General features: G+C 36.9%; 2 protein-coding genes across 4 annotated transcripts; one reads left to right on the plus strand and one right to left on the minus strand.

The window, feature by feature from the left end:
- The first annotated feature begins 20,033 nt into the window (after positions 1-20,033).
- LOC148065154 (somatostatin receptor type 2-like) lies at positions 20,034-24,621 on the plus strand. The gene is made up of 2 exons (XM_087808767.1): positions 20,034-20,120; positions 23,478-24,621. Exon 2 carries the CDS (start codon positions 23,506-23,508, stop codon positions 24,619-24,621), a length of 1,116 nt encoding a protein of 371 aa, XP_087664893.1. The 5' UTR covers positions 20,034-20,120; positions 23,478-23,505.
- A 2,133-nt stretch (positions 24,622-26,754) lies between these two features.
- On the minus strand, positions 26,755-50,886 carry LOC148065155 (ubiquitin carboxyl-terminal hydrolase 22-like). 3 transcript variants are annotated; one of them, XM_087808940.1, is made up of 14 exons: positions 50,349-50,884; positions 48,367-48,399; positions 39,815-39,947; positions 37,906-38,019; positions 37,726-37,827; positions 37,345-37,511; positions 35,558-35,717; positions 34,129-34,234; positions 32,457-32,615; positions 32,001-32,127; positions 30,260-30,351; positions 29,913-29,975; positions 27,733-27,882; positions 26,755-27,666 (listed from the first exon to the last, which is right to left on the minus strand). In XM_087808940.1, the coding sequence occupies exons 1-14, from the start codon at positions 50,466-50,468 to the stop codon at positions 27,624-27,626; spliced, it is 1,569 nt and encodes a 522-aa protein (XP_087665066.1). In that variant the 5' UTR covers positions 50,469-50,884; the 3' UTR covers positions 26,755-27,623. The 3 variants fall into 3 exon arrangements, with proteins under 3 accessions (XP_087665066.1, XP_087665067.1, XP_087665065.1); XM_087808941.1 differs by lacking the exon at positions 48,367-48,399 and having other exon boundaries at positions 50,349-50,883; XM_087808939.1 differs by lacking the exon at positions 48,367-48,399 and having other exon boundaries at positions 37,726-38,019; positions 50,349-50,886.
- Positions 50,887-72,089: the final 21,203 nt, after the last annotated feature.

The following is a 72,089-nucleotide window of genomic DNA, read 5'->3' on the forward strand; positions in this document are numbered from 1 at the left end:
AGAATAATTCAGATTATTCAAAGAGATACTGTCCATTAATTCAGATTAATCACAGAGTTACTGTCAATTCATTCAGATTAGTCACAGAGATACCGTCAATTAGTTCCAATTAATCACAAATATACTGTCAATTAATTCAGATAAATCACAGAGCTACTTCAGTTTATTCAGATTAATCACAGAGCTACCGTCAATCAATTTAGATTAATCACAAAGATACTGTCTATTAATTCAGATACATCACAAAGATACTGTCAATTAATTCAGATTAATCACAGAGATACTGTCCATTAATTCAGATACATCACAGATTTACTGTAGATTAATTTAGATTAATCGCAAAAATACTGTCCATTAATTAAGATTCATCACAAAGATACTGTCAATTTATTCAGATTAATCACAGAGCGACTGAAAATTATTTCAGTATAATCACAGAGCTACTGTCCATTAATTCAGATTCATCACAAAGATACTGTCAATTGATTCAGATTAATCGCAAAGATACTGTCCATTAATTTGAATTCATTGCGATTAAACATATTTTCTTAATTATAATTCTAATCTATTTTGATGATATGACTCTTAAGAACTTCCAAGTGTGAAACCAAGTAAAGAACAGGAGTAGTTTAAGTTAATCTGAATTACATTTAGAGCAAATAGTCTCAAAGCGGTTTCACAAGCAATAATAACACCTTCTTCTCAGTTCAGTCCATAACAGACGATTAAACTCTCAGAATTGTTTGCTTCACCCTTAAGAAAGTGGCGAGGACTCGTGAAGCAGGCGAGGACACAGTGTTTGTCTCGCGGAGAAACAGTCGGCGTCAGGCTAATCGAAGGAAGTGCGAAGATTCAACCTCTCGCCATCTGCTCGCGACAAGTTTCACACAGAGACAGAAAGTCATTAACTTCCGAGTTACTATAGTGACGGCCCTGTGGAGACACCAGGACGGAGGACGTGACACAGAACAAAAAAATAGTCATGGCGTGAAGACGGAGGCAGGAATGCAATGCTGCATCCTGGTGGCCCGCCTGGAGAATGTAGCTCATTTAGAAATGGTTTTACTTGTAGTGTATTCATAAGAATTATTTTCACTGTATTCTATAAGTAATCCATTGAAAAAAAACAAAATAAAATATATTTATATTCTTTAATTCCAGTTATATACTCAATATAGCTTGTAAGGATTGTATTCCCCAAAATAAAACGGGGAGAAAAAGTAAAACACAATTAAAATTATTTTTCCACCCTGCATGATTTATACATAAGTAAAATGTATATAGAATGTAACACAATACAATAACGTTTTTACTATATTAAGGCTTTTCCGTCATTATTTTCATTTTATTTCAACTGACACTTTACAAATTAAGAGGTTGTAATAAAGACTCCTAATGTGGAAACATCTCATGTATAAGAATACAAATAATAATCAAAAAATATATTTAAATTACTACAAACTGATTAAATACATTTACTGAAATATTAATCAGTTTGTAGTATTTTAATAAAATAAGACTCCTAATGTGGACTCATCTAATGTATAATAATACAACTAATAATCAAAAAAAATATTTAAAATACTACAAACTGATTAAATACATTTAATGAAATATTTCAATTAACACCAATGACAGAGGAAATGAAAAACAAATGTCTTAATTTTAAAAAAACTGATTTGAATAAAGAGTTTTTTTTCTCTTCTGTCGCCTGAACAAGTGTTACTATAAGACTTATAGCTACTTCACCACCAGAGCTGCTCTGCTGGATTTATTGACAACAGAGACTCTGAGATGAAATCAGTTAATAAGGTCTGGTGCATTCAAAGGAAGTGTTTTTCTCTGCGAGTCCTTGGAAAAATTCCTCAGAGGGAAACGTGGTAAAAAAAATGTACAAGACATGAGTAGAAATCTTCATTTTTAAGAGTTACAGTTACACAAGTCCGGACACGTGAAAATGCACATCGACACCACACGGATCATAAATATAAAATGGCGCAATCTCATCCTGGACGTGTCGTCGGATATTACCAGGATATTATCTCGGTTGTTGGTATCATTTACTGCCGGCGCTGAGTGGAACTGAACACAGTATGACCATGAGTAGAAAATCAAAGATGGGTGTTTAACATTTGCTTCCTGTTTTCCTCCTTGTTTGTTTCCTAGGTACGACAAGAGCGAGTTTCTTGTGAATTTCTCTACGGAGATAAATAAAATATCTATCGATCTATCTATCTATCTATCTATAGTATCTATCTAAATTAGCTATATAAATTAGCTATATATAGTATCTATCTATAGTATCTATCTAAATTATCTATCTATAGTATCTATCTAAATTATCTATCTATCTATAGTATATATCTAAATTATATATATATATTATCTATCTATAGTATCTATCTAAATTATCGATCTATATTATCTATCTATCTATAGTATCTATCTAAATTATATATCTATATTATCTATCTATAGTATCTATCTAAATCATCTATCTATAGAATCTATCTACATTATCTATCTATAGTATCTATCTATCTATAGTATAGTATCGATCTACAGTATCTATCTATAGTATAGTATATACCTATAGTATAGTATCTATCTATTCTACAGTATCTATCTATAGTATATATCTATCTATGCAAAAGTATCTATCTACAGTATCTATCCATCTATAGTATAGTATCTTCCTATAGTATAGTATCTATCTATAGTATCAATCTATAGTATAGTATCTATCTATAGTGTAGTATCTATCTATCTATAGAATAGTATCTATCTATAGTATAGTATCTATCTATAGTGTAGTATCTATTCATATGTAGTATCTATCTATAGTGTAGTATCTATCTATAGTATTTATCTATCTATAGTATAGTATCCAGATATAGTATAGTATCCATCTATAGTATAATATCTATCTATCTATCTATCTATAGTATAGTATCTATCTATAGTATAGTATCTATCTATAGTATATTATCCATCTATAGTATATTATCCATCTATAGTTTCTATCTATCTATCCATCCATCCATCCATCTATCGTATAGTATCTATCAATAGTGTAGTATCTATCTATCTATAGTATATATCTATCTATATATAGTATCTATAGTATAGTATCTTTCTATCTATAGTATAGTATCTATCTATAGTATCAACCTATAGTATAGTATCTATCTATAGTATATTATCCATCTATTGTATATTATCCATCTATAGTTTCTATCTATCTATCCATCCATCCATCTATCCATCTATCGTATAGTATCTATCTATAGTGTAGTATCTATCTATCTATAGTATATATCTATCTATATATAGTATCTATAGTATAGTATCTTTCTATCTATAGTTTAGTATCTATCCATCTAAAGTATTTACTATCTCTCCCTTCTTTTTTTTTTTAAATCAATTTTTCATACATTTTGACAAAATTTTACTAAAGGTTTTCCTTCCCTGTTCCTGGTGTTGTATTAAGCTCGACCAAAGGACGTAGAAAGAATGTTTTTTTCATGTACAGCATTAAATTAAGGTATAAATCCTGCGTATGATGATACCTGGTTACCAAAGCCGCTGAATCCTTTGTACATTGTCTGGGATTGCAAGGCGCATTCAGGAAAAATGGCGAGTCTGAAAGAGGCATGTAATATCGTCAAGGGCAACATTCAATACGACAAGAATGGTGTAGGTTATTACACACAGCCGTTACTGATGTTGGAAAATGTCAATTTGCTGAACACGGAAACTGTGTGCCTACCATGTAAAATCGTTAAAGAAACTGAGCCCATCATTGAACAGTCTTCATTCTTTAAACATATTGTGTTTGTAGTTTTTCATACATGACTGCTTGTTTCTTCCACCAATTTTTCTTTGTCGCTCTCAAGCGCTCTGTGTTTGCGTCAGAAAACACCTTATTTATATATAAGGGATCATTTATAAACTCGTGGTTTATGAGGACTCTGGAGTGTGTGTATGAGCGGCGTGTTACACTTGGACACACTGTTTGCACTTGAAAAATTACACATCCGCATGACACCCCTTGAAAAACCGGGGGGTCTCTAAACAAGTTGTCGGACCGAGCTAAGAACGGAGAAGGAAAGTATGTCAATATTTTATTCATTAGGTATAAGATCATTGTGAGTGGGTTAGAAGTATCACTCAAAGTAGAAAAAAAAGAAAAGAAAAGATAAAAGAAAATAAAGAAAGACATGAAGAAGCCATGTTGGTTAGGACAGTGATTTTCAAAGTGGGGGTCTGGTAAGGGAGCTCCAGGGTGTACCAGATAAAATATGATATTATAATTAAATCTGAACTTAGAACACTTAAACTGCTTTGATAATTGGATTATAAATTGTGGTATTGTACTTGAACACACCACCTGTGATGATGTGATATTTTGTCAACCTAGATTGCTTGCGCCTGTCACCATGTAGCTCGTCCCTCGCTAGTAACCACGAAATTGAAAGCTATTGAAAAAGTGAAGGAAATACAGTGAACTATAAAAGATGATGTATCTTGGCAAGAGGGGTCCCCCCGTTAAAGGTTAATGATCTGGGTGACCTTGGCATGGTCAGTTGTTGGACCCCCAGTGTTAGTAAAGCGGCGTTCTCCTTCAATGGGACATTTTGTAAACGGGTAAACCAACGTAAATACTCTCAAGAACCACCAATCATGGTGAGCGGTGATGTGAGAATCCCATCTCTTAAGTCTTTTGACCCAAAAATTTTGACTTCACAGCATCAATAGCTGTACAGTGTGTAACATTTTTTGCAACAGTAGTTGTAATTTTTAAACACATCATTTTTAGCTACTCTTTCATTATAAGATCCACGAAAAACATCATGAACAATACAGAACAATTACGATCTATCAGAAAAAATTGTTAAGATGCAGATCAGCTAATCTCTTCTAAGACAAATTCAAATGTGAAATGATATTGAACAATGTATACCTATTTAGAATATAATAATCACAAATTGTTTCTGTTAAATCTGAAAGCTAAAAAAGTAATTGTTTTGTAATGTGTATTCAAATTTAGTGTAAATATCAATAATTCAATTCGTTGAAATTGCAAAAACCAAGGTTTGGTTGTCTGAGAAGGTATTGGACTTTCCCTCTGAAACATGCTCAAGAAAAAAAGGTATCATATTTTAGTGACTAGAGGTCACACCTAAAATCCTTGAACTTTTACAAAAATTGACAGTGCCCCTTAGTATCCGGTAAACCTTATGTGTGAATTCTAGTTGTATTTACTGATCTCAAGCAATTTTATGTAGTACACAGCCCAAAAACCCATTAAAATGTGAGTAAACTTCGAAGAGCCTTGGTATTACAAGGGGCCGTTGTATTACTCCACCAGGCACCGTTGTACTACTCCACCAGGTGCCATAGTATTACTCCACCAGGTGCCATAGTATTACTCCAGATAAAAATCCGTTAAGCTTTGGATTAAACTGTTTATTATCCACTTGCGATTCTCAACAACACGTGCTCTAAAAACAGCACATTTATCACAAACTATTCCTGAGTCAACACAGTAAAAGACACTATGAAGCCGTCCAATAGTCTAATAATCTGTTGTGCCCGATGCACGAAATTATACCCTTTCGTTGATTATGTGCTATATAATCCTGGAAATTGGTAAAGGGACTTTTTCTCACCGGCCTTGAGACTAGTCTCTGCAACACAAGTTGAGTTGTCAGGGAGTTGCAGGGAATCTAAATATGTTAAGATTTTTTGGGGGGGGCTTTTTTTAAGACTCTATAATGTCCCAGAGACGTCTCAATTTAGTTCCGGCAACATTGCGGAGACTTACTTTGCCCTTGATCGGGGAGACTAGTCCTAGGGGTCTCTTAGATGTCTCTGTGTCATGAGGACTCGAGACTAAATATTGCTTTCACTCTCACCAGAAGTCAAAGAAGTCTCAGTGAAGTTGAGCCGATGTCTGTCCGAATTGATGTTGACCTTGCCAGGAGGCGTCAACGAGACGTTGCCCTGGTGATAGTGCAAGCAATTCTTCTAGTCTGTCACCGCGACTGATGACTATATGAGATACAACCTTTGGGCAAATAACCATCTACTTCGCTACCAAAACGTCTGGTGATAAGTTATTATAAGAGAATTAAAAACTGAAGCTTTTGATTGTCAGAACAAACATTTTTCAATCAAGTTGTTTCTCACATGGTTGTGATTTGTGTGATTACCATTATCGGATCAGACGAGTCATTAGTCGTCAAAAAAAAATTCAAACTCTAATTCATTTCACCTCTCTGTCTGAGATTAATTACATCCTGCCATCGGATGATAGATGACTCTCAGAGAGCGGTAATTAAATGATTTAGAGAGAAAAAAGAAACGGTTTCATCACCACTTTTGAAACCCCTTATCTTCCACCGCCAGCAAATCAAAGCCTTTTGTTGCGCGGCGCCTTGAAAAACGCGTCCGTTTGTCCTGGAGCTCCACTGCTCACACACAGATTGTGTTCGAGGCGAGGCTGACGGGAGAGCTGTAATGAAAGTCATTCACATCAAGCCTCTCTGTGCTCTCATAATGAGTGTCAAGAAAACATGGGGCTCGTCCTCCGCCCGGCGAAAAAAAGATAAAAGAGAATCTGCCATCATTCACCCTCGCAAACAAAGCTGTTGTCGCTCCACGGCCCGTTTAGCGCCGTGTTCGACGGGCCGATCGGTTCATGTCGGATGAAGTTATCAACAATTCCCGAGGGGTTCCGCAAGCGATGATCTCAAACAAGTGTGCGGCCAAAATCAGCGAGCTCATATCATGAGACGGATCTCTTGTTCGACACTGTAACACATCTTGATTTACCGGAGCCATGAAGGCCAGCACAGCTTGAGTGTATTTGGCAAATTAAACAAAACCTTAAGGGGGGTCTAATTCCAACTTCAGATGGACCCAATTATTTTTGCTTTCATTTGCAGGCATCGTAAATTCTATGAAAAATTATTCTGATGAAAAACAACTTTCTCATGTTCTGAAGCAGAGAGATTTGATGGACAGGTTTTTATGAGCCGTAAGAAAAAAACGCTGAGGAACGTCATTATTAGTTCCTGCAATTGTTGTCATAACAATAGAAGAATGAGTTGAATACTTCTAGTTTAAAAAATCATTGGCTTAGAATTAATTTGGAAAATGCTTAACTTTATTTTTAGTAGGAGCTTGAAAGAAACAATTAAATAATGAGTTACATTGAAAATATAATTCTGCTAAAAAAAATTAGTTTAGAAAATGCTCATCCATCTAAAGTTAATGTAGCTTTATCTTAGCTAGCATTTTTTAGCATTACACTTTTTAGTGTTTTAGATATTATCCCCATCATTTAATCTTTAAGATATTGAGGCTTTTGATGTTTTTATGTTAAACAATGTCTTGTTTTAGTGTTCAAAGTGTATATTTTTGGGTCAAATATATACTTTTTGTAAGTATTTTCCGATTTAATATAAAAAAAATGTATTACTGTTATTGTAATAGCATGCAAATCTTATAATAATGCAAAGTTTGAGCAAACACCAAGTCATATGCTTTTGCAAAGACCCTCAAAAGCCTCTTCAAAATCTCACTTGGTCTCTTAGAATTTCATCTTAGCCGGCGTGTGTTTCTTTATTCATCGTCAGATTTCAATTTCCTGCAACTACTCAATGAGCTTCTTGTCCAATCTGTACTTTTGTTTTTCTTCGTCTCTCATGAATGTGGCGTTAAAGCCGCGACTCCCGAGTGTCTCCTATGTTTCTCATTACCTTTGTGGGCGAAGCCAGGAGAGTACTTGAGCCGTTGTCTTGCTATACGATCCGCGATACTTTATGTCGGCTCGTCGAATCAAAACACTGAAGAAGTGAACGGGTACACCGATGACTGAGCGTTACGCTAGTCCGAGTTGTTTGGTATTGTAGCAACATTTCAAGGCTCAGGAGGGTAGTTAGAGGAATAAGAGATTTTCTAGCCATAAACTGAGAGACCATCGTCAGGGGACCAATCCTAACACCGGGTCATATGAGCTCCTAATAGCTCTCTTAACTCACTTTTGTTTTCTTCAGTGACTTATCGCTGCTTTCCACCGGATATATTGAGTATGTGTTGCATCAGGCTCTGCCCGTCCAACAATCGATCGATCACCTTGAAAAATCTTGTGCCATGAGTCAAGTTTGAAATACTCGTAAACAAGCTAAAAACAAAGTCACCCCATTTCATTCTTCTTCTTAAGTAAATTGCGATTGCTGAATTAATTGCTGTTTAGTTTCCATAACGTCGTTTGTGGTTATATATCAACAGAATTTGAAGTAGAATACTGTTGTTTACCTCATGTCGAATCACAATTTTGAAATGTTTCCACTCTCCAATACCTCATCTTGGACATGCTACAACCAAAACAACACACTTTTTCCAATTCATCCCACTGCTAAGGGTCATTACACGTGTATTGCGCGGCGTAGCTTTTGAATAATTGAACTGGGCATTATATATATTTGATAGTGCCATTATTTAAAAGCAAGGCACTCGATTATATTGAGGGCAGAAACAAATGATGGCTTTGAGGCAATGCTCCGGGTCAATGTTAAAGATTCATTAGGAAGTCTCTAATGTGGTATTGAAACCCGGTTTTAACGACAGCCGCCAGGAGCGACCGTGTTCTACATCATTGTCATAAAACATCTGGCTGTGATCGATAGCATCTACAGGATTACCTCACACAACCTGCAAATGAAATACACATTTTGAATACATCTTTTGCTAAGACCTGAGACTGAAATCGGCTACAGTAGAAGCCAAAATGATATAACAATAGTGGCCACTAGGGGTTGTGTATTGGCAAGAATGTGGCGATACAATACAGAGACAACCATACAATATGTTGTGCTACTGTAGTAACAAGGATATATTTGCAGTATTGTCGAGTACTTGACTCTGGTGTTGCAGAATTTACAGACCACACGACTCTTGGCGAAGTCGTAACTCCTTTCACTTGTTTTGAAACCAAACTATACACGAACATCAGCTTTAGAAATTGCTGGAGTCGACTGTATCCTCTCGTCCTTAGTCATTGCGGGATCTAACAGGATTGAATTGTTCCTTAAGCTGCGAAGGACGTAATGACTGCTGCCATTTCGCGGCAGGAAGTTGAGTTGCAACATAAAAATGAACAAATGCAGTGAGTATTTGTATGTTAATTGTAAATAAAAAATAAATCGAATTATGTTTATTTAAACAGACTTTATTAAATTATTTGAAAACTATGGTTAAAAAAAAAATGAAGGTTTAAAAATATAATATAAAATATACATATTTGTCGATACAGTATTGCGGTAAAATAAACACTGCCCCTAGAATAAATATGTTAGTAAAAAAAAGGCAATTAAGTCAAAAACAAGCACAAAAAATGAGATTGAATGGCAATATTGAAAAATGCAATTTTGCTGTGTCATTACAAAAGCTTATAATTCACGATTATCAATATTAACCAAGAAGTGTGCGAGAATTTTAGAGTTTATTCAAAATGTTTGTTTTAATTATACAAGGAAAGATAAATGTAGTGAGTAACTAAGCATTAAGGAACACGATTTAATTTAAAATCTAAAATACAAACTCAATAATGCAATTATCCAAACACTGAGAGGGTAAAATGACACATCCCAAATGCATGATGGGAGATAACGCTTATTACTTCAACACTCACACGAGGGGTTTGAAGCGCTTTATAGCTCACAGGCCTGCTGTGTGAGGATATGAAAGTGTCCATCTCCTGCTTTTATATTGCGCCAGAGGCCACACCGACACCAAAGACCGTCTCCGAGTCCAGATCAACGGTTGATAATGCGGCTAAAATTACTCGCTTTTGCCGGAACCTTCTGAACGAAATAGCACTTTGATTGACAGAAATTCGGGATGAGATCTGAGGCACCTGAAGATCTCGACAGATGGAGAAGGCTTGAACAAATATTTGAGAAACATCTGCCGGATAACACGTTTCTATAGGTGAATTGCAGGACGAGGAGAAGATTCAGACGCATGATAGTTTGTATGGAAGGAAAGATTAGGACTTGAAGATGCTTTAGTTAACGTACATTTATGTAAGAAAGACTATGATAATAGTACAAGCGCAATATGTTTGGTGAAGGAATGAATGAAAAGAAAATATAAAAACCAGACTACTACTTGTGAACATACATTTTGATCGGCCCGAGACTTGGATTGCAAAAAAAGTTTGACACTCCTGGTCTAGAGGCTTGAGCCCAAAACTCAGAGGGACCAATTACTAGTGCTGTGTCTCAAATCGCATACTAGCGTACTAAAAGTTAGTATTTTTAGTGCGTTAGTGCGTCTCAATTCTTAGTATGCGAAATTTAGTGCGCCATGCACACTAAAACGCCCACAAAACTGAGTATGGTTCGATGGACACTAAACACACTAAACAGCCGCCATCTTAATGACGTTTTAAACAGAAGTTACGTCATATATAGATGCATATATATGCATATACTTACAGGTGCATTTTCCGCAGCAGTAGGAGGATAAACACGTCTTCGCTGCTGATACCAGCTTAAATATCTCGCGATTATTTAGATTCTCATATTTTTTCTTTATTTCTTTTTCCAAAGTTGCAATACGTGCTGCCAGCAGGTGTCGATAGCGTTCAAACAGCTGCTTGAAACATTGTTAAATAGAAGTAGAAGAAGAAGCTGTCATGTGATCTCCGGTTAGTGTGTAGCAGCAGTGTTTGATTTGAGACATACTATCTGTGGAGAATTTGCGTACTAGTTAGTACGTACACTAAACTGATGCATACTAACTTCTAGTATACTAAGAGTAGTATGCGATTTGAGACACAGCACTGGTTTTACACTTGTTCTGGGTTTTTGTCATCTTCATTTCAGTTATTTTTATTGCTATTGCAAGACGTGTCGCCATAGCAACCAAGCCTAGCAAGCTACAGCTCACAGACGGACAGAGACGTAAACAACAACGAGACATAGAAGTACAATTTGACAACTTCACAGAACTGTTACAGTGATTGGTCGAAGTGCGCATTTACGAAAGATTTATTTACTTCTAGATATTTCATTGTTATCCTGAGAAAGTTTGAGAGTGTAATACGAGGGGTAAATTACTTTCTGTCCTTTCCAATTCTCCCTAAAGTGTGAGCTTTCAGGTTGGGTTTAAAATCTGACAGCTGAAGATAAGCCAGGCCAGGGTATCATATCAAAACCCTTACTTTATCCCAAATGAGTGTTGAACCCCTGAGGGCGAGTGTGACCAGACGGCGTTTAGTGAGTCACACACGGAAGGTGGTCCCTGACGGCTCCTTCGAGCGGAGCCGACCCCGAAGAAATCTCAGCCTGCCCCCCTCGGTGAGCTACATTATCTATCATCGGTGGCCTCAGAAAATCCAATCCTGGTTCTGGGAGATTACACAGTCGTGAAAACCCAGTTAACTCGGTTTTATCCGTGTGATATTGTGAGGTAAAACATACACAAAACTTCACTAAACAATGCGTCGCTATCAAATGAAGTGACGCATTGTTTAGATGTTCTTGGAAAACAGTTGGAGCAAAAGTGAGGGTGAATTACTTTGACAGCCATGTCGCCATCCAATCATATCTTTGGATCGGTTAAAATGGCTGCACCGTCTTTTTATAGTACTTTGCGTAAACAAACTTCAGGTCATGAAATTAATCAGATTTTTTTTATTTTACAATTAAGGGCATAAGTTCATTTCTGCGTCACAATTTAACTTCTGGACACTAGATGGAAGCAGTCATTACATCCTCTGCAGCTAAAGGAACAATTAAATCATGTCAGATCCCGACTATGACTGAGGACGAGAGGATACAATCGACTCCAGCGGATTTTAAAGCTGATGTTTGGACATATTTTGGTTTCAAAACAAATGAAAGTAGTTACGACTTCGTCAAGAGTCATTTAGTCTGTAAATTCTGCAACACCAGAGTCAAGTACTAGACAATACTACAAATATATTGTTCCTACAGTATCATAATGTATTGTTTAGTATCCCCTGTATCGTGATGTGTAGTTTATACATGTATGATGTATAACAGATTACTGCCAATCAGGGCTCCAGGATATATCGATAAAATATCGATATCCCGATATTGGAAGTTGCGATATGCATATCGAAAACACGTGCGAAAATGTATAATTATTTATTGTATGAATCAAGCGTTTCTTAAATGCGCACTTGGGCCAATCAGGCGTGACCTTAAATGCGCAAGGTCCCTAGATGCCGCCTAGCTATTGGCCAGAACCAGAGGAGGGTAACTTATACAGAGGACACACGTACCTTCGGGGAATTGGAATTAATTCGGTTTCAATACAGATGACGAAATGCAAAACAGTTATTTGTCGAGGGGAAATGCTACAAATCTACACAGAGACCTTAGGAACCACCACAAGACCTTAACACATCATATCAATCAACAAATGCACAGGAGACTCTGGTTAAGATGGGAAAGCGAACGGCAACAAACCACTATAAATAAATCGGTTCCTTCTGATTTTAACTGCTTCCTCGCACATATTTCACCCAAATTCCAATTCCAGTGACTTATGAAACTTGTGTCAAGAGTGTAAAGGCAGAATTGCTTTTGCACTTTAAGTTAAAATTAATAATAATTCTGCAGGTACATAACCTAAATACTCAACATGTTAATGTACACAATGCAAAATAAAAGCAACATTTAAAATTCTTGAGTCAATTTATTTGCAGAATAATGGAAAAGGCAAGTTTTAGACAAAACGTGTAAATATTTGGACCTTTCTATGTGAAAGTATTGATTTGTGAATTTGTTGTTTGTGTTTAGTTTTATGAGTCGTTACATTTTTAGGTAAACGGAAAAATATCACATTAATGTTGATTTCGCAATTCTAGCCAGTGGTCACCACAAAATCGAATATATCGCACTAATTTCCAATATCGTGCGACCCTTCTGCCAATGCAAACACACAAAAATGTACAGTCAAAATTGGTGAAAGAAACCAAAAATCTCATATAATAATAATGTTATAGTATGTCATGTTTCTCTAACAAACAATTATTAACAATTAATGACGGTGTACAACGAAATAAGATTATAAAAAAAAGGGGACATTAAAAAAGGTGTGGTCTGCTCCCTGAAGAAGACACAGCAATACATGATATTACAGAAAGTCATATTGCTTGCTCGATGGTCTCAGTTTTAGTGTCTGTAATTATAGTGGTGGCGCAAAATAGGATTACAGACTACAACCTCGGAGCCTCTGGAGAGCGGCAGCAAACACGATCAATCACACTTAATGGCTTCCGAAGGCGCTTTATAGCCTCACAATCCTGCCTGCTTTGCATGCCAGATAAAGGGTTTTGACAAGTCCCGGAGACGCTTAGCATCTCGGCCTACGACCAGTCTAATGTACTTTTTTATGATGGAGCAAAAATCATGAAGCCGAGAGCCTCATTTGGATGCTTCAGGTGTGTGCATGTTGTAGGTGCTTTTCGTCTCGTTGTGTTGCTTTCATTAAGATGCTTAATTTCCATTTCATTTTCGCTAATGATAATCTTTCCCCGCGCTTCATTCAGGAGCTTGATTTAATAGCTTTTAAATGGATGCAATGTTTAAGAGCGTCTGACGGAAATATGTCAGACAACCTGCAGATAAAAAAGGGCTGAGGAACAGTGAAGGCCGTTGAGCTTCCTATTGGGCCACAGTAAGTACAGAAAGAAAGAGAATAACAAAAATGTAGACTTTTGTAGCAACCAAAAAAAAGTGTCATTCTATACACATTTAATTCTATATCATTTATTTATTTCATTGTTTTTTTTATTTAGCAAGCAAAATTAAGTTCCTAAATGAAACACCTAAATGAAACACTTAAATTAAACACTTAAATGACACACTGAAATGAAACACTTAAATGAAACACTTAAATGAAACACCTAAATTAAACACTTAAATGAAACACTTAAATGAAACACTTAAATAACATATTAATGAAACACCTAAATGAAACACTTAAATGACACATTAATGAAACACCTAAATGAAACACCTTAATGAAACACTTAAATGAATCCTCCACCATTTGTGTCACAGTATCGTCCTTTAACAATGTATGAAAGAAGGATGCAGTTCATTCAGGAGCTTGATTTAATAGCTTTTAAATGGATGCAATGTTTAAGAGCGTCTGACGGAAAAATCTCAGACAACCTGCAGATAAAAAAGGGCTGAGGAACAGTGAAGGCCGTTGAGCTTGCTATTGGGCCACAGTAAGTACAGAAAGAAAGAGAATAAAAAAAATGTAGACTTTTGTAGCAACCAAAAAAAAGTGTCATTCTATACACATTTAATTCTATATCATTTATTTATTTCATTGTTTTTTTTATTTAGCAAGCAAAATTAAGTTCCTAAATGAAACACCTAAATGAAACACTTAAATTAAACACTTAAATGAAACACTTAAATGACACACTGAAATGAAACACTTAAATGAAACACCTAAATGAAACACTTAAATGAAACACCTAAATGAAACACTTAAATGAAACACTTAAATGACACATTAATGAAACACCTAAATGAAACACCTAAATGAAACACTTAAATGAAACACTTAAATGACACATTAATGAAACACCTAAATGAAACACCTAAATGAAAAACTTAAATGAAACACTTAAATGACACATTAATGAAACACCTAAATGAAACACCTAAATGAAACACTTGAAATGAATCCTCCACCCATTTGTGTCACAGTATCGTCCTTTAACAATGTATGAAAGAAGGATGCAGTTCTTCTCAGAGACACCAGTCAAACCCAGACAGATGTTGAAAACCGTCTCCAAGGAGATCTGCCTTCTGTTTTATCACGGCTGCCAGCCTCGTTTGTTTTATGTAAATACAGAGAAATGTGAAGAGGGAGCAGCTGCAGTCGATCAGACTGTTTCTTAATCATAAGAATAAAAACACAGTGAAAGATTAAAGCCGGTGAGTCATTGTTTCCCCCCCCCTGACATATCTCTGGCATCTGCGTTGATGCATCCCAATGATGCTGCTTCCACTGAGCCACTGTTGCTGGTGATCATCACTGATGAATTAATGACTCGGTTTATCACAAAGTATCCCAATCAAATCAACACTTTTTCTTCTCAAGTTGTTCATCATTGATAATAAAAAAAGTGTTGGCGATGAATGAGCTAAAAACACTTTCTCACTTAAAAAACAATCAAAAGTCGTTTTCAAAGACTTTCAAAAAACACTAAAACCTAATTTGTTGATTAAACATATAACATGAATTAAAAAGTCAAAGACAAAAAAATGTCACTTTTCTTGCCATTCGGAGTGAGTTCAACAAATCAATACTGACGATATGATACGTATCACGATACAGAGGAGGCAACAATACGATATAATACGATATATTTTAATACTGTAGGAACAAGGATTTATTTGTAGTATTGTCAGGCACTTGACTCTGGTGTTGCAGAATTCACAGACCACATGACTCTTGACAAAGTCGTAACCAAAATATGTCCAAACATCAGCTTTTAAAGCTGCTGGAATCGACTGTATCCTCTCGTCCTCAGTTATTTCCGGAATCTCCCAGGATTTCATTTTTCCTTAAGCTGCAGAGGACGTGATAACTGCCAGCATCTAAGTTTATGTGCAACACAAAAATGAACAAACTGAATAAAAAAATGAAAGTATTTTATTTTATATACAATATCTTTCTGAATCAGAAACTTTTATTGCCAGTCGTAAACAAAACAGGATGATAAAAAAGAATTCATTATTTGAAGTCAATTGTATCCTCTTGTCCTCAGTCATGGCCAGGATTTAATTGTCTCTTAGCTGCAGGGAGGTTATGACTCCTGCCATCTAGCAGCCGGTATTTTAATTGCAACACAAAAATGAACAAACTCAGTGAACATTTTCATGTAATGTTAGTTTCAATATAAACCATTAAATAACACAATATGAATAAAACATTTATATATTAATCAATACAACGTTGTTGAATATGGGAACGGTATTGTGAAAAAGGAATAATGCAAGATTAGCTGTTTCGATATTATTTTACACTCACAATATAATTTACTTCTGATAACTTGTTGTGTATCTAGCATGAAAGGCACCTCATAAAAATGTCTTTGTATAACTATAAATAATTATTTAATAATATTTATAATATATAAATATTTGTATGTTAATTGTACATTGTTTTTAAATAATTGTTTTGAATTAAACAATCTTTATTCAACTATTAAAAAAGAACTATAGTGATGCATAATATGATTTGCCATAAATGAAAGATATAAATTGATATTGACTGATATTGATTGATATTGACATATTTCGCTCCATGTTTTACGCCAACTAATCAAAATAGCGTGGAATACGATCTGGGAAATCAGCGATCGATGTGTGCATGTGTGTTGCATTAAAAATACACAATACACAACATAACCAAGTCTCAAAGCAGCGATTTTATAAAAGACGAGAGGAAAATAATTAATTGTGTCTAAACCATCTACTGGTTAAAATCAAGATAAATATTAAGTTACGTTTCAGGGAAAGTTTTTGTTGGCCAGCATGTCCGTACAAGGTTAGTATAAACATGACTCCGCAGTTGTTTGTGTCGATGATCGTAGTAAAAAAAAGTTTGTCCTGCAAAACGGTGGTTTATTTTGGAAGCTCCCAGTTTGCTGAATAATTGTGTCGTGTTTCGTCATAGAAAACTTCCTGATGTTTGAGAGTAAATTTAAAAAACATAAAAACGTATAAAAAAAAACGTATCTATAGCTAAAGCCATATTCACACGGTATAAGTATTACCTGGGAACCTCAGTGTTTTGAATACTACCCTCCCCCCCTCCTATGTGTTATAAGCGACGTCTATAAAATTGAGACTCAGCATGTTTTACTGACATTACGAACGGATTTGTCATGAAAACGCTGCTACGTCAGACAATAACAATATGGCCCTTCGTGCTTGATGATATGAAACGCACTCTGAAAAACTTGAAAAATGTTTTGAAACCACTTGTCAAGATTTCCACCGCAGCCTACAATGTTCTTTACCAGTAGCATTGAGATACAAGTGTAAAATACATGCAATTACTGAAAGATGCCAGTGCGCGATCACAAACACAGACATGCGGATTCACATGGGACTCGTATTATCACCCGACGTCTGTCTCTGAAATACAGTCGGTAATTTGCGGCGGAATTATTACGTTACAAATCATAGACATGGCGCATTCACATGGGATTAAAACTCAGACATTCTCAGTAATTATTACAAATTACCAGAGGTCCCCAGCTAATATCCTGCGAATCGGACTTAAGAATGTACCGTCTTATTGGGTCTCAGAACATCGAATTTATGGAAGATAAAAAGGAAAATAAATAATGGAGTCGGTGTACATTTACTCTCAAACATCAGGACGTTTTTTTACGACGTGTACAATCTAGTTGTAGAATGACAAAATTCTATTTTTTAAACTCAGTTTGTTCATTTTTGTGTTGCAATAAACTTAGATGCCGGCAGTTATCCCGTCCTCCGCAGCTAAAGGAACAATGAAATCATGGCAGATCCCGGCAATCACTGAGGACGAGAGGATACTGTGACTCCAGCAGCTTTTAAAGCTGATTTTTGGACATATTTTGGTTTTGAAACAAAACGTCAAGATGTCAGTAAATTCTGACACACCCGAGTCAAGTACTCGACAATACTACACATATATACTTGTTCCTACAGTATCACAATTTACCGTAATATATATCATATTGTTGACTCTCTATCACCAGTATTAACATGGAGGTATGTTGAGATATGTCACTGCGCAAACGTTCCCGGACCATGTACTGACACACCCCCCTAGCACCAACAGAGGCAGGTTTTATTCTCTCATTATTCATCAATTTTTTACTGAAGTATTGAAACTTCTTTCCCTGGTTTACCTCCGAAAATGGTTCCGTTCCCTAGATAAAACATTTTTTAAAAGGGAACTATTTTATCTTAACAAAAGAAAAACGTCACTTTTTTTGCCATTTAGAGTGACTTCAACACATGAATACTAGCGATACGATACCTATCACGATACAGAGGCAACAATACAATATATTACAATATATTGTAATACTTTAGGAACAAGTAGTATCGAGTAGTTGACTCTGGTGTTGCAGAATTTACAGACAACACGACTCTTGACGAAGTCGTTCCTGCTTTCATTTGTTTTGAAACCAAAATATGTCTAAACATCAGCTTTAAAAACTGGAGTCGACTGTATCCTCTCGTCCTCAGTCATCGCCGGGATCTCCCAGGATTTCATTGTTCCTTTAGCTGAGGAGGACGTAATAACTGACGGCATTTTGTTTACGTTTATTTGCAATGCAAAAACTGAATAAAAAAATAAAAGTATTCTATCTCCTAGATCGTGTTCCGCGCTATATTTTAGTCCGAATACTTGCCGTGAAAACACAGAGGATCAAGATATGTCACTGCACATACGTTCCCGGATCATTCTCTCATTATTCGTCGATATTTTTTACTGAAGTTCACATTTCTCAGCTCCAGCTAAACCCTGAACTTCTTTTCCTGGTTTACCTCTAAAAAATGGTTCCGTTCCCTCGATACATTTGTTTTATTAATAAGGGAACTGTTTCATCTTAACAAAAGCCACCGACACAAAGGAAACTGACAATGGAAGCAGGGAAAGATTCTTCCTCATCAATACTTTTCTTCTCGATTTGATCTCCCACGGGGAATAATCATAGCAGCGATCTGACGACCGCCCGTCGACAAGTCAATGAGAACAATTGCTGCTCAGCACATTTCCAAGAGAGCGTCTGCAGAAGCAGTAAAAACTGAATCAGAACTGGAGGTAATGACCCGTATGAGTGACCTTTTCATTCATGAACGTCCGACTCGTGGCCCCTAAATGATTTGACATGACCTCGCTTGAGTCAGCCACAATGCTGCGACACTGAACGACGGGCGAGCAACAGCTCTGTCGCGGACCAAAAAATATAAAACCATTAAAACTTAATGATATCAAAAAATATCACTTATAGAATCACTTTTTTTTTTTTTAAAGGAAGGATTAGAAAATTGTTCCCAATAAACTATTACTTCAACTACGTTTTACATTTAAGCTGAAGCCTATGACATTTACTTGTATTCTTAAATAAATATATTTAAACGTTAAAATATGTGACTTAAAAGAAAAAAAAAGTTAATAATTTACTCACTTTTTTAAGATGAGTCCAACATCTTTCTCGTGTTGAGATTTGAAGCAGCACCTGCGAAAAGTAAAAAAAAAGAAATGTTAAAACAGCTGAAGAATTATACATTTTTAAAAACAACAGCTGTATTTAAGGTTAAACAAACAATAATCTGACGAGATAAACTACATAAAAGTATTTTAAATCATCATATTAGTGTTATTCGGAGGATTATTAAATATTAGAGATAGTTTAGAACCAAAAGCATCTTTAAAATATCGCTTTAATCGGATTGTTTGTGTTATTTATTAAATAAATAAACAAGCTAAACTTATCTTTAGCGATGCGTGGACTTCTTCGGCTCGTCAGCAACTCTCGCGTTTTTTTTGCAGTTCGTTGTTTCCTCTAGTGGCCGGAAGACGAACTGACCGCAACGACGCTTCAATGATCTGACTTTAAAAAATATGTGAAATTTAAAAAAGAAAATATGTGAAACCGTAACAGAATTAATTTGGCTTTTATGTTAATTTTCCAGGATTCATTTAAAAATTAACAACTTGATCATTTTGATTATTTATTAAATTAGAAGAAAAACAATGGAATATAGTTTTTATTTTCTTCATATATTACAGTTCTCGTTTGTTCGTGACGCGTCGATATTTAATAAAGACTTGATCGAAGGGTGTGCGGGCTCTATTTAAATGAGCCGCATCGATGCTGGAGCCTCCACCTCCTCCTCTCTCCTCAGCATCTCACTCGCATCTCCGCCGACATGAGACTCACACGGTTCCCACTTTACTCCGGGATGAACATCTACAGCAAGACACGACGATGAGCTGCGAGAAAACTCATTGAAAGGAAGATTAATCCTGCAAAACAGGTACGAGTTCTTCTTATTCGTTATTATTATTGTAATTTAATTATTGTGTTACAAGCATTTTATCCATCAAAAATCATATAAATAATTATATTTATATAATTATGCAACTTAAAGCACATGTTTAATGTTATTTTTTATCAATTTTTTTTATCTTAAATGACATGAACTCGATAACAAATAAAAGTTTATTCTTGTCATTAATATAAGTGTGTTTTCAGCAACTAGTTAAATCAAATTTAACTGAGAGATTCACGCAGTTATTTCCCACCTTTCAATTACTTAGGCCCGGGTTTAATTTACGCCCACGTGCACGCCCCAGCACCCCCCACCACCCCCTTATAAATTTGAGACGAGTGTCAACGTTTGGATTTGAGTGGAAGCCGTCATTACTGATGGAGAGACCGTAAGCCCAGGGGAAATATGACATATGCAGGGTGAGCGAGTGATTTCCCTCCGGCAGCCTCGTCCACACCCGGAAAAAAAAACACCCTAATAAAAGATTTGAGACGACATCTCCTTAAACGTGGAAGTTTTTGAATAGAAAAAAAAAACAAATAATGAAGCTGAGATTAAAAAAACTTGATTAAGTTTGGATCGATAAGGGTTTAAGTCTGGAGAATATGATCCTCTGCAGAGAAGTCTGAGCCACTGCAGTCACTTCGAGTCATTAGGATCAGGATCATTGATGGATCTGGTACTTGATGGATCCTGATGACACTCGTTGATAACAAGAGTCCATCAGATGGAGCGATGAAGGGGAATCGATCGGTCAAGGGAAGCTATTTGTTTTATTCCTGGAGCGAAAATCCTTTAAACCTTCATAACCACAGAGATTTAATTTTGATGGTTGTTTAATGTTTGACCTCAAATAAAACAAGAATGTTAATATTATTTTCAAATAAATTAAATGATAAGGCTTTAATGCAAGTTAAGGGTTTCTAAGGGTTTTCTATTATTCTGTTCTTATTTTATTTTTTATTGAAGGTTACAAACAATGTACAATCATTTATATTTTAGCTATTAACATTCAATGTTTGATAAAAATATTTTAAAATATATTTTGTATTAAAACTGATTAATTCAATTTAAATATGTATTTCTAAAACTCTTGTTAAAAATCTTAAAGTGCATATATATTTCCTGATTTCAATTATTTTAATTTTTAAATCATTAAATGTTAAGACTTTAAGATTTTAAAAAAACTAGTGATGGTCTGATGAAGCTTCATGAAGCAGTGTCTTTATCTTCAGAGTCCACTAGATGGCGGTCTCTGCACTATTTTCCTTTGTTTTGAACAACTCTCTAATGAAACATCATTTTTAAACTGATGCCGCCACCTACTGACCTCTAACCAACATGACACTGTTTCATGAAGCTTCATCAGCACATCACTACCTAAAACACAAAAAACTGAAACGTAAATACCCTTTTTTGTCCCTCAAAATTATTCAAGTATATTATGTAGCCCTACTCTAGATATTTAATGGTCAACAAAGACAGAACAGAGCTCCAGAAGCTACATTAACATGGACATACACTTTTGCCTATAACTATAAAAAGGAACAGATTACAATATAACTCTGCAGGGAGAATTCTGACCTGCTCCAGTAGAAGAACTCACATTTCTCTGATCCTTAAAACTCTTCACTGGCTGCCAGTTTCTTTTCAGGATCAATTTTAAAATTCTGGTTCTTACTTTCAGATCTATTCATGGTCCGACCTTACATAAGTGATCTGATCCAGCCTTACACCCCAGCTCGGGCTCTGAGGTCTGTGGATCAGAATCTACTGATGGTTCCTGAACACGGTTCAGGACCAGAGGAGAGAAATCCTTCCAGACTGTTGCTCCTAAGCTTTGGAACAATCTTCCTCTGTGTTTGATGATCTACTGACTCCTTCAAGAAACATCTTAAGACACTTTTATTTGTGCTTTTTATTAACTTAATTTCTGTTGTGTTTGTCTTATGTTATCTCACCTACTTGGGTTTTCTCCTCTTAAAAAATGTGCTATTAGATAAATGGTAATTCTTTATATTCACTTGCTTGGTCTGAAGGGTAGGGCCCTCCAGAGGGCCACGTCTTTAGGAGAGGGGGGCGGCGGAGACGAGTAAATCAAAGGCGGTATCGTGGGACTGATTTATGTTCCTGCCGGTCGGTGTTGAGTGAATGACTCCTGCAACCACAGAAGACCCATTTGTTCGTTAACACGAGAGACCCTTTTTAAAGGAAAATATATGTATCTTTATAGTGTTTCTCCAGTTGTCTTGTTGGCCATTCTGGTTTTGACCCTTCAGTTTGATATTTTTTTAAAAACCTGATCAAAACTATCTCTTTTAACTGAAGGTGCTCTAATGTCACCAAAAGAAACAGTGTCTGAGTAATAGCCAGAATGTTTAAATATTGAAAGGCGGTATGTATATGACGTGTATAAATTATATAATATTTTATTAACATTAAAGATATACTGTACATACATAACATATGAATCAAACTTTTAGCTTTTTATTTTTAACGTCTTTATTTTCTTTTTAGAGAAACATACTATAGTTTGAATAAAGAAATATGGCAAAAGAATGTATTAGGTCTGAGCTGGCATAGTAAGGCTCAGGGGCCACATGTGGCCCTTTGACTTTCATTCATCTGACCCTCAGGAAATCAGTCAAAAATAATGCTAATCTTGTACAAAGGGTCTTTTATATTTTTGTTTAAAAAATGCATACATATCGATATTTCAAGGGTAGGGCCTGAGAGTTGAGGTAGGGGCCAGAGAGGTGAGGTGGAGCCTGCAGTGGTAGGGGCCTTAGCGGAGAGGTGGTGGTCTGCAGCATTATCTTCTCACGAAACAAATGCAGCCATCAAAAGATTCCTGAGATTCCCTCATACGGGCCTAATGAGAATCTCCATGTAAATCACAATGTCATCAGCAAACATGTTAACGTCTTTATTTTGTTTTTAAAGAAACATAGTGTAGTTTGAATAAAGAAATGAATAAAAATTTGGCTAAAGAATTGGTAAGGTCTGAGCTGGCATCGTAAGGCTCAGGGGCCCTTTGACTGTATTTTTGTGACCCCCATGAAATCAGACTTGCATTATACGTATCTTTAAGAAAGGGTCTTTTATGTTTTTGTGTAAAAAAATCATGATTCTCAAAATTTCAGGGATAGGGGCCTGAGAAGAAGGGTCGGGTCTTCAGTGGTAGTGGCTTTAGAGTAGAGGTTGAGGTCAGCAGCATAAGGGCCTGATAGAGAAGGTAGAGGGGCCTGAAAAGGGAGGTCTACAGCCAGACGGTTTCGTATGAATTGGACATTAGTTGTGTATCAACTGTCGCGAAGTTGACCCATGTCCATGTTTCTGCAGACGCTTTAGACGAGACGATCCCGCCATCATGGACTCCTGGATCTTCCCGTCATCCCCGCCGAACCTGTCAGAACACCTCATCTATGACAGCTTCCTGCCCAGCAACGAGTCGGACTCTGTCAGGAACAACAACACGGACCCCAGTTACCACGGGACCAGCACCATCGTCATCACCTGCATCTACTTCCTCGTGTGCACCGTGGGACTCTCCGGCAACGCGCTGGTCATTTACGTGATCCTGCGTTACGCCAAAATGAAGACGGTCACGAACATTTACATCCTGAATCTGGCGGTGGCCGACGTGCTCTTCATGCTGGGGTTGCCCTTCGTCGCCATCCAGTTGGCGCTGGTTCACTGGCCCTTCGGTCCGGTGCTGTGCCGCATCGTGATGACGCTGGACTCGCTCAATCAGTTCACCTCCATCTTCTGCCTGATGGTCATGAGCATCGACCGCTATCTCGCCGTGGTGCACCCGATCAAGTCCACCAAGTGGCGAAAACCCCGCATGGCCAAGACCATAAACATGGCGGTGTGGTGCGTGTCGCTCCTGGTCAACCTTCCCATCGTCTTCTACAGCGGAGTCATCACCAAGCACGACGTCTTCTTCTGCACCATCGTGTGGCCGGAGCCGGCCGAGGCCTACTACACCGCCTTCATGTTCTACACCTTCATCCTCGGCTTCTTCTTGCCGCTCATCGTGATATGCCTGTGTTACCTCTTCATCATCATCAAGGTCAAGTCCTCCGGGATCCGGGTGGGCTCCTCCAAGAGAAAGCGGTCGGAGAAGAAGGTCACGCGGATGGTCTCCATCGTGGTGGCGGTGTTCGTGTTCTGCTGGCTGCCGTTCTACATCTTCAACGTCACCTCGGTGACGGGTACCATCAGCACCACGCCGTTCCTCAGGAGCACCTTCGCCTTCGTGGTGGTCCTGGGCTACGCCAACAGCTGCGCCAACCCCATCCTCTACGCCTTCCTGTCGGAGAACTTCAAGAAGAGCTTCCAGAACGTTCTGTGTCTGAAGAAGGTGGGCGGCCTGGATGAGGCGGACCGCAGCGACAGTCGGCACGACCGGACCCGCATGATGAACGACCCCACGGAAACGCAGAACACTCTCCTGAACGGTGACCTGCAGACCAGCATCTGAAAGGACGTGGAGTAGAAACTGGAAAATTTGTAAAAACTAATTTATATGAACTCTACCTCACTCTCTTCCTGAACAAATTAATTTTATCAGCTCATGCCCCCATCGAAAGATTTCGCCGATGGAACCCTGAGATTCCCCATGAAAATCCCAATATCATCAGCAAAGATGTTGATTTTGGCATGAACTAAAAGGGCTTAATACTAAATATTTATCTTCTCATTACATCATTCACTACTTTATATACTGTAAATATGTTCTTCTATAAGTCTATGTGAAATATTCTTAGGTTTGTTTTCTAAATATTAAGATTAAAAACAGTATTAGCTAGAGCTGTGGACTACGGTGTCAAGCTTCTTTTGCCTGATGTAGCTGTGGTTTTTCTCCACTCCATTTGTTAGAAAAAAAAAGAACAATCTAAGAGTCAATCAATACAATATTTACTTGTCTTGTCAGTTGTTTCGTGGCCTAAAAAAATTATCAAAATATTTTTGAAGGGTTGTTTTGGTTACAGTTATTAAAATGTTTATAATAAAAATGTTCAATTGGCTCAGAATAAACAAATTCAATTGAGCCTCTAACACCTGGAGGGAGAATCTTGCTCCTTGAAAATAATTTCATGAAAAAAGGAGTTGCTGGAAAGGATCGGTGACAGTATAGGACACGTGAAAAATATATATTTTCAAAGGAAAACATTTGTGAAGGGCTAATCTGCTACACAAACACTACAACATGTAGCGACACACAAAAAAAAATGTACATTTTAAATCTGCTGCTTTTATATTCTGGACACGCATCGATGTTTGCAAAAACTCGACTGACCTCAATCATCCTCGCACAACTAGAACACAAAGCTCTTGTGTGACTCCTTCGAGTCTTATTACCATGGAAACAGTGATGTTCAGTGTCTCTTATGTCTTGTAGTGAAACATTTAAGAGAAACTTTTTGCCTGTGCAAAGCTGAACAAACAAAATGGGGGAAAAAAGAATATACTTGTGATAAATTAACGATTGTTGACTTGTGTAAAACATCTTATCACAAAATAAAATAATGTTTAACTTGACAAGATTTTGGGTGTGTTGTTTTTTTCAATAGACTTAGCGAAGGGTCGAAATATGTTGAAGAAAAGCACATTTTCGTGCAATTTTCCCTGAATAGCTGATTGCAAGTGTCCACGTTTTCTTAAAATATAATTTTTAACTTATTTTATTTTATTTCTTATTCTAACACACGTATATTTTGGCGAATAATTTGTTGTATGCATTCGTTAATTTTGCAAAATGATTTCTATTCAAAGCAGTAAAAAGTTCACTTGTTACAATGATTTTTTCCCATTTCATTTCTAGCTTAATATTTTTGTAACCCAGCTATTGTATGTTTTAAGTCCAACATACACTTACAAAAAATACTTTCCCATGCTATTGTTGAATGTTTCTTTTTGGCGCTTTTTTTCAACACTATTTTTTTTTCCATTTCTTCGCTATTACAAAGAAAACAAATAAAACATACAATAAAATAAGTAGCTATTTTAAATTCATTTAAACGCAAAGTTCGCCTAAGAATCATTTTGATGTACTACTCGAGTCTGCCTATAGAGGTCAGTGTTGTACCACAAGAAAACCTGCGCCGAACGTTTGTCAGGATTAAATAAATCTGCACTTCCTGTCGGCGAAATTTGAAGGAATTACTTTAACTTAAAAGTCTAATTTATAATTTCTGATTAATAACAACAAAAAAAAAAAAAAAATCAAAAATACACTTTCCTGACTAATATTTTCATCCAAGACAAGTCATGGAGAGAAAAGACAATACAAAGACATTCCAGTTGTGTTCGGAGTTTAATTGCTGAAACACAATATGAGGCTTTTCGCTTCCTCATGTCAGCTGCGTCCCTGAATTCCCCCACCGTGGCTTTCCAGCAACCCCCCCCCCCCAAATCAATGTTCCATAGTGACAGATCCAGAGCTTCGCGTCTCAGCGACGGACAGTGGTCGGATCCGAGCGACGAGTTTACTGCACTGCGGAGGCCCCCGCACGACACCCTGGCGGTTGCCATGGCGAAGACAATAACCCCCTCCTGCGGTGCCAAGGTATGTGAACGATCAGAGTCTTAGGTGTTTTCTCCGGGGCGAGTGTTTGCATATTAAAAAAAAAAGTGATTAAAGTTACATGCAGGGGTCGACCAGGTGTTTTTTTTTTTTTGCACCGAATTAACCGTCTTTGATCGAAACCAAAACGTTCCACATCCGAGACGAGTCCATTTAATCAGCACCATCACTTAAACCAACACTTCCACAAGACAGTTCCAGGACAGTGAGGGACGAATGACTTCACTGATAATATATATATATATTTTTAGTTTTTTTTTAAAAAAAAGACGCAAATAATCAGTAAACAAAAAAAAAAATAAAAAAAATCAGGTGCTTAAAAAAATAGATCTCTTCTGCCCTCTGCTGGAACATAAAACAATCAACACAGTAAATGATAAAACACGAGGGTCCAAATCTGTTTCCGTGGCAACGCCACTGGCAAAGGCAGCATCTTCTTCACAAAAAGACAAAATTTCACAAATGATAAGTGAGCAATACCTTCAGCGGTTTCCTGATAACACATCTTTTTTTCTTTTTTTTTTGCTTTGGGTCGCTGGTCTCAGGAGGGGAAGAGAGCACCATGGCGGAGAATTAAGAGTGGACGGGGGAACGAAAATACTGTGACGTGCCCAATTAATGTCGCGTCTATTCTCCATCCGTGCAATAGGGGGAGCTGTAGACAGCATGCGTCTTCCTTTAAGGTACTGATAAAGTTTCCCTTCCGTCGTCCTCCCTGGATCAGTTTTATCAAGTAGATGCCGACGAGCGGCTCAGTGCTTCTTCTTCTCTTGTCCAATCGTTGCATGATTTCACACACACGTGTGTGTGTGTGTGTATGTGCGTCTGTGTGTCTCACACAAAGACTTGTTGTTTTTTTCTCAGGTAGGTTTGTGTGTTTCAAACTGTCCTCGGGTCTACTCGTACTCCAGGAATTGTTTATGGTAGAATAAGAGATACCTTGAAGAGAAGAGAAAAAAAGGTTCAGTTGTCGTAACGAGACAAGAGTCGACGGGTTTTTCTTACCCTTCGCTGTCAAGTACATCCTTAATGCTGGCCTTGGTGATGATGGCGTCGTCACACTTGAACCACTGGTCTTTGTGCTGGCGGATGAAGCTGGTGTAGTGACCGCTCTCTAACGTGCCCTGATGGTTGACCACGGCGAACAAGGCGTATCTGGACGGACGAGTGGAGTCAGTTCGTGCGAGTCATTTTACCAACTCTTGGGTGATTGCATTAATTGCCATAAAAGCTGAAGAACTGGGCGGTAAAGTGGCCCCAACAAGAGCCTTCATTTTATTTTATGAACCAATGAATGAATCGTGGTCATTCTGTCGCGATACAATACGATATAATGGGATATATTTGTGGTATCGTCGAGTACTTGACTCTGGTGTTGCAAAATTTACAGACCACATGACTCTTGACAAAGTCGTAACTGCTTTCATTTGTTTTGAAACCATAATATGTCCAAACATCAGATTTGAAAGCTGCTGGAGTCGACTGTATCCTCTCGTCCTGAGTCATTGCCAGGATTTCAATGTTCCTTTAGTTGCGCAGGATGTGATAGCTGCTGCCATCTAGCGGCTGGACGTTAAATTATATCAAAACAAATAAACAAATGCTGTAAATAGCTGCAACTAAAATATTTAATCGTTTTATTTTATAAACAATTTTCAGATAATATGAAATATAAAGATCGGCTTTAAAAGCTGCTGGAGTCAACTGTATCCTCTCGTCCTCAGTCATCGCTGAGATCCCGCAGGATTCATTGTTAATTGTGAATTAAAGTCAATTATTTTATTTCATACATATTTTTTTTAAAACATAAACTGAACTGGAAAAAATACATGATTTAAAAAACGTTGTAAAAATAAATACAATAAATCAAAACAGATCTGTTTAATATTGATACAGTATTGTGAATTGGATTTTGGACCATGAAAATCTCTGGTTAAACTTCCTGACTTGATCATTTTAGCCGTTTTGTCATGTTGAAAATATCATAACTGAAAATAAAACACTTATTTTGACAAAGATGTTCATGCAGAAAACGTGTTTCTTCTCGTGGACAAGCCGAGAGAACTTCTTGATGAAAAGAATAAACACAATTGTTTACTCTGTTGTAAATGAAATAGAAAGAAGCTTCAAGTAAAGCCTGAAAACTGACAAACTGATTGCAACAGTGGCTCCAGTCAAAGAGCTGAAGTCTCTCAATCATCAGTTTTATTCAAAAATCAAGGCTTGATTCCATGTTGATTTTTAAGGATCGACATTTTTGAGCTCCTCTGATTCAGACAGATGCGAGTCTGCACACGTGCCTTTGAGCAAACTTGATTGTTCAACTTTACGTTGACGTGTACTCAAGATCAGAACATTTTAAGAAAAAGGGAAACACTTGAAGGTAGCAGATGTAACTTCCTTCTCGCTTGAGCTGCACTTAGCTGAATTTATGCCCAGCAAAATAGCCACAAAATTGGTATGTTGTATTCCTAATAACAAAATAACAATTACCTAATAAATAAAACAATTTGCGTTAATCAATATCCATGTAGCGCTACATTGTGATTTAATTTTCCACTTTACTGTATAAACTCTTTTTCTTCTATTTTTAATAGACAATTAACAGGCAAATATTCACGTCATGTTCATTTTTGGGTGCGAGATCCTGGCCACGACTGAGGACGAGAGGATACAGTCGACTCCAGTTGCTTTTAAGGCTGATTTTTGGACATATTTTGGTTTGAAAACAAATCAAAGCAGTTACAACTTCATCAAGAGTCATGTGGTCCTTAAAATTCTGCAACACAAGAGTCAAGTACTCGACAATATTACACATTGTTACTTTGTTATTGTTACCCTTGTTACTACAGTATTGTAATATATGGTGACATCTATCGTATCCCCTGATTCTTGCCAAAACACACCTCTATTAAAATTGAATAAGTGAACTAAATAATGAATATACTGAAAAGTAAAATTTGTTTTTATTCACCAATTAAATTTAAAAATGTGTTTTACTTCCTTCCTACGTAGTTGAATTTACCAATTCCAATAATTCAAAAATAAATGTTAAATTCTATATATCTTTTTTTTTAATTTGTAGCCTTTTAACGAAATATAAAACGTTGGTATAACATAACATTCTAGTGACAACCAAAAGCCCCTCGTCCAGTAGCAACAAAACACGTCAATAAGAAACGTACTTGTTGTCGTTGTTCAACACGTCCACCGTCTGCTGGTACTGCCCGTTCATCCTGCTCTCTTTACTGCGGGGACAGGAAGCAACTCGTTACAGCGTCGCTAGGGGGCAGCGTTGCGTTGTTTTTTCGCTCCTCCACGAACAGATGAATGGGTGATAAAGGAGGGTGGGGCTCGACTGCTGCTCCACTGACACCAATTCATAGCTAATTAAGCTAAAACAATGAATGGAAACACCGGAGAAGACGACATCGGCGACATCCACAAATGTGTGAACGAGTCCAGGATGACGCTTTTTATGTCCAGTTTTATATTATGATCATGGTTTCGGGGGGTTTTTGGGGGGTCTCACCTGGAAGCCATGAAGGGGGTCATGTCCAACTCTAGGGGGAAGGAGACGTACGTCGTGATCTTCCGCCTCAGTTTGGCCGAGTGCTCGAACCGCTGGAGACACATGGAGATAAAAGGTGAGGGGGAGGGGAATAACCAAAGAGATTCGGAGGGATTGAGGGGGGAGGAAGAGGAGGAGAGAGAGGGTGGGGGGGGGGGTTACACATGAACACATCAATATAGACATTATTTAAGGTAGAAATCCTCCAGTGACGTCTTAGGTAGTTTTCTTCTACACAGGGTTAATGGACCGTGTTGTTAGCGTGAATTAAACATGGAAGAGACAGCTGGAGTGACCAGGAGAGTCCTGGGACGTCGTAGGGGAGGAGCCTCGGCGCCGGAGGAGGCGGAGTCAAGATCAACAGCGACGCACAAGCTCAGAAAGACTTATGCCGTCTATCAACATTTTTATAACCAGATAACGCTTCGTGAAAGATCGTCGCCACGTGGTTGAACAATTTATCGATTTAATCTCCGATTAATCAGTGCAGTGCTGTGGGGGCCACTTGTGGCCCTCGTGAGGTCAGAGTGAAACGGTAAAACATGTACGACAACCAGGTCTTTGCTTTGAAACTGAACATTTTTGTGTTGTATCGTTCTTGTTTCTGGTCCGTCTTTCTTTTCTAGATAATAATAATAATCTCTATTTATATAGCACCTTTCTAGACCAGGGTCACGATGCATCCTGGTATCTAATATCACGGTTCATGATTATATCTTAAATAAAATAATAATTTAAATGCATTAATAAGTAGGGGTTATATTCTTTTCCACGATACTGTTTTCTTCTTCCAATTTTAGTACACAATTAACAGGAAAATACTAAAGGTCATGTTAATTTATGGGTTGACACCCTGGCGAGACGACTGAGGACGAGAGGATACAGTCGACATCAGCAGTCTTAAAGCTGAACATAATTTGGTTTCAAAACAAATGAAAGCAGTTACGACTTCGTCAAGAGTCATGTGGTCTGTAAATTCTGCAACACGAGAGTCAAGTACTCGACAAAACTAAAAATATATCCTTGTTACTGCAGTATTACAGTATATCCTGACACATATCGTATCACCTGATTGCTGCCAATACACACCTCTATTAATAAGGGATATCCAAATGTTTTGCTTATACATTTACTATCTAAAATAAATATTTTTTTAAAATGTGAATTTATTTATTAAAAGAATATTGTAATAGAATAACTAATATAATCAGGTTAAGTCCATTTTGAAACATTGTGGTAAAATAAATATTCTTAATAACATTTTTTTTTCAGAATCTATCAAAAAATTCCAACAAATTCAATTTTTTCCTGCATATTTAAGATGCAAAATCTGTTCTGTGTATGATTTTCTTGTTGATACATCAAGTAAAAATAACTGCTTTCTACGGCAAATAAACGACTTAAATAGAAGTGATGTCAACTATACGGAACAGCACGGAGGATAAAATCGCGATGATGACGTGATGCAGTTTTGATGTACTACTCACAAGACCGTCATGTTGTCTCCTGCTGTGACGGGAGGGGGGGGGGGTTAAATATTTATGGGATTCAATAATTCATAAACCGTGGCCAGGACGGTCTTAAAACACGGTCGAGAAGTGGGTTTTGTCTGCGCCAACCTGGGCCTCGTTACGAACCGGTGAATATTCATCGGGTCAGAGCCCTCTCGTCCCGGGGCCTGGGACGGAAAAAAGAGACTCACTTTGAGATGGAAACATGCTACGATGGGGAGCTTCTTCATTGTCAGCTGTTTGGTGGACTCCTGGTAACTATGGCAACCGCCACACTTGATTTTGGCACTGCTTCCTAGATGTTCGGGCCGCGTGAACCTGCGGAAATTAAAAGCACAGAAAGGAGGTTAGGGTAAAAAAAAAGAAAAAAAAGACGCCATCAGGGCTGTTTTTTCAGATGTGAATCGTGCCTCCATCGCCATGGCAACAGCTGCAACCAGTTCTGTACCTTTAAGACAATATCTGCAGAATATAGGGGTGTGTGAAGAGCTGCAGTGAAACGAGAGGAGGTGAGCGGAGAGAGAGAGAGAGGGGGAGGAAGAAGACGAACGCGAGGAGACGCATGAGGTCACTTCCTGCTCGGACCAGGTGATCAAGATGTTCCGACACATTGAGGCGAACGTGTTGCGACCATGTGACCGACATACCTGCGTAGACAGTCGGTGAGCGTCGTGGACCCCGTCAGGTGACTCTCCCCGTTCACCGTGCCGCCGTCCCCCCCTGGACTGAGCGGCCAGAAGGGCGTCGACGAGCCCGGCAGGTCCAGGCTGATGTCCCAGAAAGGATCTATCGTCGTGGAGACACCACTGCAGATATGAACACGAGACTTTATTTATGACTCATTGACGGACCATAAGATCAACCCTCCTCAGTTTTGAACCTGTGGTAAAAAATGACATTATAGAGGAGACAAAAATGGAGATTGTGGTTCAGTAAAACACATCTTATGTTCAATATATGCTGCATCTTGTGGGAGAGACTCATCTGCGTTGATCAGATGAGTCATGTTGCTGTCATACCCGCAACGACCACAGGGGGCTACATTCAGCTGTTTTTGAAAGAAAATAAACAGTAAAAAGAGAGAAAAAGAGGCTTGAATTAAATACAAAAAGAGCCTTTTTTTTTAAGTTTAACATTTTTGAGAATCTCATAAATTTAATTATAAAAATAATAAAAAACGTTTTTGTCCGGAGTATTCATATTGAAAATGTTTTACTACTTACTGTATATACTTTAAAGTACATAAAGTATGCACCAAATTAAATGATACATTTTACAGCATAACTTCCCCATATTTTGTTCTTTGTTACATTTATTTGTCATTATATTAAAACTCAATTTGCTTTATCCTGCTTTTCTTTTGGCTTGATGGCCCCTCGCAATTTTAATGTGGCCCCTGAAGTTGTTTGACTCCCAAATAAATGATACGACTATTAATTTAAAAAAAGAAAATTTAGGGGGAATTGGTTTTCATCACAGACTTTCTTCTCTTTGTTAATGCACAATATTCAAATAAAAATAAGGAGTAAAAATGACATTTATAGATTTTTAAACAATATAAAGTAAAATAATTGGACTTTTTTTTAACTTATTACAATAATTGCAACTAGTTGTCGAATAAAAATGCAATTTTCTAAATAAATACAGTTTATAATATTTATATATATATATATATATATATATATAAATAAATCTAAGCAGATTTTCAACCCTGATGTAAGTAAGTAATTTATATTTGTAGAGCGTTTTTCCAGCTTTTACCCGCTCTAGTAGAAGAACTCACATTTCTCCAATCCTTAAATCTCTTCACTGGCTGCCAGTTTCTTTCAGGATCAACTTTAAAATCCTGGTTCTTACTCTCAGAGCGATGTAGCAGAGTACATTACGTTGCTGTACCTTTCCTGTACTCCTTGAGGTTGATCGCAGCTACAGCTAATGTGGCAGGACAGCTCTTGGGAGGATGGGGGGCGGCGTCTAGACAACCTCCCCCTTTAACCCACAACAAATGTAACTGAAGGAAAACCTCAAAACATATTTAAACTGATAATAAATGCATTAGTTTTTGCTTTTCTAGATCATTTAGTGGGGGAACATCATTGTTTTCTGGATTCTTCAACAAACTACGATGGAAATAATGTACGGACAAAGAAAGAATAGAGACGCCAGGCGACTAAAGGTTGTCGCTACAGGCGAGTTCAGGGTTAATTATAAACTGCAGTGATGAACAGAAATCACTAGAAAATAAATCTATATAAATACAAACGAATCAAGACGCAGCCGAACATCACGTTATCGACTCTGGATTCTCGAGGCTCTTACTGGCAGACTTGGCAAGTCACGTCCGATTGCAGACCCCCCGTGAAGATTTGGTCGATAATGCAGTTGCAGTGGTTGGGGTTGTTTGCCTTCTTCCCGTTGTCGTCTCCTGCGGAGGGAAGTGAGAAACGGTGAGGACGGCGTCGACCGTGCCTGAAGGACCAGGCCTCTCACTTTACAACCTCCCTGACGTACAAAATCTCTTTAGCGCCACAAGACCGGGATCTTTAGCGCTCAATCATAGCTGGGATTTACTGACATCCCATCACTAGCGAGCAGCCATCGACGTCCTCCCATTGGCTCGCCTGACGGTCCCCCCCGGTGCAATTCTCACTCTGTGTTTCCATCCAAGTAGAACTCCAGTTGTGAATCGATTGGAAAGCCCCGGGAAGCTTGTGTTAAACAACCATCAACATCCTTAATTCTTCGAACCGTGTATGTGTCAGACACACAAATCAAGCCGGATGTTTGGCTCAAAATCAAAAGTTGATTAATGTTCATTTTTGCTATTGCGACTTATTAAGAGTCCAGTTTTTAAGTTAACTATTGTATAAACACCTTTTTGGATGTCAATTATCCTGATTATTTTTCCAAAAAAAAACAAAAAACTGCTGACACAGAATACCAGAGTGGATTGCTTTATACACTATTAACTAACTTTAACATTATTTCTTTTTTATTAGCCTTGTGGGGTTTTTTTGGGTTCGAAATAGTTGTCTAAAGATACAGCTATCCACTAATGTTAAATTGCATTTCATTTAAAAAATATATAAAATTAATGCATTTACAAAAGATGGAATTGTGAACATAAACAAAACTTTTGAAAGACTTATTAGAGTTATTATTGTTAAGAATTATTTGTGGACAAAGAATTAACATTATATAATAAAGAGATTATCATATTTACATTAATTAAAAAACTTACATAATATATATATATATATATATATATATATAAAACATTAACTTCTGTTAATTAAAGATATTAATTTGTATGTTAATATTCAATATTTATATTTATACCATATAATATTAACAAATATATTAAGAAAAGGCAATACAACTATTGTAATTATCAAACTCGTTAATTCAACAAAAAGAATTTCAATCTTTTTCCCATGATAGGAAGGTTTTGGCGACCCACAAAAAAGGACCCTAAAGAGCAAATTGAGATATTTGTTTTTTCAAACAGAAGGTTGACATCTTTTTAATGAACAACGTCTATAAAGTAACTATGTTTGTGGATGTTCTGTGACAAGAACGAAACAACAATAAAAGGACTATACTATGGAACATACGACAAAAGTCATCCGTTCTAGTTGCTAGATATAGAAGTAGCCACAAAAATGTTGTATGTTCTCCACATACTGAAACATTTGTAGAGCAAAGTTTCAAACATTGGTTGAGGACAACATTGGAAAGAGACACTCACTGATGGTGTCTCCTTTGCAGTGTCTGTGAAGAACGTCCAAGGCCGCGATGAGGAACTCGTGAGCGTCCTGCTGCTCGTATCCCGCCAGGTGACGCGCATGAGTCCAAACCAGGTGCAGCAGCCGGAAGGGAATGTGGGGCGAACGGTGGCCCGAGTAGAACTGACGGGAGAGACGAGAGAAAAGTCAAACATAGGAGGTCGATTCTCCTGCTGTTGCTCATGAAGGATTGATTTCTACGACAATGTTGCAAATCGCTTTGTATCCACTTAGGAGTTTTCTTCTAAACTGCTAATTTCCTGGTTTATTATAAATGGCCGTATATGCGGCTTGAACCAGTGCTGCCTCGCTCGTGTCGTGTATTTATAGATGGGAGGTGAGAGTGTGCGAGACGACGTAGGCGTCGATACATCATCGACAACGTTTAGAAGCTGATTAAACTGATAAATCCACTCAATCACTTGTGTTTTCTCTGCAGTACCTTGAACCTTCAGGTGACTCATTTCTGCTGCAACTTAGTGGCAGTTTTGATCCAATAAAAAGCTTATTTTCACTTGTGGAATACAAGCAAAGAAACACGTCTGAAGCTTCCAAACCATTAGATAGAACCAGCCTGTGTGTGTTTTGGTACATATATGTTAGGGCTACATTTATATCGAAATAATATCGCGATGTTGACACGTGCGATATGCATATTGAAAACATGTACGATAATTTGTCATTTTTTTATTTTATAAATCAAGCATTTCTTAAATGCTTTGACCAATCAGTGTCACGTTCTGTAAAGTAGTCAATTTGTACTTCTATGTCTCGTTGTCGTTTACGTCTCCGTCTATCTGTGAGCTGTGCGGCGCAGCTTGCTGGGCGCGGTTGCCATTTTTTTTGTGTTAAACGGTTCTGTGTGCGTGTACAAGGAGGTTACATTTATTATCGATTTGGTGACATTGCGACGCGCCTCCTGATGTTGCTCATTTCCATGGGCAATGTATTGTATTAACTAAATTATTTAGCAACAGATTTTCTTTAGCCTCTTACTCTTCACACGTCAAGACGCTACTGTGGTGGACCACACATGTTCATGAATATTATAGTACATCATTCATTATTTATACATTTTGTAAATAAGAATCAGTTTGGTTGATATTTATTATTGTTGCGACATCATTTAAAAAAAAAAAACTACTCGGTAGGCGGAACCATTGTCGGCATCCAGAGTTGCGTGGGGAGTGTATAAAAGGTAGCACTCAGAGCAACTTTGGTAAAAACAAAAACAACATGTTTTTCTTCTCCCGTTTTCACCTTCACTAACAGATACTTGTCACGTGGTCGACCACTCTGGGACACGTAACGCTCCCTTTGGTAGAGTTGAATCAAAATTTCAAACTGTAAACTAGCGAAAATTAGTAAAAACACAAACTCAACGGGGGCAACGTTTGGTTGCAGAGAAACCAAGTGTTGTATTTTCTGTGCATTTAACGTTATTTTTGCCGTTTTTATCTGAAGGTCTGCCTCGAATTAGCATTTCAAGATTAAAGAGGTGACCTCTTTCACACTTCCTGCCGAAGGAGGGCCAGTTATTGACGAGTCGATCGATAGAAATGTTGTGTTGGTACGCGTTTACCATCCTTGATCATCACTTTTGGGGGAGTGTGGACTTGAAAGACAATAGAAAAACTACAGAGAAAGTCGATGTTGCCGCCGTTCTATCTGTTGTATTCTTTTACAACGCAATGATCTGCACAACCCACAAACACAACCTGGCGCTGACGCAGGTTCGCACACATCGTACCTCCTGAAAGAGCTGCGACATCTCACACACCAGACAGGAGTTGGATTGCATCTCACACTTGTGCCGGTCGGAGAGAAAGAAGTCCCGGAGCAGCGGTGTGTGTGTGAGGGCCTGGACGATGCAGTTCATGAAACATGTGTTGCCCAGATTTATTAACCCTCGTAAACCTGGAAAAGAAGGAAACAGGACGATGAAAGCGAGTGCGAGGCTTTTAGATGAAAACTAAATATTTAATTAAAATCGATTATAAATGATTTAGAATTTTATATATGAAAAGCAAAAGCTGAGAAGTTAAAGGTGATAATAATAAAGACTTTTATTATCATTGTAACTGAAAAAAAAACCTTCAAGCAGAAACGCATCCAGACAAAAATATCGTACCAATTGTACAGTTTGTAGTGATTTTCCTTCGCTTTGGATTGTGTCGTAATAATTCTAGCTCCCTCTTGGTCGGCTCCCAAGTTGTGTATTTCTCACCTATGCCTGTGGACACAGAGAGCCAGAGTGAGCACCTTATTCTCATTAAAAACAAAAAAAAAACGAAGAAAAAAGCAATAATACCTTGTAATTTCCAAGCTTTCCTCTGTTCTTCTTTGGCGATCTGCTCCATGTCTTTGTCGTAAATGTAGTCTTGACAAACAAAACAATATATTCCACCGTATAATAGATCTATTGCTGCAAGAAGGAGAGAAAGAGAAACAAACATCATTTAACTTCTCATTTCATCAGAATAATATTGCTGCTCCCTGGAACTTTTTTTTTTCCAACTAAAATAAAAACCTGTTTTTCAAACTCCTAGGCAACAATGGCACGGCTCTGTTGCCTTGACAACCTATTTTAAGCCTTCAAGGATGAGTTTATGTTTTTGTGCTATATGGCTGTGAATTACCGAGCTACCCAACAGAAAATATAGCAATTTTCTTGGGGAAAATAAAAGCCGACGGCGTGAGATACGACCATTGAGATGCGAGTGGATGCTCAGCCTCGGGAGTTTTGGCAGTCATTTGATTAAAGGTGTGGAAGAACAGAGCGTCGATGTCAGGGAGCCGCGGGTGGGAAGTGCCGGAGCTAATTAACACCGTGGTCCGGCTCTAGAGTCGCAGGTGTGTAAACAAACGGTTCCGTCCAACTGTGCTGCTTGTTCCCGACTTGTTTAATTTAACGGTTTTAAATGTAGGATAATAACAAAAACGCAGCACTACGTAACATTTAGACTTTTTTAATGGCTTTCTAAGAGTGTGTCGCGGACGGTGGTTGCAATTATTTCCATAATGGCTCAAGTATCGAAAGGACTTTTTGTACTTGACATTCATTCATGTTCTACCGCTTTATCCCTTGTGGGGGTCGCGGGGAGACTATCCCAGTTTCATAGGGTGAGAGGCAGGGGACACCCTGGACAGGACGCCAGTCTGTCGCAGGGCACACAAAGACAGACAACCATTCACACACACTAATACCTACGGACAATTTACCCAAGTTCTCAATCAACCTCTCTATGTTTATGGACTGTGGGAGGAAACCGGAGAACCCGGAGTATACCCACGCAACATACAAAGGTCACAAGTTGGCTTGGCCTGGAAGCGAACTAGCAACCTTTTTGATGTGCGCCCCTTGTACTTGACAAGTAGCTATAAAACGATCACGAAAAAAGACCAAACGAAAGCCTCGTTTTGGAAACAAACCAACATGCAGAATTTGGCAGCAGTGCTCAGAGTTTTCCCCCAACATTGTAATATCAGTGTTATAACTCACAAATAAGCAGCGTCGAACTCAATCACACAAGGGGCCAAAATAGCCAAACAAATATTTACTACATTTTCTCTGACCAAAAAGTATGAAATTCTCATCAAATTCCTTTTTCTCAAAAAATTAGATTTACCATTTTTGCAAGTGTCTTTAAAACTATTGACAATCATAATCTTTGGTTCTTATGTTATATTAAACAATGGGTTGGATTTGAAGGTGATACGTGTGGATTTAAACATCATCCGAGGATGCTTGGTTTAAGAGGTCAGCTCTAGCTTTCTGTTAGTGGCTAAAACAATTCAATAAATCAAAATATCCCTAAATAGATGATGGTGTTTACTTTAATCTTGAATTAACTCTAACTTGAAAATAAATATCCAGAGTTTGCCAGCAAATCCAGCCAGATAGTGACTTTAAAAAAAACACATTTCGTTATTAAATCTGTGACGACGGGACTCCCCGCGGAACATCGACGTGAAGCAGTTATCGAGGGGGTTAAGCTCAAAGTCTGCTTAGAGGGGAAAGTTGCAGAAAGTAAAGCTGTAATTCCTCTCCGATTATAGCTGAGCCGGCAGTGTGTCGGTGCATGTGAATGTCTGATGACTGGATCTATGGGAGGGATTTCACAGTGGGCTGAGGTACAAGGAAGTAAAAAAAACATTGGGTCAAAACCCTTCACATCAAACATAAGTATCAAAGAAAATCTCTCAAACTGATGTCTTACCGAGATTGTGTCTTTTGTTTTTCGCGTGGTCGTGGATGTGTTTCTTGGTAAAGCAGCCGAAAAAGACGCAGTACAGGCAGGAATGGAGTCGGTTGAGGTGGGCACCACACATGTGACAGATGCACGACTTGGCCTGGAGAGAAAAGACACAAAAGAGAGACAAGAGTTTGATTGGAGGTGTCGGGACATGGAAGTGAGGGTTGAAAAAAAAAAAAAAAAGGCAAGAAAAGGCAATTTTTCCGTGACAGAACAAGTTAGACGTGATGTGCATCAACTCGCCGACACATTATTAGAATGTGGTTTGTTTGAAAAACGACCTTTTCGATACTCAGTCCAATAACAAAAGGGGTTGTACTAGACAATATTTAAGCACTTCGACATTTACAATCCCTTGAAAATACATCATCAATTCCATCTTAGAGAACGGGGTCATAGAATTTCATGAGAATAAATCTGCTGCATAGACCAACTGCAAACCATACCCGACCATAACCATTTGTCTATTGATTTAATACAAACTAATAAAAAAAACAACCCACGGTACCCTTAAATGTATCACATTTCTAAACAAATGAATAGAATAGAGGATTGATTGGCCATCAGTTACTGACTTTATCATATAGATGCTGCATTATGCATTTTAAAGCCCCAATTAGCCCCATTACGTAACATATTATATATCTATTTAAACGTTTTTGGCACCTATAGTGTTCTGCAATGCCAAAAAACGTCATCATTTACCGTTGTAACAAAACTATATAAAGGCTCTTGAATTATTGTTTATTCCCAATATATTTCAAAAACTCTCTCAGTAGTTATCGTGATATTTCCCCCAAAATTAAAACTTAACCCATTTTCTATTAAGACATAGTCATTTGTTTCTTTATAGAGTTACCGGCAGAAATGTATGTTAGTATGTGTAGCATTAGCCAACCAAAAAATATAGCAGCTCCAAAAATACTAGTGCTACAAAATTCGTACAAGGATATATTTGTAGTATTGTCGAGTACTTGACTCTGATGTTGCAGAATTTACAGACCACATGACTCTTTACGGAGTCGTAACTGTTTTCATTTGTTTTGAAACCAAAATTTCTCCAAATATTAAGTTTTAAAAGCTGCTGGAGTTCACTGTATCCTCTCATCCTCAGCAATCGCTAGCATTTTCTAAACTGTACATGGTTTGTGAACTGGGCTCAGTTTTCTTTGTCCAAAAAGACACTAAAAAAGACCCGAATACCTCCCTTTTGTTATGACTTCGGAATCGTTTGGAAAGAAATTACTCTAGTAGAAAGTGAGTGAAATTGTAATTTTGGGGGAACTATACCTTTAATAAACCAACCACAAACAGACTGACCTACTGCAGTAAAGTACATTGGGGGGGTCACAGGGACACCCACAAACTTGCATTAAGTAAATGTCGGGCAGATTTTACAATTTGTTGCTTTAAAGTGGATTGATCAAACGTGGACAGCACCAACAGAAGACCTGAACAAAATCGTACGATTGAAATCTTTATCTTTGGTGAGGCAGACTGCAAACCGAGACTTCCACCTTGAGCGGTTACAGACACAAAGACAGGAGGCAGAGGTCAAGTGACGAACAAATACACAGATACAGCGATTCAGTTCAGCAACAGGAAGTGAAACTAAATATTAAAAACTGCCAAAAACACACACCTACACACAGTGCCTCCGAGCACAAACTCAATAACCCTGCATTGTCGTGCTTTGAAGAGACATTTTCTCCCCTCATTTTTATTAAGATTTGCAAGACGAAGCTTTCCAAATATTGGCAGACAGATTTCCCTCATTGTCCACTCAGGTGTGTTTTTTTGGGGGGAAAATGTCCAACAGCGTCTCATATTGCTCGCAGTGAAAAGTGGCGTCCATCTGGCCACCTGGCTGCAACAGCCTGAATTCAAAGTACCACAGAGATGCTCAGGTGATCTCTACAGGTGACCTGCTGGCCTCGTTCATCGTGTCCAATTAAACAATTCATGTCCGGCAGCATTAATTACACCTCTCTCTCAAAAAAAAAGAAAGAACTGGTCAGGGGGGAAAAAGAGAAGTGCTCTGTTAAAAGTTAAACAGCTATATTTATGTCACAATAAATTAGTTCTATACGAGGGAAAAAAGTCCTAAAGGGCCATATTATATATGGTTGTTGAAGGCCAAGCAAGAATAAAACGGTACAAAAGCTCAACTGTACTAAAAGGTTTAATACGGCCATGACAATGTAATGATATACTATATTGATTTATTTACAAGGATATATATTGTATTTCAATACAAATCAAAAAGGGGATTTTATTTTAAATCATCAATTTAATTTAAAATAATTAATGAAACGTGGACCATTAACAGGTTATACATTGATTTTAAATATCTTTAAATAAATACAGAACAAAAACAAATATCAGTAGGCATTAAATTGGCAACAATCTCACTATACGATACGCATTATGATACAGGGCTAAATATACGATATAACGCAATAGATTGTGACACTGTAGGAATAATGATATATGTGAAGCGTTGGCCAACCAAAAATATAGCAGCTCCAACAATACTAATGCTACAAAATTAGAACACGGATACATTTGTAGTATTGTCGAGTACTCTGGTGTTGCAGAATTTACAGACCACATGACTCTTGACGAAGTCGTAACTGCTTTCATTTGTTTTGAAACCAAAATATTCCCAAACATCAGCTCTAAAAGCTGCTGTACTCCACTGTATCCTCTTGTCCTCAGTAATCACTGGTATTTTCTAACCGTTAATAGCGGATTACAAAAAAAAGGAAGAAGAAAACGTGTTATTTTATTTTACACAGTGTATTAAAATATAAAGCAATAAACCGGGGACCGGTCAAGAACAATAGGTATGTAGAGTACATGATCAAGTGTGTTTAAAAAGAGGACATGAACACGTGTGATGACACAGCTGACAGCATGTAACAAATCATGATGGCAAGACGTTCTATTTTCACTGATGTACGTTTTAAAAGAAACTGGGTTATGAATCAGTGCGATACTCATCTCTTGTGCAACGTTCATGAAGTCGCTAAATTATTTAGCATTTTGCTGATAAATTGTGCATTCCTAAAGTCAAACCGTCTCTGGCGATTGCAGAGCCCGGCTACAAAAGAATACAATAGCAGCGTCGCTCGCGTCAATATCTGAATCCTCCTCCCCAAGGGATGAATAAAAGTGTATTGTATTGTATTTTAATGCATCTACGATTGGAAAAAAACATACATTTAACGGGATGATGAAGGCAGACACATTCCATCTCACTAGGGTATCGCTTTCTAATGGGATCCAGAATTGCTCATCTGTGGGAGTGGGTGGACATGGTATGAAACCAGGCATGAGTGGGTGGAAGGAAGGACTGATAAGACAGTCCAATGCAAAAAAATGTAAGGCAGAAACAGACCAGTGGACAGAATTTTGGTGGAATGTGGGAGTCGGAAGGTACCAGCGTCACCAGGGGGTATTAGCGAAACATCTCTGAAGAACCAGTCGATGTTTTTAGCTGTGTCAATATTAAACCTACGTCTCATGGAGTACAAAAGTTACACACGTCATATTTGCTTCCATAATACCCGAATTGAAAGTAGGAAAATCCATCAACAACCACACCTCTGCCGCATCAACAGCCTCGTCTTTTAGATGTATTTATAACCACTCAACCATTCCTGCCGTCTCCGACACAAGGATCTGTTCAGTCAGCAGTCCGGTGTCTCTCCTTCGACAACGGCTATTATTGTTCCATTAGATATGTTATTGATCAGGAGGTGTCTCGGATGGCTCGGAGTGGGGGCTGGCAAGACAGGTTGTCGGTTTTCGTTCATTCGACATGACGCGGCACGATACACCTTTTTTCTCTCCGACGGTTTTGGCCCGATGATGTACGAGTGTGCGATTCAAATAAGAAGATATTGTTTTTTTCACCGTCGACCCTATTACATTACTTTCCCGTCTGCCAACCTTTGGAGAGGTGGAGAATAAAATTATGTGGGTGAAGCTCTGGTTGCACAGAGCAAAAGAAAGCTCAGTGGTGGGCAGATGGTTTACATACTGCAATGTAGAGTTCTGCTTTCTGAACAGATTCATGCAAAGAGCTGCCTTGGAAGAGAGAATATATATATATATATATACGTATATATATAGGTAGCTGTATCTGTCTATCTGTGTGTGTTTATACTTGATCATAACATTTTAGAGACTCTTAAAAAGCTTGAAGAAATTGCTTGGATTTTGTTTGCAAAGGTTTAAGGGTGGAGGGCAATCCATAAACCTCCATTGTTGATGGAATTCAAACTAAACGGATTAGATTCAAAGTAAATATTTCTAAAATTTACTCTACATTTTTTAATTTTAAGTGGGGCGAAAAGGGGGCAGCATAAAAAAACACCTAAAAAATGTATGTAAATCTCATTTAAACCATATGTATTTTCGTTTCATTACAGTTCCTTTTGTTTATGCTAAGGGCGTGGAGAGAGGGGGAGAAAGACCCCCCTTGAAATTGATACGGGTCCAATTTAGAAGAAGTTTAGACTATATTTAATACATTTTAGTTAAGGATCTATAACTTAAGGTTCCGTCGCAATTGTACGGGCCAAAATCTGCTTGAACGTATTGTCTTCTCTTTTTGTTTTCAAGTTTTTGGTTTTCAAATTTCTAATTGTATCCATATATTTGAACTTCTTCTACTATGGCATGGTTTCAGCTAGTATTATTTTTAAAAATTTAAGTAAATGGAAAGAAAAAAACTACGGCAAAATTTGTATCCGTGATGACCCTAAATGGTCTCTGTATTATTAAAATTTCACTCACTTTCTACTATAGTAATTTCTTTAGGAACAATTTATTATATGTATAATTATAAATTACCTACAGATATGCATGTCCAGAAAATAAACATGAATTGTTTTTCCGCAATATTCATCCAATACTACCATTAAAAAGAGAAATATTAATAAGAATCTTCACATAGACGTTCGTTCATTTAAACAGTCTTTTGGTTTTTTTCTCCCTCTGAGCCCAAGTCTGCCAAGCAATTTGTTAAACCCTGCCTGCAGGGCCGCGCCACAGACATTTTAGTCTGGATATGTGACTGAGCTCATTAAGGCCTAAGCATTTTTCTTAAGTAAAAAGCCTTGACATTACAGGTTGGCTTTCGCTTTAAATCACATGGCACTTTAATTGCGAGGATGCTTTTTTTTTATCATCAGGGACAGTCTGTATTCCCCAGAAACGAAGGGACGTATGGGTTTCCATTCTGAAATAATTTCCCTTTGGAGTTCCGCTGTATCAATGGCCAACGACAAAGTGTCAAACTAGGAGATTGATGTCCGTTGGCAGAAGGCTCGACATACCCAGAGAGAGCCACCGACAGGTCATTAGCCAGATGGTGACGACAAAGAATGGCTGTCCCTATGAAACCCAACATCAAGCATCAACGGAATGACTGTGTAACGGCGACCTTTGTCAAAATGAAATAAAATCATGTGCGACAAATATTTTTGCATCATTAGTAGGGCTGTTGAAAGTATTGAAACTCAAAAAGGTATCAATACTAAAATGTTGTATCCGGTATACGATACTCATTCTGAAACCAACTGTTTTTAACATAAATATTTGTGGTTTTGTAAATTGTTACATGTTTTTTCAGCATTTTTCTTGTAGTGAAAATATTAAAAGCCCTACTGATAAGAATATGCATCTTGACATCTAAACAAAGGTCAATACATAGTTGAACCGTAGCAAACATGGACGTCATTTGACTATGATGTTCACAGTATAACCGATGAATACTCTTGTTGATGCAAGTAAGTAAGTAATTTGTATTTATATAGAGCTTTTCCAGACCAGGGTCACAAAGCGCTTAAACAATCAAAACAATACTCAATAAAATATATACTTTAAAGGTCAAGATAACACCGAGACAAACATAGGAGTTCCAGTTTTCTACCATTGTCATTTTCCTAGTTCTAGTTTGATAGTGGTTTTTAACAGGACAAAACAATAAGGGACAGATACTCTAGAATACATTGTCCAACTCAAGGCCCTGGTCAAGTCAAGTTAATGTGGCTCGCCGGACAGTTAAAAAGCCAGTGTTTAGGCTAAGATAAGAAACAAAGATTATACATAAACAATCATACAGAGACTTCCAATAACAGTATCTGTTTACTGAGGTTAAAGCAAAGCAATTAAATAATGCTTAAGAAACATTGGTAAATTTGGTAAAATCTTTGGTCAATTTGGTAAAATCTTTGGCAAATTTGGTAAGGTTTTTGGTCAATTTTATCGGCCTGCTACCAAGGGTCATAAAGGACGTTCCTACTTTAGAGTTTGACACCCTTGATCTTAGCTTTACTGCTATATTGTACAGACAAATATTTCATCAGTACAGCATATTAATGGGTGTAAGAAGTCTTCCCATAAAGAATCCAAGTGGCCTTGAAGATCATACAGAGGAGATAATAATAATAATACACTGGTTTCTGAATCTCATATCTGGCAAATCTACCAATTAATACACAGCACCACATTTCCCCGTCAGATAAATATATAAAGCTCAAAGTGGATCTGAAGGACCAGACGAGTGTTATTGCTTTTGTCCCGAGTCCCCGACCAGGAGACAAAAAAGCCACATCAGAACAAGTCTCGGGGAGTGACAGAATGCGCCGACTTGGAAGTAAGGAGGTCTGGATGACTGCCAGAAACCAAAGTCTGACATCACCATACCCTCTAAGTATTGTCTAAGTGGCAGTTGGAGGCGTACGTCGAGAGGACGCGCACGGGAGGCAGGGTGCATTATCAAGATTAAAAACTTATATGGGTCTTAAAACAAATCAACCCCTGAAATTTCTTTAATACAATTTTTCGTCTCAGAAAAAAAAAACAATTGCTTTGCTATTCACTTGGACGTCTTGACGAATCATAAAAATGTAAAATATGACGGTAAATAGTTTTTTAAATTAAGATTAAAAGAAGAAAAAGAGGATGTTTCGGCGCTAGCGTGGAGGAGTAGCGAGTTAAGGATTCATGAAGAGGCTCGGGCGGACCGGATCAAAGTGCTGTAAATGAATACTGATCAGCGAGGGCGCCGATGATGCGATGGGAACCCTTGATGTGAGGAGCACGCCACGTTCTGGGATGGGCTCAAGCGAAAAGGCTTCTCAATGTTGAAAGAAAGACGAGAGGGAGTGGCAATATGAGTCACTTCTTTTTCCCACCCAATTATATATTTTTTACTACCACGACCATTTCTTTTCCACGGGATCTGATCAAAAACTAAAAAGGAGTCGAACTTCAGACGTCTCTCTAATCACGACTCCTGCCCCCTTAATCAAAGCGACGGCGTCTTCTTCAAAGCTGTAAAGTTGTACCACCCCTTCTTTCCTCTCGCGACTACAACTCCCTCTAGAATAACAGACCCCCCTTCAATGTCCTTGTAGTGCGAGTTAAAATTTAGTTACAGGAACCTTTTGGACAATCACAGTAATAGTCGATCAGTAAAATCCAATACATATTTAAATGTAAATACATGAGAAAGTTCAGAACCTCACAAACCCTAAGAGCCTCATTCAACTGATACCAGATCTTGAATGAACGTGACGAATCGGTTCTCTCAAGGCATATCTTATAATACATTTGGGGGTGGGGGGGGGGCAAGTATGCGGGTCCAGATAGCAAAGACGATGCATATCGGAGCATCTGCAGTGTTAAGAAGACATTGACGATTTTTATAAGGGATTGTTTCGAGGAATTGAACAAGGGCTGAACATGGCGAGAATTTTAAACGCCACATTAATCGACCTCATTTTCAATTGTCTTTAACTTAATATACCTTAAAAAAAAAGGGCCCAGGACAGTTAACACAACATTGCTAAACAAGCAAGGTACGTTTATCTGTTGATAATAATGGTGGAATTAAACTAAATATGCATTTAATACTATCTTAATAAACTATAAGTGGCATAAAGCTGTTCGTGGTGCATTCTTTAATGATACGATAATGTAGAATGTTTGTCTCAAAATTTGTGCTCTGATCTGTGATGCAGATACGGATCATTTATTTATATAACGACTAACTCAAAATTTAGATTTTTAAGAAATAAAACTTGGGGAGTAGTGAAATGCAACTACAATTTGCAGTCATTTTTTTTCCGGAAAGTTTAAAAAAAAGTACTTTAATCCCTAAATATCTCAATTGCACAAGCTTTTCCACAACCGGGATATTTCAACCCTGTGCTCTTGCCGGGTCACTTTCAGGATTTATCTCAGGAGGATCAATGAAGGATCATATTTGGACTCATATGACCATCAACTGACACCACAGATTGCAACGTCTGATTTGGAAAAAACACTTACGGACTGTTCATCAGTGAACCCAATATATTGAAAAGAAGGAAAAAAGAAGGGCCAATGTCGGGACGAACGAGAAGCGAGTAAAGAAGAAGAAGAAGCCGACCGGGGGTTATTTCTTGAAAATTATTCACAGCATGTCATAAGAGATGAGGAGAGGATTGTCGTCAACTCACCAGATCTGTCCATCCTGCATCACCCTGAAGCACCTATTTTATCACAACGAAATAAAAACAAATGTATGACACACACACACAAGTGACACATTGGTAGCTATAGACACAACATTTGACTGATGATCTGAAGCGAAAGCAGCAAAACCCCTTTGAGTAAACAAGAACAGAGAGTGCACGAATTAGTGCTATTCCACGATAAGTTCCTGAGGGACAATTTTTTCGGAAGGATGTCCAGCTCGTGGGTAGGTCGACCCCTCTACTACTATTTCCTGTTGAATGTTAGGCAAACAGATGGAAAAATAGATACACAATGTCAGAAATCATTTGGCAGTGACGTATAGAAGTGTTTTTCTTTGTTTAGATATTTTGTGTATTGCTACATATTCTTCAGTTCAATCATCATTAAAACTTGTTTCTTCTTTGTCAACTTTACGTTGCGTTCAGGGCTCCTTGTTGCGTCATCTCAACTGGAACGTCTCGTCTTATCGACTGTTATTTTTGAAAACAACTTTGTTATTAACGGATCAAGCTGCCGCGGTAAGTGATGACCTCGTAAGGATGACAGAAAAAACTATTGTTGTGTCAGTTTTCTTCTATCGCCATCAAATGTTCATAGTGTAGGCTAGCGTTCTCTCACAAGAACCAAACATTTTCGGTAACAACAAGCACAACAACAATACCAGATTGTTTCGGCACCATCAGTACCTGGATACACTAGTAGACTCTTGGCCAAAGCAACTGGACCAGTATACACGAGTACACATTGAGCGGTCAGAAGTATCAAGTATCAAGGAAAATATACTGGTATATTGGTATTTACTATAGTAGTATGTTGGGCCCTTATTCATTGAAAAACTTGTGGTATATGAATATCTGGGTTGTTTTTTTTTCCGCACATCCTAAGCCGCGGGCCAGACCAAATTCCTTAAAGTAGGTATGTGTGTATTTGCCTCAACATCGGCAGAGGTCAATAATCGCATTTCACCCTTGTTCGCCCTCTCACCCTTTCTACGCTTATGAAGTAGAATAGTGTTTAAGGCGAGTAAAGTGTTCATTGGTATTCCTGTAAAAAAAAAAAGATATATAAATGCATCTATAAGTCTGGAAAATCTATTCAAAATTGATAGATTTACAAACTGATTTTTGGCACCGGAACAGTCATGATTACTGACATTTTTCATGAATTCCAACTTCTGGAATTACACGAAATGACCGCAATACACCATAACCTTGCTTGACGTTTTCAATACTGTACATTGAAACAACGAATGGCGTGTTTTTTTTCTCAATCCGGGATAAACAATTTTGTTTTTCCTATGTTTATTCTGAGAGACAAATGTTCTAATTTAGGGTTAATTCATTGAAATGATTAGATGGTGACAACCTAAGTTTAGACTTAGATTGTGTCATCTTGTTCTTTCTCTTTATGTTCTTGTTCTTATTTTATTTTGATTTATTTTTTATGAAAAATTGCTGTATTTCCCGAAGGAGACCTCCTGAGGGATCAATAAAGTTTTACCTTACCTTACCTTACCTTTTTATAAAAAAGGTAAAATATTAGAGCGAGTAATGGTATTTCGAAAGTAGGTTTTAACAAAAAAGGTAAACACCTCAAATGTTTTACTTAGTATTACCGGTGTAATAATCCATACTTTCTTAATACTCATCACAGGAAACCGATACTCATATCGCCGGGATCGATATCTTTATATATAAAATCGATTAATCTTCCCAATTTTACACACATACCTACTTGAAGGGCCGGATGTTACGTTGAATATCCCCTTGACTTGAGTTATTCTCAGGGATAAATGGAGGATGGTAAATTCCAGCTGATGGATTTATTTTTGGATTTTCAACAAATTGACTACAGTGTTGCAGCATCTGTCATCATTTACGTTAGCAGTTGCTTCACTTTTGTTATCAAAAATCTCTCTTGGTGTGTGGGGGGTCGGTGAGAGGGGGGGGTTTGTTTTATTTACCTTGCGTCTCCGGGTCTCAGCAGTGCCACTCCAAACAAAGCATTGGTAAATGACTCGGAGGTTTTGTTTCCAGTTATCCACCTTATAAGCGTTCACATGGGAGCACCCGGCCGGACTCATGACAGTCAAAACATTCGCTTTGGATTTTTTTTTTCCTTGTGGTGGCGACAATGAAAGAAGGAAGAAAAAAAAAGTCTCCTGGGGTGAAACACTTGGCTAAGCTAGCTGTCCAGAAATGGTTTCCGTTTGGAAATGGGACAACAACCGCTGTAGTCTCCAAAAATTGTTGCCGAGCATCAGAAGGAAACCACGGTCGTCGTCGTGGGGGGAGGAAAGTCAGTGAGGGGGGGACAACAAAAAACGGTTCATGTGGACATGGAGTCGGACTCGAAAAGTCCGCCGAGCGACTATTCCCGACGCCGTAGTGACAGTTCCACTTCCACTATCACGATAAGTTAGCCTTCTTTCTCCTGTTAGCCGCTGCTAGCGCTCAACTCCTGCTTCACAAAGCCCGCCCAGCGTGCACGCTGATTTGACAACAAAGGGGGTGACGTCACCACGCTTTGGAGCGAGTGCGCTCGTTTCTATACGCGCGCTGATCCCGATTGAGTGCGGACCCGATGAGTAACCCGAGGGCGCCGCCCGCACCGGACGACCCAGGTGGTGATAACTTAATGGCTAATCTTACGTGTTGAGTTTGTATTTTCCCCTGCATCGTCGTAATAACGGCACGTATTTTGAAAAACAATACCGTGCGCTGAAAAACGCCTTTTATGTGGATATTTTTCGTTTCTTTAATGATTTATGAAGCGTTTCTTTTTTTTCTTCTCTTTCTAACGTAAAGATAATTTGACTGCCTTGATCAACTACACACCCCCATCTAGTGGACACGTAGTATAACGACCAGTACTATTGTCCCAAAGTCTTAGTAATAGTAATACTCATTTGTAAAGCGCCTTTCTAGACCAGGGTCACAAAGCGCTTTAACAATCAAAAGCAATACACAGTTAAAATATATACTTTAAAGGACAAATACACATAAAACAAACACAGGAGTCGCAGAAAATCAGGGAAAAGTACAAATAAGAAGGTCTAAAGATGTTTCTTAAAGGAGTCAGTAGATCATCAAACACAGAGAAGAGGAAGATCGTTCCAAAGCTTAGGAGCAACAGTCTGGAAGGATTTCTCTCCTCTGGTCCTGAAGTGTGTTCAGGAACTATCGGTAGATTCTGATCCACAGACCTCAGAGCCTGAGCTGGGGTGTAAGGCTGGATCAGATCAGTGATGTAAGGAGGAGTCTGACCATGAATAGATATGAAAGTAAGAACCAGAATTTTAAAATTGATTCTGAAAGAAACTGGCAGCCAGTGAAGAGATTAAAGCAGGGGTAGGGAACCTGGTCCAGAAAGAGCCGCAGTGGGTGCAGGTTTTCGTTCCAACCATTCAAGAGGACACATTTTATCCAATCAGGTGTCTTAGGAGTGTAATCAGTTGATTGTCAGTCTGGTGTTGCTTGTTCAGCTGAAACCTCATTGGTTAAACTGTACATGCTTGATCGGTTGGAACAAAAACCTGCACCCACTGCGGCTCTTTCTGGACCATGTTCCCTACCCCTGGATTAAAGGATCGGAGAAATGTGAGTTCTTCTACTTGAGCAGGTCAGAATTCTCGCTGCAGCGTTTTGTATAAACTGCAGGCAAAACAGCTCCTTCTTGTTTGATAGCAAAACAAACTGTTACAATAGTCTAAACGAGAAACACAGAGGCATGGATTACAAGCTCAAGATCGTGTTGTGACATCAGGTTTAGATTTTTCTCAGTTGAAGGAAACAGTTTCTGGTCAGTTTTCTGCAGTGTTTAACTAGAGTTTGATAAAACAACATCTAAAGCAGGGATCATCATCAAAAAACTACCATCAGTTTTGTACACACAAGGAACAATGTGATCCATGAGATCAAGTCGATGACTGAGGACGAGAGGATACTCAAGCAGCTTTTAAAGCTGATGTTTGGACATATTTTGGTTTCATAACAAATGAAAGCAGTTACGACTTCATCAAGAGTCATGTGGTCTGTTAATTCTACAACACCAGAGTAAAGTACTAGACAATACTACAAATAAATTCATGTTACGACAGTATCGCAATATAGACTTTAGACTATCTTTTATTGTCATTGCACAGAAGAACATAGCAGCAAAACTGGCAACGAAATTTCGTTGTTTCGCAAGCGTTAATACATATATATAAATATAAATATAAATATTAATAAGTTAAAAAATAGTGCAATATAGTATAAACATAATGAATAAATAACATTTTAAATATTGCATAGAATTAATGTATATAAAAGTATAAACATAAATAAGTTAAAAAATAGTGCATATTGTTGCGCAAGATTATTGTCAATACACAACCTTAATATTTAGGTCGATAAATGTACTAATTTTGCTTCAGGCTTCTTCTTCTGAAATAACTTAATATATTTTTATTATGGATGGTTAATTATTATTATTGTATTATATTAATCTAATACACCAATCACATTTTTGATTTTCCAAAATCAAAAATATTAAGATGGTTATTGATTGATTAAATCTTTTCTTTTTTTGAACAGGCCAATCGGCTACTTCTTTGAGTCCAGCAGGCACCACATTGGAGACCTCTGATCTAAAGTATTAAATACATGGTTGAATGTGTACAAGTCAACATCTAAAATCATGCACAAGGTATTAAATATTCTCTTAATGCATGTGGGAAGCGGAAATTAATCCTTTGAGATATATAGTTCACTATTCCCCCGAGTTGTATTCCTCAAAATGTAAATGTTGTATTATGTTTAGTCCTTTACTAACTATTCTGTGTGTAAATGAACAATATAGTGTAATATCGTACCATTATATAATTCACTACAAACCGCTTTAAAGGACTTGTTTATTTTATTCTTTGTTCACTATTGATATTTATCATCAAGAGGTAAATTGTTTTTGATTCTAAAAATCAAATGAAAGCAAGAGTTGTACTATGTTTGCGCCTCAATCGACATGTTAGCTATTTATGGCAGCATTGTACGCAGTTCTCTAAAGAATAATTAAAGGAACACTTAATTATTATCTCATTTAAATGTCTTCTATTTGGAAATACATGTTTGTAAACTATGTTTATTATGCTGTGGTGTGTCGGGGTGGGAATGTGTCCAAGAGGAGTGTCAACAGGTTGGACAGGTTGATCAGGAGGTCTGGCTCTGTGGTTGGAATGAAGCTGGACTCACTGGTGACAGTTGCTGAGAGGAGATCATTGAACAAACTACTGTCCATCATGGATGATGACAGTCATCCTCTGAACACTGTCATCAGTGAGCAGAGAAGCAGAACGAGTGCACAAATGCTCCTCCCATGATGCAACACTAATAGACTCAGGGACTCATTCATTCCTCGGGCTATTAAATTGTACAATTCTGAGTTCGGGGGCAGGAGTGGAGCGAAAGTATCATAATGTTCTGTTCTATGTTAGTCTTTGTATCCTTTGTCTTTGTTGTTTTTCTTTGATCTATGTTCTTTATCTTTAGACTTAGATCGTATCGTCTTGTTCTTTCTCTTTATTTATCTTTGTTCTTCTTCTTATTTTATTTTGATTATTTTTTGTAAAAAATTGTTGTATTTGCTGTGGATAATTTGGAAAATAACAATTTCCCGAAGGAGACCTTCTGAGGATCAATAAAGTTCTACCGAACCTTAAGTATGATATCAGACGCACCATGTGAGCGCAAAAGATTTTTACGAAAATGCGTAAAATGTCGTTTTTTGAAGGCTTGAAAAAAGGTCTAATTCGACCGATTTTTTTTTCTCAAACTTTAAAAAATGGCACAAAATCGACGTGTCCGAAAATGGAAAAAAAGGTCGGAATACTTAAGTATGATATCAGACGCACCATGTGAGCGCAAAAGAATTTTACGGAAATGCGTAAAATGTTGTTTTTTGAAGGCTCGAAAAAAGGTCTAATTCGACCGATTTTTTTTCTCAAACTTTAAAAAATGGCCTAAAATCGACGTGTCCGAAAATGGAAAAAAAGGTTGGAATACTTAAGTATGATATCAGACGCACCATGTGAGCGCAGAAAATTGTTGCCTAAATGCTTAAAATGTTGTTTTTTGAAGGCTCGAAAAAAGGTCTAATTTGACCGATTTTTTTTTCTCAAACTTTAAAAAATGGCCCAAAATCGACGTGTCCGAAAATGGAAAAAAAGGTCGGAATACTTAAGTATGATATCAGACGCACCATGTGAGCGCAAAAGAATTTTACGAAAATGCGTAAAATGTCGTTTTTTGAAGGCTTGAAAAAAGGTCTAATTCGACCGATTTTTTTTTCTCAAACTTTAAAAAATGGCACAAAATCGACGTGTCCGAAAATGGAAAAAAAGGTCGGAATACTTAAGTATGATATCAGACGCACCATGTGAGCGCAGAAAATTGTTGCCTAAATGCTTAAAATGTTGTTTTTTGAAGGCTCGAAAAAAGGTCTAATTTGACCGATTTTTTTTTCTCAAACTTTAAAAAATGGCCCAAAATCGACGTGTCCGAAAATGGAAAAAAAAGGTCGGAATACTTAAGTATGATATCAGACGCACCATGTGAGCGCAAAAGATTTTTACGAAAATGCGTAAAATGTCGTTTTTTGAAGGCTTGAAAAAAGGTCTAATTCGACCGATTTTTTTTTCTCAAACTTTAAAAAATGGCACAAAATCGACGTGTCCGAAAATGGAAAAAAAGGTCGGAATACTTAAGTATGATATCAGACGCACCATGTGAGCGCAAAAGAATTTTACGGAAATGCGTAAAATGTTGTTTTTTGAAGGCTCGAAAAAAGGTCTAATTCGACCGATTTTTTTTCTCAAACTTTAAAAAATGGCCTAAAATCGACGTGTCCGAAAATGGAAAAAAAGGTTGGAATACTTAAGTATGATATCAGACGCACCATGTGAGTGCAAAAGATTTTTACGAAAATGCGTAAAATGTCGTTTTTTGAAGGCTTGAAAAAAGGTCTAATTCGACCGATTTTTTTTTCTCAAACTTTAAAAAATGGCACAAAATCGACGTGTCCGAAAATGGAAAAAAAGGTCGGAATACTTAAGTATGATATCAGACGCACCATGTGAGTGCAAAAGATTTTTACGAAAATGCGTAAAATGTCGTTTTTTGAAGGCTTGAAAAAAGGTCTAATTCGACCGATTTTTTTTTCTCAAACTTTAAAAAATGGCACAAAATCGACGTGTCCGAAAATGGAAAAAAAGGTCGGAATACTTAAGTATGATATCAGACGCACCATGTGAGCGCAAAAGAATTTTACGGAAATGCGTAAAATGTTGTTTTTTGAAGGCTCGAAAAAAGGTCTAATTCGACCGATTTTTTTTCTCAAACTTTAAAAAATGGCCTAAAATCGACGTGTCCGAAAATGGAAAAAAAGGTTGGAATACTTAAGTATGATATCAGACGCACCATGTGAGCGCAGAAAATTGTTGCCTAAATGCTTAAAATGTTGTTTTTTGAAGGCTCGAAAAAAGGTCTAATTTGACCGATTTTTTTTTCTCAAACTTTAAAAAATGGCCCAAAATCGACGTGTCCGAAAATGGAAAAAAAGGTCGGAATACTTAAGTATGATATCAGACGCACCATGTGAGCGCAAAAGATTTTTACGAAAATGCGTAAAATGTCTTTTTTTGAAGGCTTGAAAAAAGGTATATTTCGACCGATTTTTTTTTCTCAAACTTTAAAAAATGGCCCAAAATCGACGTGTCCGAAAATGGAAAAAAAGGTCGGAATACTTAAGTATGATATCAGACGCACCATGTGAGCGCAAAAGAATTTTACGAAAATGCGTAAAATGTCGTTTTTTGAAGGCTTGAAAAAAGGTCTAATTCGACCGATTTTTTTTTCTCAAACTTTAAAAAATGGCACAAAATCGACGTGTCCGAAAATGGAAAAAAAGGTCGGAATACTTAAGTATGATATCAGACGCACCATGTGAGCGCAGAAAATTGTTGCCTAAATGCTTAAAATGTTGTTTTTTGAAGGCTCGAAAAAAGGTCTAATTTGACCGATTTTTTTTTCTCAAACTTTAAAAAATGGCCCAAAATCGACGTGTCCGAAAATGGAAAAAAAAGGTCGGAATACTTAAGTATGATATCAGACGCACCATGTGAGCGCAAAAGATTTTTACGAAAATGCGTAAAATGTCGTTTTTTGAAGGCTTGAAAAAAGGTCTAATTCGACCGATTTTTTTTTCTCAAACTTTAAAAAATGGCACAAAATCGACGTGTCCGAAAATGGAAAAAAAGGTCGGAATACTTAAGTATGATATCAGACGCACCATGTGAGCGCAAAAGAATTTTACGGAAATGCGTAAAATGTTGTTTTTTGAAGGCTCGAAAAAAGGTCTAATTCGACCGATTTTTTTTCTCAAACTTTAAAAAATGGCCTAAAATCGACGTGTCCGAAAATGGAAAAAAAGGTTGGAATACTTAAGTATGATATCAGACGCACCATGTGAGCGCAGAAAATTGTTGCCTAAATGCTTAAAATGTTGTTTTTTGAAGGCTCGAAAAAAGGTCTAATTTGACCGATTTTTTTTTCTCAAACTTTAAAAAATGGCCCAAAATCGACGTGTCCGAAAATGGAAAAAAAGGTCGGAATACTTAAGTATGATATCAGACGCACCATGTGAGTGCAAAAGATTTTTACGAAAATGCGTAAAATGTCTTTTTTTGAAGGCTTGAAAAAAGGTATATTTCGACCGATTTTTTTTTCTCAAACTTTAAAAAATGGCCCAAAATCGACGTGTCCGAAAATGGAAAAAAAGGTCGGAATACTTAAGTATGATATCAGACGCACCATGTGAGTGCAAAAGAATTTTACGAAAATGCGTAAAATGTCGTTTTTTGAAGGCTTGAAAAAAGGTCTAATTCGACCGATTTTTTTTTCTCAAACTTTAAAAAATGGCACAAAATCGACGTGTCCGAAAATGGAAAAAAAGGTCGGAATACTTAAGTATGATATCAGACGCACCATGTGAGCGCAGAAAATTGTTGCCTAAATGCTTAAAATGTTGTTTTTTGAAGGCTCGAAAAAAGGTCTAATTTGACCGATTTTTTTTTCTCAAACTTTAAAAAATGGCCCAAAATCGACGTGTCCGAAAATGGAAAAAAAAGGTCGGAATACTTAAGTATGATATCAGACGCACCATGTGAGCACAAAAGATTTTTACGAAAATGCGTAAAATGTCGTTTTTTGAAGGCTTGAAAAAAGGTCTAATTCGACCGATTTTTTTTTCTCAAACTTTAAAAAATGGCACAAAATCGACGTGTCCGAAAATGGAAAAAAAGGTCGGAATACTTAAGTATGATATCAGACGCACCATGTGAGCGCAAAAGAATTTTACGGAAATGCGTAAAATGTTGTTTTTTGAAGGCTCGAAAAAAGGTCTAATTCGACCGATTTTTTTTCTCAAACTTTAAAAAATGGCCTAAAATCGACGTGTCCGAAAATGGAAAAAAAGGTTGGAATACTTAAGTATGATATCAGACGCACCATGTGAGCGCAGAAAATTGTTGCCTAAATGCTTAAAATGTTGTTTTTTGAAGGCTCAAAAAAAGGTCTAATTTGACCGATTTTTTTTTCTCAAACTTTAAAAAATGGCCCAAAATCGACGTGTCCGAAAATGGAAAAAAAGGTCGGAATACTTAAGTATGATATCAGACGCACCATGTGAGTGCAAAAGATTTTTACGAAAATGCGTAAAATGTCTTTTTTTGAAGGCTTGAAAAAAGGTATATTTCGACCGATTTTTTTTTCTCAAACTTTAAAAAATGGCCCAAAATCGACGTGTCCGAAAATGGAAAAAAAGGTCGGAATACTTAAGTATGATATCAGACGCACCATGTGAGCGCAAAAGAATTTTACGAAAATGCGTAAAATGTCGTTTTTTGAAGGCTTGAAAAAAGGTCTAATTCGACCGATTTTTTTTTCTCAAACTTTAAAAAATGGCACAAAATCGACGTGTCCGAAAATGGAAAAAAAGGTCGGAATACTTAAGTATGATATCAGACGCATCATGTGAGCGCAGAAAATTGTTGCCTAAATTTTTTTTTAAATGTTGTTTTTTGAAGGCTCGAAAAAAGGTCTAATTTGACCGATTTTTTTTTCTCAAACTTTAAAAAATGGCCCAAAATCGACGTGTCCGAAAATGGAAAAAAAGGTCGGAATACTTAAGTATGATATCAGACACACCATGTGAGTGCAAAAGATTTTTACGAAAATGCGTAAAATGTCGTTTTTTGAAGGCTCGAAAAAAGGTCTAATTCGACCGATTTTTTTTTCTCAAACTTTAAAAAATGGCACAAAATCGACGTGTCCGAAAATGGAAAAAAAGGTCGGAATACTTAAGTATGATATCAGACGCACCATGTGAGTGCAAAAGATTTTTACGAAAATGCGTAAAATGTCGTTTTTTGAAGGCTCGAAAAAAGGTCTAATTCGACCGATTTTTTTTTCTCAAACTTTAAAAAATGGCACAAAATCGACGTGTCCGAAAATGGAAAAAAAGGTTGGAATACTTAAGTAAGATATCAGATTCACCATGTGAGCGCAGAAAATTGTTGCCTAAATGCTTAGAATGTTGTTTTTTGAAGGCTCGAAAAAAGGTCTAATTTGACCGATTTTTTTTTCTCAAACTTTAAAAAATGGCCCAAAATCGACGTGTCCGAAAATGGAAAAAAAGGTCGGAATACTTAAGTATGATATCAGACGCACCATGTGAGCGCAAAAGAATTTTACGAAAATGCGTAAAATGTCGTTTTTTGAAGGCTTGAAAAAAGGTCTAATTCGACCGATTTTTTTTTCTCAAACTTTAAAAAATGGCACAAAATCGACGTGTCCGAAAATGGAAAAAAAGGTCGGAATACTTAAGTATGATATCAGACGCACCATGTGAGCGCAGAAAATTGTTGCCTAAATGCTTAAAATGTTGTTTTTTGAAGGCTCGAAAAAAGGTCTAATTTGACCGATTTTTTTTTCTCAAACTTTAAAAAATGGCCCAAAATCGACGTGTCCGAAAATGGAAAAAAAAGGTCGGAATACTTAAGTATGATATCAGACGCACCATGTGAGCGCAAAAGATTTTTACGAAAATGCGTAAAATGTCGTTTTTTGAAGGCTTGAAAAAAGGTCTAATTCGACCGATTTTTTTTTCTCAAACTTTAAAAAATGGCACAAAATCGACGTGTCCGAAAATGGAAAAAAAGGTCGGAATACTTAAGTATGATATCAGACGCACCATGTGAGCGCAAAAGAATTTTACGGAAATGCGTAAAATGTTGTTTTTTGAAGGCTCGAAAAAAGGTCTAATTCGACCGATTTTTTTTCTCAAACTTTAAAAAATGGCCTAAAATCGACGTGTCCGAAAATGGAAAAAAAGGTTGGAATACTTAAGTATGATATCAGACGCACCATGTGAGCGCAGAAAATTGTTGCCTAAATGCTTAAAATGTTGTTTTTTGAAGGCTCGAAAAAAGGTCTAATTTGACCGATTTTTTTTTCTCAAACTTTAAAAAATGGCCCAAAATCGACGTGTCCGAAAATGGAAAAAAAGGTCGGAATACTTAAGTATGATATCAGACGCACCATGTGAGTGCAAAAGATTTTTACGAAAATGCGTAAAATGTCTTTTTTTGAAGGCTTGAAAAAAGGTATATTTCGACCGATTTTTTTTTCTCAAACTTTAAAAAATGGCCCAAAATCGACGTGTCCGAAAATGGAAAAAAAGGTCGGAATACTTAAGTATGATATCAGACGCACCATGTGAGTGCAAAAGATTTTTACGAAAATGCGTAAAATGTCGTTTTTTGAAGGCTCGAAAAAAGGTCTAATTCGACCGATTTTTTTTTCTCAAACTTTAAAAAATGGCACAAAATCGACGTGTCCGAAAATGGAAAAAAAGGTTGGAATACTTAAGTAAGATATCAGACGCACCATGTGAGCGCAGAAAATTGTTGCCTAAATGCTTAAAATGTTGTTTTTTGAAGGCTCGAAAAAAGGTCTAATTTGACCGATTTTTTTTTCTCAAACTTTAAAAGATGGCCCAAAATCGACGTGTCCGAAAATGGAAAAAAAGGTCGGAATACTTAAGTATGATATCAGACGCACCATGTGAGCGCAAAAGATTTTTACGAAAATGCGTAAAATGTCTTTTTTTGAAGGCTTGAAAAAAGGTATATTTCGACCGATTTTTTTTTCTCAAACTTTAAAAAATGGCCCAAAATCGACGTGTCCGAAAATGGAAAAAAAGGTCGGAATACTTAAGTATGATATCAGACGCACCATGTGAGCGCAAAAGATTTTTACGAAAATGCGTAAAATGTCTTTTTTTGAAGGCTTGAAAAAAGGTATATTTCGACCGATTTTTTTTTCTCAAACTTTAAAAAATGGCCCAAAATCGACGTGTCCGAAAATGGAAAAAAAGGTCGGAATACTTAAGTATGATATCAGACGCACCATGTGAGTGCAAAAGATTTTTACGAAAATGCGTAAAATGTCTTTTTTTGAAGGCTTGAAAAAAGGTATATTTCGACCGATTTTTTTTTCTCAAACTTTAAAAAATGGCCCAAAATCGACGTGTCCGAAAATGGAAAAAAAGGTCGGAATACTTAAGTATGATATCAGACGCACCATGTGAGCGCAGAAAATTGTTGCCTAAATGCTTAAAATGTTGTTTTTTGAAGGCTCGAAAAAAGGTCTAATTTGACCGATTTTTTTTTCTCAAACTTTAAAAAATGGCCCAAAATCGACGTGTCCGAAAATGGAAAAAAAGGTCGGAATACTTAAGTATGATATCAGACGCACCATGTGAGTGCAAAAGATTTTTACGAAAATGCGTAAAATGTCGTTTTTTGAAGGCTCGAAAAAAGGTCTAATTCGACCGATTTTTTTTTCTCAAACTTTAAAAAATGGCACAAAATCGACGTGTCCGAAAATGGAAAAAAAGGTCGGAATACTTAAGTATGATATCAGACGCACCATGTGAGCGCAAAAGATTTTTACGAAAATGCGTAAAATGTCGTTTTTTGAAGGCTCGAAAAAAGGTCTAATTCGACCGATTTTTTTTTCTCAAACTTTAAAAAATGGCACAAAATCGACGTGTCCGAAAATGGAAAAAAAGGTTGGAATACTTAAGTATGAAATCAGCCGCACCATGTGAGCGCAGAAAATTGTTGCCGAAATGCTTAAAATGTTGTTTTTTGAAGGCTCGAAAAAAGGTCTAATTTGACCGATTTTTTTTTCTCAAACTTTAAAAAATGGCCCAAAATCGACGTGTCCGAAAATGGAAAAAAAGGTCGGAATACTTAAGTATGATATCAGACGCACCATGTGAGCGCAAAAGAATTTTACGGAAATGCGTAAAATGTCTTTTTTTGAAGGCTTGAAAAAAGGTATATTTCGACCGATTTTTTTTTTCTCAAACTTTAAAAAATGGCCCAAAATCGACGTGTCCGAAAATGGAAAAAAAGGTCGGAATACTTAAGTATGATATCAGACGCACCATGTGAGCGCAAAAGAATTTTACGGAAATGCGTAAAATGTTGTTTTTTGAAGGCTCGAAAAAAGGTCTAATTCGACCGATTTTTTTTCTCAAACTTTAAAAAATGGCCTAAAATCGACGTGTCCGAAAATGGAAAAAAAGGTTGGAATACTTAAGTATGATATCAGACGCACCATGTGAGCGCAGAAAATTGTTGCCTAAATGCTTAAAATGTTGTTTTTTGAAGGCTCGAAAAAAGGTCTAATTTGACCGATTTTTTTTTCTCAAACTTTAAAAAATGGCCCAAAATCGACGTGTCCGAAAATGGAAAAAAAGGTCGGAATACTTAAGTATGATATCAGACGCACCATGTGAGTGCAAAAGATTTTTACGAAAATGCGTAAAATGTCTTTTTTTGAAGGCTTGAAAAAAGGTATATTTCGACCGATTTTTTTTTCTCAAACTTTAAAAAATGGCCCAAAATCGACGTGTCCGAAAATGGAAAAAAAGGTCGGAATACTTAAGTATGATATCAGACGCACCATGTGAGCGCAAAAGAATTTTACGAAAATGCGTAAAATGTCGTTTTTTGAAGGCTTGAAAAAAGGTCTAATTCGACCGATTTTTTTTTCTCAAACTTTAAAAAATGGCACAAAATCGACGTGTCCGAAAATGGAAAAAAAGGTCGGAATACTTAAGTATGATATCAGACGCATCATGTGAGAGCAGAAAATTGTTGCCAAAATTTTTTTTTAAATGTTGTTTTTTGAAGGCTCGAAAAAAGGTCTAATTTGACCGATTTTTTTTTCTCAAACTTTAAAAAATGGCCCAAAATCGACGTGTCCGAAAATGGAAAAAAAGGTCGGAATACTTAAGTATGATATCAGACGCACCATGTGAGTGCAAAAGATTTTTACGAAAATGCGTAAAATGTCTTTTTTTGAAGGCTTGAAAAAAGGTATATTTCGACCGATTTTTTTTTCTCAAACTTTAAAAAATGGCCCAAAATCGACGTGTCCGAAAATGGAAAAAAAGGTCGGAATACTTAAGTATGATATCAGACGCACCATGTGAGCGCAAAAGAATTTTACGAAAATGCGTAAAATGTCGTTTTTTGAAGGCTTGAAAAAAGGTCTAATTCGACCGATTTTTTTTTCTCAAACTTTAAAAAATGGCACAAAATCGACGTGTCCGAAAATGGAAAAAAAGGTCGGAATACTTAAGTATGATATCAGACGCACCATGTGAGCGCAGAAAATTGTTGCCTAAATGCTTAAAATGTTGTTTTTTGAAGGCTCGAAAAAAGGTCTAATTTGACCGATTTTTTTTTCTCAAACTTTAAAAAATGGCCCAAAATCGACGTGTCCGAAAATGGAAAAAAAAGGTCGGAATACTTAAGTATGATATCAGACGCACCATGTGAGCGCAAAAGATTTTTACGAAAATGCGTAAAATGTCGTTTTTTGAAGGCTTGAAAAAAGGTCTAATTCGACCGATTTTTTTTTCTCAAACTTTAAAAAATGGCACAAAATCGACGTGTCCGAAAATGGAAAAAAAGGTCGGAATACTTAAGTATGATATCAGAAGCACCATGTGAGCGCAAAAGAATTTTACGGAAATGCGTAAAATGTTGTTTTTTGAAGGCTCGAAAAAAGGTCTAATTCGACCGATTTTTTTTCTCAAACTTTAAAAAATGGCCTAAAATCGACGTGTCCGAAAATGGAAAAAAAGGTTGGAATACTTAAGTATGATATCAGACGCACCATGTGAGCGCAGAAAATTGTTGCCTAAATGCTTAAAATGTTGTTTTTTGAAGGCTCGAAAAAAGGTCTAATTTGACCGATTTTTTTTTCTCAAACTTTAAAAAATGGCCCAAAATCGACGTGTCCGAAAATGGAAAAAAAGGTCGGAATACTTAAGTATGATATCAGACGCACCATGTGAGTGCAAAAGATTTTTACGAAAATGCGTAAAATGTCTTTTTTTGAAGGCTTGAAAAAAGGTATATTTCGACCGATTTTTTTTTCTCAAACTTTAAAAAATGGCCCAAAATCGACGTGTCCGAAAATGGAAAAAAAGGTCGGAATACTTAAGTATGATATCAGACGCACCATGTGAGTGCAAAAGAATTTTACGAAAATGCGTAAAATGTCGTTTTTTGAAGGCTTGAAAAAAGGTCTAATTCGACCGATTTTTTTTTCTCAAACTTTAAAAAATGGCACAAAATCGACGTGTCCGAAAATGGAAAAAAAGGTCGGAATACTTAAGTATGATATCAGACGCACCATGTGAGCGCAGAAAATTGTTGCCTAAATGCTTAAAATGTTGTTTTTTGAAGGCTCGAAAAAAGGTCTAATTTGACCGATTTTTTTTTCTCAAACTTTAAAAAATGGCCCAAAATCGACGTGTCCGAAAATGGAAAAAAAAGGTCGGAATACTTAAGTATGATATCAGACGCACCATGTGAGCGCAAAAGATTTTTACGAAAATGCGTAAAATGTCGTTTTTTGAAGGCTTGAAAAAAGGTCTAATTCGACCGATTTTTTTTTCTCAAACTTTAAAAAATGGCACAAAATCGACGTGTCCGAAAATGGAAAAAAAGGTCGGAATACTTAAGTATGATATCAGACGCACCATGTGAGCGCAAAAGAATTTTACGGAAATGCGTAAAATGTTGTTTTTTGAAGGCTCGAAAAAAGGTCTAATTCGACCGATTTTTTTTCTCAAACTTTAAAAAATGGCCTAAAATCGACGTGTCCGAAAATGGAAAAAAAGGTTGGAATACTTAAGTATGATATCAGACGCACCATGTGAGCGCAGAAAATTGTTGCCTAAATGCTTAAAATGTTGTTTTTTGAAGGCTCGAAAAAAGGTCTAATTTGACCGATTTTTTTTTCTCAAACTTTAAAAGATGGCCCAAAATCGACGTGTCCGAAAATGGAAAAAAAGGTCGGAATACTTAAGTATGATATCAGACGCACCATGTGAGCGCAAAAGATTTTTACGAAAATGCGTAAAATGTCTTTTTTTGAAGGCTTGAAAAAAGGTATATTTCGACCGATTTTTTTTTCTCAAACTTTAAAAAATGGCCCAAAATCGACGTGTCCGAAAATGGAAAAAAAGGTCGGAATACTTAAGTATGATATCAGACGCACCATGTGAGCGCAAAAGAATTTTACGAAAATGCGTAAAATGTCGTTTTTTGAAGGCTTGAAAAAAGGTCTAATTCGACCGATTTTTTTTTCTCAAACTTTAAAAAATGGCACAAAATCGACGTGTCCGAAAATGGAAAAAAAGGTCGGAATACTTAAGTATGATATCAGACGCACCATGTGAGCGCAGAAAATTGTTGCCTAAATGCTTAAAATGTTGTTTTTTGAAGGCTCGAAAAAAGGTCTAATTTGACCGATTTTTTTTTCTCAAACTTTAAAAAATGGCCCAAAATCGACGTGTCCGAAAATGGAAAAAAAAGGTCGGAATACTTAAGTATGATATCAGACGCACCATGTGAGCGCAAAAGAATTTTACGAAAATGCGTAAAATGTCGTTTTTTGAAGGCTTGAAAAAAGGTCTAATTCGACCGATTTTTTTTTCTCAAACTTTAAAAAATGGCACAAAATCGACGTGTCCGAAAATGGAAAAAAAGGTCGGAATACTTAAGTATGATATCAGACGCACCATGTGAGTGCAAAAGATTTTTACGAAAATGCGTAAAATGTCTTTTTTTGAAGGCTTGAAAAAAGGTATATTTCGACCGATTTTTTTTTCTCAAACTTTAAAAAATGGCCCAAAATCGACGTGTCCGAAAATGGAAAAAAAAGGTCGGAATACTTAAGTATGATATCAGACGCACCATGTGAGCGCAAAAGAATTTTACGGAAATGCGTAAAATGTTGTTTTTTGAAGGCTCGAAAAAAGGTCTAATTCGACCGATTTTTTTTCTCAAACTTTAAAAAATGGCCTAAAATCGACGTGTCCGAAAATGGAAAAAAAGGTTGGAATACTTAAGTATGATATCAGACGCACCATGTGAGCGCAGAAAATTGTTGCCTAAATGCTTAAAATGTTGTTTTTTGAAGGCTCGAAAAAAGGTCTAATTTGACCGATTTTTTTTTCTCAAACTTTAAAAAATGGCCCAAAATCGACGTGTCCGAAAATGGAAAAAAAGGTCGGAATACTTAAGTATGATATCAGACGCACCATGTGAGTGCAAAAGATTTTTACGAAAATGCGTAAAATGTCTTTTTTTGAAGGCTTGAAAAAAGGTATATTTCGACCGATTTTTTTTTCTCAAACTTTAAAAAATGGCCCAAAATCGACGTGTCCGAAAATGGAAAAAAAGGTCGGAATACTTAAGTATGATATCAGACGCACCATGTGAGCGCAAAAGAATTTTACGAAAATGCGTAAAATGTCGTTTTTTGAAGGCTTGAAAAAAGGTCTAATTCGACCGATTTTTTTTTCTCAAACTTTAAAAAATGGCACAAAATCGACGTGTCCGAAAATGGAAAAAAAGGTCGGAATACTTAAGTATGATATCAGACGCATCATGTGAGCGCAGAAAATTGTTGCCTAAATTTTTTTTTAAATGTTGTTTTTTGAAGGCTCGAAAAAAGGTCTAATTCGACCGATTTTTTTTTCTCAAACTTTAAAAAATGGCACAAAATCGACGTGTCCGAAAATGGAAAAAAAGGTCGGAATACTTAAGTATGATATCAGACGCACCATGTGAGTGCAAAAGATTTTTACGAAAATGCGTAAAATGTCGTTTTTTGAAGGCTCGAAAAAAGGTCTAATTCGACCGATTTTTTTTTCTCAAACTTTAAAAAATGGCACAAAATCGACGTGTCCGAAAATGGAAAAAAAGGTTGGAATACTTAAGTAAGATATCAGACGCACCATGTGAGCGCAGAAAATTGTTGCCTAAATGCTTAAAATGTTGTTTTTTGAAGGCTCGAAAAAAGGTCTAATTTGACCGATTTTTTTTTCTCAAACTTTAAAAGATGGCCCAAAATCGACGTGTCCGAAAATGGAAAAAAAGGTCGGAATACTTAAGTATGATATCAGACGCACCATGTGAGCGCAAAAGATTTTTACGAAAATGCGTAAAATGTCTTTTTTTGAAGGCTTGAAAAAAGGTATATTTCGACCGATTTTTTTTTCTCAAACTTTAAAAAATGGCACAAAATCGACGTGTCCGAAAATGGAAAAAAAGGTCGGAATACTTAAGTATGATATCAGACGCACCATGTGAGCGCAGAAAATTGTTGCCTAAATGCTTAAAATGTTGTTTTTTGAAGGCTCGAAAAAAGGTCTAATTTGACCGATTTTTTTTTCTCAAACTTTAAAAAATGGCCCAAAATCGACGTGTCCGAAAATGGAAAAAAAAGGTCGGAATACTTAAGTATGATATCAGACGCACCATGTGAGCGCAAAAGAATTTTACGAAAATGCGTAAAATGTCGTTTTTTGAAGGCTTGAAAAAAGGTCTAATTCGACCGATTTTTTTTTCTCAAACTTTAAAAAATGGCCCAAAATCGACGTGTCCGAAAATGGAAAAAAAGGTCGGAATACTTAAGTATGATATCAGACGCACCATGTGAGTGCAAAAGATTTTTACGAAAATGCGTAAAATGTCTTTTTTTGAAGGCTTGAAAAAAGGTATATTTCGACCGATTTTTTTTTCTCAAACTTTAAAAAATGGCCCAAAATCGACGTGTCCGAAAATGGAAAAAAAGGTCGGAATACTTAAGTATGATATCAGACGCACCATGTGAGCGCAAAATAATTTTACGAAAATGCGTAAAATGTCATTTTTTGAAGGCTTGAAAAAAGGTCTAATTCGACCGATTTTTTTTTCTCAAACTTTAAAAAATGGCACAAAATCGACGTGTCCGAAAATGGAAAAAAAGGTCGGAATACTTAAGTATGATATCAGACGCACCATGTGAGCGCAGAAAATTGTTGCCTAAATGCTTAAAATGTTGTTTTTTGAAGGCTCGAAAAAAGGTCTAATTTGACCGATTTTTTTTTCTCAAACTTTAAAAAATGGCCCAAAATCGACGTGTCCGAAAATGGAAAAAAAGGTCGGAATACTTAAGTATGATATCAGACGCACCATGTGAGTGCAAAAGATTTTTACGAAAATGCGTAAAATGTCTTTTTTTGAAGGCTTGAAAAAAGGTATATTTCGACCGATTTTTTTTTCTCAAACTTTAAAAAATGGCCCAAAATCGACGTGTCCGAAAATGGAAAAAAAGGTCGGAATACTTAAGTATGATATCAGACGCACCATGTGAGCGCAGAAAATTGTTGCCTAAATGCTTAAAATGTTGTTTTTTGAAGGCTCGAAAAAAGGTCTAATTTGACCGATTTTTTTTTCTCAAACTTTAAAAAATGGCCCAAAATCGACGTGTCCGAAAATGGAAAAAAAGGTCGGAATACTTAAGTATGATATCAGACGCACCATGTGAGTGCAAAAGATTTTTACGAAAATGCGTAAAATGTCTTTTTTTGAAGGCTTGAAAAAAGGTATATTTCGACCGATTTTTTTTTCTCAAACTTTAAAAAATGGCCCAAAATCGACGTGTCCGAAAATGGAAAAAAAGGTCGGAATACTTAAGTATGATATCAGACGCACCATGTGAGCGCAAAAGAATTTTACGAAAATGCGTAAAATGTCGTTTTTTGAAGGCTTGAAAAAAGGTCTAATTCGACCGATTTTTTTTTCTCAAACTTTAAAAAATGGCACAAAATCGACGTGTCCGAAAATGGAAAAAAAGGTCGGAATACTTAAGTATGATATCAGACGCACCATGTGAGCGCAGAAAATTGTTGCCTAAATGCTTAAAATGTTGTTTTTTGAAGGCTCGAAAAAAGGTCTAATTTGACCGATTTTTTTTTCTCAAACTTTAAAAAATGACCCAAAATCGACGTGTCCGAAAATGGAAAAAAAGGTCGGAATACTTAAGTATGATATCAGACGCACCATGTGAGTGCAAAAGATTTTTACGAAAATGCGTAAAATGTCGTTTTTTGAAGGCTCGAAAAAAGGTCTAATTCGACCGATTTTTTTTTCTCAAACTTTAAAAAATGGCACAAAATCGACGTGTCCGAAAATGGAAAAAAAGGTCGGAATACTTAAGTATGATATCAGACGCACCATGTGAGCGCAAAAGATTTTTACGAAAATGCGTAAAATGTCGTTTTTTGAAGGCTCGAAAAAAGGTCTAATTCGACCGATTTTTTTTTCTCAAACTTTAAAAAATGGCACAAAATCGACGTGTCCGAAAATGGAAAAAAAGGTTGGAATACTTAAGTATGATATCAGCCGCACCATGTGAGCGCAGAAAATTGTTGCCGAAATGCTTAAAATGTTGTTTTTTGAAGGCTCGAAAAAAGGTCTAATTTGACCGATTTTTTTTTCTCAAACTTTAAAAAATGGCCCAAAATCGACGTGTCCGAAAATGGAAAAAAAGGTCGGAATACTTAAGTATGATATCAGACGCACCATGTGAGCGCAAAAGAATTTTACGGAAATGCGTAAAATGTCTTTTTTTGAAGGCTTGAAAAAAGGTATATTTCGACCGATTTTTTTTTTCTCAAACTTTAAAAAATGGCCCAAAATCGACGTGTCCGAAAATGGAAAAAAAGGTCGGAATACTTAAGTATGATATCAGACGCACCATGTGAGCGCAAAAGAATTTTACGGAAATGCGTAAAATGTTGTTTTTTGAAGGCTCGAAAAAAGGTCTAATTCGACCGATTTTTTTTCTCAAACTTTAAAAAATGGCCTAAAATCGACGTGTCCGAAAATGGAAAAAAAGGTTGGAATACTTAAGTATGATATCAGACGCACCATGTGAGCGCAGAAAATTGTTGCCTAAATGCTTAAAATGTTGTTTTTTGAAGGCTCGAAAAAAGGTCTAATTTGACCGATTTTTTTTTCTCAAACTTTAAAAAATGGCCCAAAATCGACGTGTCCGAAAATGGAAAAAAAGGTCGGAATACTTAAGTATGATATCAGACGCACCATGTGAGTGCAAAAGATTTTTACGAAAATGCGTAAAATGTCTTTTTTTGAAGGCTTGAAAAAAGGTATATTTCGACCGATTTTTTTTTCTCAAACTTTAAAAAATGGCCCAAAATCGACGTGTCCGAAAATGGAAAAAAAGGTCGGAATACTTAAGTATGATATCAGACGCACCATGTGAGCGCAAAAGAATTTTACGAAAATGCGTAAAATGTCGTTTTTTGAAGGCTTGAAAAAAGGTCTAATTCGACCGATTTTTTTTTCTCAAACTTTAAAAAATGGCACAAAATCGACGTGTCCGAAAATGGAAAAAAAGGTCGGAATACTTAAGTATGATATCAGACGCACCATGTGAGTGCAAAAGATTTTTACGAAAATGCGTAAAATGTCGTTTTTTGAAGGCTCGAAAAAAGGTCTAATTCGACCGATTTTTTTTTCTCAAACTTTAAAAAATGGCACAAAATCGACGTGTCCGAAAATGGAAAAAAAGGTTGGAATACTTAAGTAAGATATCAGACGCACCATGTGAGCGCAGAAAATTGTTGCCTAAATGCTTAAAATGTTGTTTTTTGAAGGCTCGAAAAAAGGTCTAATTTGACCGATTTTTTTTTCTCAAACTTTAAAAGATGGCCCAAAATCGACGTGTCCGAAAATGGAAAAAAAGGTCGGAATACTTAAGTATGATATCAGACGCACCATGTGAGCGCAAAAGATTTTTACGAAAATGCGTAAAATGTCTTTTTTTGAAGGCTTGAAAAAAGGTATATTTCGACCGATTTTTTTTTCTCAAACTTTAAAAAATGGCCCAAAATCGACGTGTCCGAAAATGGAAAAAAAGGTCGGAATACTTAAGTATGATATCAGACGCACCATGTGAGCGCAAAAGATTTTTACGAAAATGCGTAAAATGTCTTTTTTTGAAGGCTTGAAAAAAGGTATATTTCGACCGATTTTTTTTTCTCAAACTTTAAAAAATGGCCCAAAATCGACGTGTCCGAAAATGGAAAAAAAGGTCGGAATACTTAAGTATGATATCAGACGCACCATGTGAGTGCAAAAGATTTTTACGAAAATGCGTAAAATGTCTTTTTTTGAAGGCTTGAAAAAAGGTATATTTCGACCGATTTTTTTTTCTCAAACTTTAAAAAATGGCCCAAAATCGACGTGTCCGAAAATGGAAAAAAAGGTCGGAATACTTAAGTATGATATCAGACGCACCATGTGAGCGCAGAAAATTGTTGCCTAAATGCTTAAAATGTTGTTTTTTGAAGGCTCGAAAAAAGGTCTAATTTGACCGATTTTTTTTTCTCAAACTTTAAAAAATGGCCCAAAATCGACGTGTCCGAAAATGGAAAAAAAGGTCGGAATACTTAAGTATGATATCAGACGCACCATGTGAGTGCAAAAGATTTTTACGAAAATGCGTAAAATGTCGTTTTTTGAAGGCTCGAAAAAAGGTCTAATTCGACCGATTTTTTTTTCTCAAACTTTAAAAAATGGCACAAAATCGACGTGTCCGAAAATGGAAAAAAAGGTCGGAATACTTAAGTATGATATCAGACGCACCATGTGAGCGCAAAAGATTTTTACGAAAATGCGTAAAATGTCGTTTTTTGAAGGCTCGAAAAAAGGTCTAATTCGACCGATTTTTTTTTCTCAAACTTTAAAAAATGGCACAAAATCGACGTGTCCGAAAATGGAAAAAAAGGTTGGAATACTTAAGTATGAAATCAGCCGCACCATGTGAGCGCAGAAAATTGTTGCCGAAATGCTTAAAATGTTGTTTTTTGAAGGCTCGAAAAAAGGTCTAATTTGACCGATTTTTTTTTCTCAAACTTTAAAAAATGGCCCAAAATCGACGTGTCCGAAAATGGAAAAAAAGGTCGGAATACTTAAGTATGATATCAGACGCACCATGTGAGCGCAAAAGAATTTTACGGAAATGCGTAAAATGTCTTTTTTTGAAGGCTTGAAAAAAGGTATATTTCGACCGATTTTTTTTTTCTCAAACTTTAAAAAATGGCCCAAAATCGACGTGTCCGAAAATGGAAAAAAAGGTCGGAATACTTAAGTATGATATCAGACGCACCATGTGAGCGCAAAAGAATTTTACGGAAATGCGTAAAATGTTGTTTTTTGAAGGCT

This window comes from Callionymus lyra, chromosome 15, assembly GCF_982586985.1.
Source record: "Callionymus lyra chromosome 15, fCalLyr1.hap1.1, whole genome shotgun sequence".
Classification (NCBI taxonomy): domain Eukaryota; kingdom Metazoa; phylum Chordata; class Actinopteri; order Syngnathiformes; family Callionymidae; genus Callionymus; species Callionymus lyra.

What these genes read in the sequence shown, in the direction of transcription:
- LOC148065154 (XM_087808767.1), top strand. Translation starts at nt 23,506, where the DNA reads ATGGACTCCTGGATCTTCCCGTCATCCCCGCCGAACCTGTCAGAACAC.
- LOC148065155 (XM_087808939.1), bottom strand. Translation starts at nt 50,468, where the DNA reads ATGAGTCCGGCCGGGTGCTCCCATGTGAACGCTTATAAGGTGGATAAC. An exon ending in CACTACAAACTGTACAATTG is followed by an intron (nt 37,512 to 37,725) that starts GTACGATATTTT and finishes CTTCTTTTCCAG; the next exon opens with GTTTACGAGGGTTAATAAAT. An exon ending in GTGACTTGCCAAGTCTGCCA is followed by an intron (nt 32,616 to 34,128) that starts GTAAGAGCCTCG and finishes TCATATCTGCAG; the next exon opens with TGGTGTCTCCACGACGATAG.